We start from the raw sequence: 54,560 nt of genomic DNA, 5'->3' as shown, positions 1-54,560 counted from the left end.
ATGATAATTCTAGCAAAACAAAATATATGAAATATAATCAGTAGCTTATTTGAAGTTAAAAATATACGTTATTGTAGCAAATAAAGTTTTATTATTTATAGAACGTATATATATTATTCTTATTTATACATCTTAATTAGGTAAATATAAACGAAGATTATCAAAATCTTAGTTGTGAGCCTGTGATAAATGAAAGGTTATATACAAAGTTTAAAAATAGTGTATTACCTACATTGTTGATGCTGGAAGGAAGTATGACAAAGGTATATTGTTTTACATTTAATTGATGGAGCTATTTCGACTTAGGTATGTCTTGTTGACTAAACGATTTCATTATTAATAAAACATAACATAAAATGTAAACAAAATAAATAATAATGTTAGGTTTAATGACTTAATCTAACGGTGTCAAATAGACAAATAGATACTTTTATTTAATTTTGTCAGAAAATAAAGTATATTTTATTATTCTGTTTAAAAACAACATATACAAATAGAAAATAGATAACATTAAAAAGTATCGTTGATGTATGATTTGGGTTATTTTTATCATATTTATCTTTATATACGCATTTTTCAAAAATTATTTATAATAGTTGTGACTTATGAGATAACACAATGCATGAAAATGAAACTTACTATATTTTAAGTCTTTACTCAAAATTAACTTAGATTATAATTATTAACCAATTAACCAAACTTGGCTTATTTTCTTTTTTAACATGATGTGTGATGCCCAGGCAGACGTGCCTTCAGCCGGAAGGCTTTGGCGCAAATTGCGTTAAACCCAGCCATATGTAAACTAAATAATTAATCATTAAAAAAAGTTGTTAATCTTAAAGGTAAGTATCTTACATTCTTACCTACTAATTTAGGGAACAAATGAACTTTAATTAAAAACATATGAAATAAGATTATGACCCAATAAAAGGATAATAGGCTCACCATGATAGCCCAATAAGCCCAAAAATATAAAGCATTGCTAGACACGTAGTCACGTGCTTAACTTTATGCGTTAGTTGTGTACCAAACCAATTTTTGGGTCAAATCAAATCGGTTTGGAAACAGGTTCAGAACAAGTCAAACCAGTTCGACCTAAACATGACGTACCTGATCACTAGTAGGTCCGGTACAGGTTGGTAAGTTACGCTAGATCTTCTAATTCGTTTATATCTTTAATGTTTTTTCATGAAGGCGAGGTTAAAAGTTAAAGTCTTTTTTCATTAAAGAAATAATAATTTTCTATTTTTTAAAGTTTAAACTCTTAACTTTTCAATTTCACTACCAACATTCACTAAATGTCTGCCGGGTTGAGAAACGAACACAACTTCTTTCAATTCACCATGTAGAAATGCCGTCTTTACATCAAGATGGTGGATTTCCCACCCGTTAGATGCAGCCAATGCGATTAGTAGCTGAACGGTCTCGATTCGGGCTACCGGAGCGAAAACATCATAAAAGTTAATCCCGGGTTGTTGCACGTAACCCTTTGCAACCAACCGAGCTTTATACTTCTTTATCGTTCCATCCGCATTTCGTTTGATTTTGAACACCCACTTCAACCCGATACATTTTGCACCATTTGGAAGTTCGACTAACTTCCATGTTTCATTCTTGTTTATCGAATCGATCTCGGTATTCATAGCACGAACCCATTCTTGGTTTGACTTAGCCTCAAATTAGCTACTCGGTTCACCACTTGCTGTAAGAAGCAATTGCTCATAGTCAGAGTCAATATGTAACACATAATCTTCTTATAATCTTCTTGGAAAAACCGAGACTCGGGTTGAACGTCTTAGACCCGTTTGGGCCTCATTTTCACCCGAATGGACCTGTGACCCATTACTCGTCGACTGAACTTGAGAGCGGGTTGAGGAATTAGGCCCGATATGACTTGGTTCGGTTGAGTCGTTGGACTCAGGTTGAACTGATGATACAGGTTCAGAGCTTGGGCTACCCGGGTTGCTTCCAGACGTTTCTTCAATGGTGAGTTCGATTTGACCAGTTCCATTGTCAATCGCACCCCCCCAAACAATAGAAAACATACCCGGCTCGTAGTCATTCTTCTCGACTTTCTTCACTCAATTCCACCCTTTTTTTCGTCAAACACAAGGTCCCGACTAACAACAATTTTCCGGGTGTTCGGATCGAAGAGACGGTATGCTTTTGAACCCGTCTCCGACCCGAGATAAACGAGCTGTCTTGACCTACCATCAAGTTTCTTTAGATGTACACTATCAACTTTAGCATACGCCATGCACCCAAATACTCGAACGTGTTCAATAATCGGTTTCTTTTTCTTGAACCGTTCATATGGAGTTTGATCAACCAAGGCCCGGGTTGGGACCCGATTGATTAAAAAGGTTGAATGTCGAACCGCTTCTCCCAACATATAATTCGGTACATGCATCGCCTTTAGAATACTCCGCACCATCCCCATTAAAGTCCAGTTTCGCCTTTCTACCACGCCATTTTGTTGTGGCGTGTACGGGGCGGTTAAATGCCGAATAATTCCACTTTCATCGCGGAACCTATTGAAATCACACCGACCCTACTCAGTGGGTGGTCAAAGGAGTGAAATAAAGTACGGTTTTAAACCTCTACTTTTATAAGGCCTCAATTCTAAAACTTTCACTTCATGAGAACGGCCTGATTTTATTATCCATGTTGGGCCTCAAAGATTGGTCGGTCTAGCTACTGCTAATAAGAATCTACCCGGTACTAGTTGTTGACTTGCTACTAAGATACAATCCGTTGCATGAAGGAAAGAAAGGATTTAACGGCTCTAGATAAAGTATACTACTAAGGAAACGTCTGCTTATTATATCCACGATCTATACATATCATCATGCTCATATGTACTTTCGTGTTTTTGGTTTGGGTGCACATCATGTTATCAAGGCTAAAAGAGAGACCATGAATAGCGTTATAGAACTTGATAATGTTAAATGCATTAGCAAAACTTCTTTAGTTATACTAAGACATACACTAAAAGTCATTCCAAGTTACAACGGTTTAAAGTTCTTAAACTTAAATAAAGGCTTTGTATTTGTAGAAATAATTTTATGAAAATATATAACTAATTTTTATTCATATAAAATGATATTTCCAAAACAAGAAAAACAAGTAAAATGCAATTCAAGTCGTGAATTTTAGCCATCACAGGTTTGATGGTCAGAAGGTTTTGTCATAAATCGTGATTAAGAGAACTTGAAACTTATTGGCACTATTTTGGATAATGCATTTTATTATTTTATGTAGATAACTATAAAGTCAAGAAGATATAAAACATTGTTTATGAAATAAGTTATTTGTCTATCGTTAGAAAGACCAATCGTATCAAATGACTTGTAATATCACAAACTTTTAAGTAGAGCATTAAAAAAAGTTATGTTAGCACAAGTTGCTTGATTTGTAAGGTAAGCATCTTGACAAAGTGAGCATTCATAATGCTGTATATGAGAAGCTATAAGTTATTTGAGGCATGTTGTGTGTTGATAGAAGTTAAATCTTTACTATTTTTTGTGAACATATTGATTGAAGTTTGGAAATTGTTAAAGAGTTAACATGCCATGTTTATAGAAAAACAAAATAATTACTTTCAGTAAACACATTAATATAGAAAAAAATAAATAGTTTACACAAACGATTTATGTTTTCAACAATAAGTAACATTTAGTGACCTTAAGTTTTGTTTTTATTTGCCTTGATACGAATTCTAAATTTCGGAATCCAAATTATTTCGGAATCCAAATTGCTGAGAACAAGTGAAGCTTATCTATAACATCAAGAACTTGTTTTCCTTACTCATCTACTTACTCCTTTAATTCGTTGTGTTATTAAACAATTTTTATATTTATACCATAATTATAATGCGTTCGTCACATATTATTTTTTTTAGAATGTTTGATTTTCTTGTATGTTAGGTCACTGCACTTTTTAATTTGGAGCTTTGTTGCTTTACTCTGGTCAAACCGTGTTGTCATAACCGGTCCACGCTAGTCAGAGTTTGGCTTGGACGTTCCCCTGGGAAACCATACCACCGGCTGCCATTTAACAGTCGTCGTGCCACCAAAAGTACATAATTCTTTGACTTAACACATGATGAGACTAAAGCTCAGATGTACTCGAGATTCGAACTGACAACCTCGCAAAGTCTAGCTCAAATCATTCATTGTCAATATTCACCCAAAGTATCACAACTTGGGATCGAACTTGGATCTCCGTTGAAGAACGCAAACCTCTAACCACTAGGTCATAAGTAAGGGATGTTCGTCACGTATTATAATTTGGATGATAAGGAATGCTTGATTAATTGAATAAAATAATGGGTTTACTTGTAACAACTAGGCACTATCTTTACCATACAAAGTAAAGTATAAGTAACAATTGTTATTTAAAATAAATTAATGGTTTATATTCATAATTGATTTAAAATTTTGAGCAAAATAAACTATCAATAAGTAGTATTAACACTTCATTTAAGGTAAATTGTTTATTCTAACCACTTTATTCTAATTACTTACAAGAAAAAAAATATTATAATTGTTTTATTTATTGCCATTTAATCATAACCCAAAGGCCAAAGCTGTATATCAATTTGCAAAATTCATGGGTTGACCATTTGGTAGAATGAAATTGTGATCATAGTAGAGACTTGTAATCTTATAGTTTTAAATTCAAAACCTGATTGAATAAAAGTTTTATTATAATGATAAGTTTCTTTCTTGATGGTGAATATGAGTGAGTCAGGGCTTTAACACTAAAATCAGCTTAGACAGTAGACATCTCATTTCACGAAGACTGACTTGGGTATTAAGGATGATTCCAAACAACGCTAAATTATTTATTATTGTTATTCTTTTTTTTATTATTATTGCAAAATTGAGAAAACAGAAAACCAAAAGTATAGAGGGTTGTAAAACCGAAACACGTGTCAAAAGCTATCCACATATCCAAGCAAACTTGGGAAAAGAAAGTAAAGGCTAAAGTGGTCCTAAAAAACCGTCTCCAACAGATTAGAGAGGTCACCTGCTCTTCCATCCCATCTCCCTTTCAAATTACCCTTTTACCCTCCACTTATATAAATATAAAAAAAAACCATGGGTTTTAAATAATCGAAGTTTTATATAATTTACTATAAAACGATTACAATAAAGTGGCAGGCAAACGGGCAACAAGCTGCGCCGCAACCCCCTTTTGAACAGCAAAGCCAATCCTGTTAAAAACGAAGCTTTGAGACCTAGAAGCTGAAGAGGTTCCACTTCTAGGTTTAAGTTTAAAACGAAACTTAAGGTTTAAGTTTAACCTTAACCCCCCATCTCTCTCTCTCTTCAAAACCACTTTTCTTCATCTAAACCTTTCCCTCCATAATAATATTAATATTAATCACATTTCTTATTATTACAATTACAATTACAATACAATTCGGTGTTTATAATTGCACAGATTATATCATACATACGGATTCCAAATTCACGCTGCTTGTGCAGTTACGTGTAACATTACAATTAACGCAGGTAGTTTTCTCCATCGATCTGTTATTATTATTACTTTCATGATTTTCAATTCATTGAGTATTGATTATCGGATCTTTGTGTTCCGATTCGCCTGAATTTGTGAAATTTGGTCCGATCGCCACCGGAATTTAGGCTCAGCTGTTGCCGATTTGATCCGATCGCCTTCGGATTCAGATAATTTGTGTTTCTAGGTCTAATTGTTTCAAATTATCAATGTTATGAGGTTTAATTTCGTAATTATCGAGTTTGAAGATCTAATTCAAAGTGGAATAATATAATTAAATATCAATTATATAATTATAAGATTTATTATTTTATTTTATTTTTATTATGAATTTTGAAATAGTTATGAGGTTTATGGTTCTGTTATAAGGTTCATTGTATTTGTGGATGAGGTTTTTTTGCTATAGTAATTTGATATATATATATATTGCATGGTGTTGAGTGCTTTAACTTTTTTACGTCTTGTTGTCCATATTTGTTTTGTTATAATTTAATTTAGTTGAAAGTGTTTGACTAGCCAAGGCGGTGATTTCTATGTGGGGGACTTAGCCCAGCTTTCTGTAGATCTCTCTGAACATATGTTATTATTATTATTATTACTATTATTGTTTTTTCTATCTTAAACACCGGTTGCAGTACGTTGACGTAGGCCCCACATCGGGACTAACCACGATAAAATTCTTGTCGTCTATTAGTTTATGTATTGTGATTATATCGTTTGTGCGTTTATTGTGTTGTTTCACTTCCGCATCGCCACTTTGATCCTAACAGGATTGTCAGTTATCTGTTTATTTTCCTTAAATGGCTGAATTGATACGCTGTAAATCGATTAGATTTGGAACGTAAAAGGAAGGAAAATCGATGCTTGGATCAGCAATTTGTGCCTTATGTTGTGTTATTGCTATATTGTGTTGTGAAGTTTGGTCTGCACTTTGAAGAGATGACTTGTTATAAAATGCTTCTGATTATTTTATTATCTAACAACAGAATTCGATATGTATGCTTAAAAGATGGTGTCAAAGAAAAGACTGTATAATGGAGGATTTGATGGTTTCGTTGCCCCAGTGATACCGAAGGCTCCAAGGTCCTTACGAGTGAGTGAATTATCGACTTTCCTTATTCAAAGTATACCCTTGATTTATGAGAATTTATGATTGACATTTATACTTTATTTTTCCTAGAGGGTTTCACATAAGAAATCATCAACGAATAGCGAAATTTGCCCCTTTGAGTTACTGGCAGCTGTAGCCGGCAAGTTATTGCAGGAGAGCACAAGTTCTGTTTCTAGTACTGGTCCGGAAAGCAAAGAACAAATTACCATTCCTGAAAAAGATGTTAATCAGGAAGCGCTTGAAGTTAAAGTTAATCCTTTAAAGTTAGATTATCTTGATCAGGGATGTTGTGGTGAGAGTGAGTTTGTTCCCGAACCCTCGAATCTAGAGTTAAAACTAGCACCGCCAGTGAAGGATTTGCCACACTCTGACAATGATTCTGCTTTAGAACATGCTTCTGTAATTAGCACAAATGACAAGAATGGAACTAATGGGGACTTATTTGATGCTAACATGGAAATTAAAGTAGAAACAAATGCAGTAGAAAAACCAAGTGAAGATTTTACTGCAGTTAAATCATGTAATAATGTAAAGATAGGTATTAGAGATGATGAAGAAAATTATTTTAGTTTTAATCAGCATATCGCCAAAATGAGGGCGCATAGATTGCAGTCGCGGGCTGGATATAGAAGAATGAGGAAGATGTTGAACACTACCAGGCACTGGAAATCGTTTCCTAAGTTGAAAGATTATGAACCGTCTAATACTACCAGTAAGTGAATAAGCCTTATTAACATTGTTTCTGCAATTTCATGCCATGTGATTATTTTTCTTATTTGGTCATTATGTCATTCTTCTAGGTCGTGGAGTCAAACCCTTTGACCAAAACAGGAAAAACATATACGTGCGAGAACGTTGTCAAGTGCAGACTTATTCCAAGAGAAGGAAGTTGTTTCATCATAACTCAAAACTTGATTATGTTCACGAGACGAGTAGTGAAAGTATATCTAATATACCTAAAGGTCCTTAATTTTCTCCAATTTTCTTGTAAAATAGCTCATTGATTGTTCAACTATTTATGCATTCAATTAACCTATTGTGTTATATATTGTCATACAGCAAAATCAGTGACATCTTCAGTTATCAACCATAAAAGTTCCCACGAATCTAAAGATGGTCACCGTACGACTCCTATCTCTCATGTATAAATAAGTATATCCTCATTTGACAAATTTCTCACATGATGTTTCTTCATTCAGTGAAATTTAGCATAAACTCGTTCCAAGTGCCGGAATTATACATTGAGATGCCAGAGACATCTACAATAGGTTCTTTAAAGGTACACTCTCACTTTTCATTCAAACATTATGTTTCTTCATTCTTGTTGATCACTTTCATTTAACAAGTTATGGTTGAATTTTAGAGTGCGGTTGTGGAAGCTGTAACAGCCATTCTAGGAGGTGAGTTACATGTAGGAGTACTTCTTCAAGGCAAGAAGATTAAAGATGACAACACAACACTACAACAAACAGGCATTTCATTAAACGCCAACACTTTGGGATTTATATTAGAGCCTAATGTTCCACAAACTCCACAGAATGAACCATGTGACAATCATGAACCACCACCACCACTATCATCACCCATGTAATATAAAATTCCTCTTTGACATATTAGTTGACTTTTATTAATATTAGCATTTGACTTTTTTTGTTAATGTTTGTATTCAGTTCTCCAGCTAGTCCCATTGTGGATGTAGATACTCTTGAAGTAACTTGCGTGGACAACCGAATTGAGGATAATCAAGAAAGTCAAAAGGAGTCAACAGAAGATATAGTTGATACTAAAGCTATTGTGCCAATCAGACAAGTGAATCCGGAGGCACTTGCAATGGTCCCACTGAACCATAAAGTGAGCAAAAGATCTGAACTTTCACAACGTAGGACTCGAAGACCGTTTTCTGTTAATGAAGTGGAAGCACTCGTGGAAGCAGTTGAAACACTCGGAACCGGAAGGTGTGTAAATCATTAAATCCCACACAATTTTAAACATTGCTGAACGATCATTGTAATGCGTTTTCTTTTATTAAATTTTGTAGATGGCGTGATGTTAAAATCCGCTCATTTGATGATGCAAACCACCGAACTTATGTCGACTTGAAGGTAAAACAAATCAATTCTTTCTTTTTCTTTCAAGTTTAACATACAATTCAAATCTTTAAAGTTCTTATATATGATTATGTATACGATATACAGGATAAATGGAAAACACTGGTTCACACTGCAAGTATTTCCCCTCAGCAAAGAAGGGGCGAACCAGTACCACAAGGTCTACTGGACCGAGTCTTGGCTGCGCATTCTTTCTGGTCTCAGAACCAATCTAAGCCACATGGGAAGCATCAGACCGAACCCATTCAGGTTCAAACTCCACAAGCGATTAAAGTTTGATGGCTGAAATGAGTTCGGGGATGGTGTGTACAAAGTTTTAACTTGTTTAAATTACTGGAATATTTCATATTGTTACTTACTTCTAAAGAAGGCTGGTGGAGAGGATATATCATACAAGGGTGTTTTTAACATGTTTTAGAAATTGTCAGTTTATTATTATACCATTCTTTTGCACATTGTACTGTTTGTAGCATTTTGTAAACATTTTTTTCCCTTAATGCAATTGATTCTTGTTTTCTTGCTTTATGTTTGTGCTCCTTTTGATCTCATCAAGTCTCTGTGTATTTGATGTTTAATAATTTGTTAATATGTAATTAAAGGGTTTAATATCAAAATTAAAGGATAAGATTTTATAGATAACAAGAACTTGTTCAAGCTGACCTAATTGGCTAATTGACTAATTCCCATATATTTTTATTTATGAGCATCTACCAAACCGATTTATCAGAAGCTGACACCTTGCATGAACAAGTGCAAGTGAACATTGAACCAGCGTCTTAAGACCGGGTGGACCGTTATTGCCCAATTGAAACACGCCGCATAGGCACATGGGCGTAGTGTATTTTTACCAGTCTTTTAACTTTTAAGTGTGGTTCCCACCGTTTTGAGCCGACTCGTTCACCTTGTGTTGTTTGTACGAAATGGCAAATTATTATTCATTGCTTTGGTATTGTGTTGTTTGTACGAAATGGCAAATTATTATTCATTGCTTTGGTTAATGTTTTAGTTTACATATGTCAACCTAGCTAATTATCAATGTTATAATAATCTTAGTAACACAAGCTGGTGATATATTTATTTATTTAGGTGCATAAAAAATACAACTAAAATAAACAGAGTGGCAGGAATATTATTATTCTCAACGTAGATCCCGTTGCCAAGATAATGAATTAGAAAATTAGATGGATGAGAGGCATGAGCATGTGGACTGGGTTGTTTGGGTCTCTTTCACTTTGTGAAACTGAATACGTCATAATTAAGATTCTCTTTTATCTTTTTCTATACACATAAAATATTACTAGACATAATATAGGATCTACTGATCTACTTTAAATCAATATATATATATGAAGCGTATATAATTTCTATAATATAAAGTGTAGCCTATTAAAGCTTTTGTAATTATCCATACATCCAACCTTAAAAGAGGGGAATAAATCTTGTGAAGATTAAATTGCAATTTAAGTGTTATTAAAATTACCCAAAGAAATCTGCATATAGTAAAGAGTAAAGGTTTTTAATTTATTTATCTCTGTAAAGTTTAAATACTCCTTAGCATTTGTGTTTGTCCAATTCAACACACCAACTCATCCTTTGCCTTACATCTTAACTTTTCTTGATATAAATGTAAAATATCTTTACCTTTAAACTAATATATTAATTTACATTCTTATCTTAACTGTCCTGTATTATGTATTATTTTACGTGTGAGGTTAATGTATAATAATTGCTTAATATACAATGGGTATACGAGACACTCAAAGGCAAAAACAAAAACGCTCAAATGCAAAAATTATAAAACGTTCAGCCAAAACTAAAACACTTAGTCAAAAACCTAAAACGCTTAAAAACGGTTTTCGTGAAAAAAAGTAAAAAAAAATGATCGATTAACGATCCAAAACTGTTTTTTCGGTGAAACAATGATTAATTGGATATGTATTGACAATTCCGAGATGTTGGGATGTGATTTCATGGATCGATTTCGTGAATACAGGGTATTCACGTACATATTGTACGTTAAGGTATAATTGTATTCAGTCTTTTCTCTTATTTTTATAATTACGTATTAGTAATCTTTTAAAAATTAAATATAATGGATTTTAAAATGCTTATTTATTTTCCTTTCCAGAAATACATATTTGTATTTGATCAACACGTCAATTCTTTCGATAAATTATGTGTTTAAGAAATACAAATCCGAAAACTTTTTCCTGGAAAACAATGAAATAGATAAAGTACTAAAAGAATTTTCAATAAAAATTTGACAACAATATATCCAACACAAAAATATGTAAGTACATGTAACTACCATTATATGTATAGACGTATAGTTAAGTAAAAGAACAAAATTTTGAGTGATCCAAAACACGTTAATGACAATTTAGATATTTAATTAACAAAGTCACGTTCTCTCATTAATTAAAATTTTCTATTTGTATAAATTATAAAATAAAGAAAAACATGTTGGATAATAGTTACTTTTACTTTTAGAAATTAAATCACATTTGATGGGGTCTCTATATGTTTATATGTTAAATTCGTTCTCTTAAAATAGATTAAGGTATTTTTAGTTGATGCTTGTTTTGTTGAATTTGTTTGTAGCACCCAAGTCAATCTCATAACAGTTGTAAGTGTGATAGATGTCAAGTTAAATACATTGTGCTGTCTAATTAGAATTGTCAAGAATTTTGCCCTTTGTTTGTAGCACCCGAGTCAATCTCATAACAATCGGAACTGCGATAGATGTCAAGTTAAATACATTGTGCTGCCATATTAGACTTGTTAGGAATTCCAGTCCTAGCCGTGGGCTATTGGGGCAAAGCATGCAATACTACTATTATTGTGGTGTGGTGTCCCGTAACTCATGGTTTTGTTTTAGGGGACTGTAGTAGAATTTTTTAGAATATAACTCATCTTGGTACTACTATAGTACTATCACCTAAACACGTTTAACTACGAGGTGCTTTAAGAGACCCTCTTTGCATATGAGCCTAAACTTCTCAGGAGGTCCCTATGCTATACTATTACTCTTGAACAAGCAATGCTAATCAGAAAAATGTGATAAGATTCGATGTGCATGTCTACTTCAAACGTATCATGCATGACAAAGTGGTCCACTCTATTTAACGTGACATTTCTCATAAGCCTTATCAATGTTGGATCTACATATTGGTAAATAAGTTACATGTGAAATAATCAGCATTTAAAAATTACACATGTCATTAAAATCATAGCTCCATAGTCTATTAGTTTGAAAAATAATTTTCCATCATAAACACATCATAATTATTAATTCCAACCATAGGGAATTTTAAGATTAACACATTAATCACAAATGTACATATTTAAATTGCAAATAGTGGCCATCAAATCATAAGAATGGGCCCAATTAATATGAGCCGTATGTGAAACAAGCACGGATTTGAAAGGGCCCAACAAAGCGGTATACTTAGGCAGTAGGCACAACCACTTTATGAGGCCTACATTTTTCAATTAATTTCCGGTTGTCCAATATCACAGTTTTAAACATTACACCAACAAACGTTTAAGTATTATAAAAAAGTTTTAAAAAACATTAAAATGGAAATACTAAAAGAAAACCAAAACTTAAATCGTTATTAAAATTATAAATAGGTTGGTGACTGTCGATTGATGCATAATTAAAAAATAAAACTTTTGTATGATATATGATTTTCATTATCTACTTTTACTTTTGTATCTAAAAAATATTTTTATGACATAAACACTAACATTATTACTTGTATTGTGATATAATTTTTAAAGTTCTACAAATTTTCAAAGATAACGATATATTTCATAATGCAAAACTTTTTAGAAAGAGGTGATTTTATGACCTCACAATTTTAATATGTGATAAGTACTTTTGGACCGTTTGGTGCCGTAATAGATTGGTTTATGACAACTAAAGACGGAACTGGACTGCTCATAAAATACGTAAGGTCATATTGTGAAAATCTTGAATCAAGTTCTTTTAGGACGAGTTCGAGTTTAAAATAACTTAATTTTAATAAGAGAGCCCAAACATAGACTTCACCTATAGAGGCCTTGCCCGACCAAGGGCGAATTGACTATTGATTTTAAGGAGACCAAGGCCCCCATGGTTTAAAAATTTGTTAAGGCCATGTTCATCCATTTGTGAAGCACTTTAATTAGTTGGAATATTACTAGTAATGTATGTATAACTCAAACAAAATAATGCATAAGCAAGATCATTTATGTATTAGGGGGTGTTTGGCCTAGCTTTTTTAGCAAAGCTTATAGCTTTTTTTATAAAATAAGCTTAACTTGGTGTTTGGTTTAGCTTTTTTAGCTTATGCTTATAAGCTAATTTTGAGAAGCTTATTTGAATATGGTTTTTAGCTTATTTGAAGAAGCTTTTTTGTTTAAGGGGGTAAATTACCATTTGCCTTCAAATGGTAATGGATTAATAATATTGAAGCAACTTATTACTAAAACAAATTAAAAAATGATGAATTTAACAACTTATTAAGGCATATAATCAACTTGTAGAATATAAGCTAATTCAAACACTAAGAAAGAGCTTATCAAATAATATAAAATAAGCTATAAGCTACTTTAAAATATAAGCCTAAGCTAGAAAATAAAAGCTAGGCCAAACACCCCTTAGTGTTGTTTGTTTCATTAAGAAACCTTATCCCTTTACAACTTTATGCACCTATCTCTGTAACCAAACAAAGCCTAATCTACGGAAAACCCATTTACCCCCATCACAAAAGTTTCGGCTTGGTACAAATGGGCCGAAAAAGGAAAAAGCATTTCAACTAAACCTAATATGGTGACCACTTGAAGTGGGCCATCATCTTTATTATAGTCGAACTCAATCATTTAATCTTAAATAAATTATTTTTTTAAACATAAACTTTATTTTGTGTTAATCCACCGCACTCTCTAATTTGAAGGAGTAACGTTGTCTCACTCCGGCCAGATTATACTGTTTTTACTGGACACAGGCGAGCTTTAAAGTTTGGCTTGACCGTTCTCCGAGAAACCATACCGTCGGCTGTCACTTAACGATCGTTGTGCCACCACAAGAGCAGAACTCTCTGGAGTAGCACACGATGGGATGAAGCCCGGGTAGGTTTGGGATTCGAATTGACAATCTCGCGCCTAGCTCAAATAATTCATTACCTATATTTACCAAAAGTGACATAAGTGAAAATCGAACTTGGATTTCCATATAATAACCCAATCCTACCACTATATCACAAGTTAGGGATTCGTAAATAAATTAAATAATAATACTTTAAAAATGTTATTGATATCAGGTATCTAGATAATCAATTAGATATAGAATGAACAGAAAGAAATAATTTACATGTTTTGTGAGAGCCCGTCAAAATCAAAATTATTGATATCAGGTATCTAGATAATCAATTAAATATCATCTATCAAACACACACACATATTTCATATACATAATATCTTTCTTAAGCCTATCTGTTAATTAAAGTATGAAAATATTCTGTTTCAGAAAAGAAAGCATAAACTAGTTCGTGACACTATTTGACATGTATCCTTAAAACTTTTTATGTGCATATTTATCATATTAAATAAAAAGTATTGTTATATATGTAAATAAACGACTCATTTGGACTACAAATCTATTGGAAATAGGTCATAATAATCAAACACAAGAAAAAACTATTTGAACAACTTGACCCAATTATAATAAAACTAAAAACTTGACCCGTGCATAAATTTTTAACCCTACCAATCTATTTATATTAACACACAACCTAAACCAACCATGACGCAAACTCTCATAAACTTATCCTAATAAAAAGATAATGACTTTAGACAACTCGATAAACTTAAATAAACGAGTCAAACTCTAATAAAACATTTATCAAGAATATTAAGCGTTTAAAATCTAGTCAGGTTCGGCATGAAACTCAGACTGTTATTAAACGAGCTTCAATTCATACTCGAGCTTCACCTTACACTTAATTCAATTATCTAATGATTATATCTTAAATAACTCACTAACACAACGTTATTTTGTATTTAATTAAAACAACTACAACCTTGTCAATTCAGAAAAGAGCATATAAGGCCATAAGATAATACCAAAGAACATCAACATCAATCGCTTATTAGTTGGAAGACTTTAGCTCACTATAGTGACTACCCCAAATAAACAACTGTTTTCACGATCAAATCATATAATTCTGTGAATTTTTAAGTAGTTTAATATCCATCCCTGTAACCACTTACTATTTTATACACGCATTGTTTTAAATTAGATAGTCACCATGGTTTTAAACAATATTTTACTGTTTATAAATATAAATTTAGCAAATAAACAGTTTCGGTTTGAGTTTCCGAATCAAAACTGATACAAATAATTAGTATTTGATTTTTTATTTGTTTACAAGTCATCCAATAAATCTTGTATATATCAAAATTCCAGCGTCTTTTGTATCAAGTTTATTATAAGTGTTCATATCCTTTGATTTCATTAATCATTCTATGTATTTCAGTATATGTATAGATAAATATTTTTAATACTTATTGCGAATTACAGTTAATCAAACTAGCAATTGCATCCAATAAAAACTAATCAAAAAGACAATATTTGTGCAACGCAATTAGTGACGAAACCATTATTTTTTTCATGGGGGCTTAACAATAATTTTAAAGGGAGCTATCGGGATTTTCTAGCACGACTAACACTAAAAAAAGTTTTCATCAGTTATTATAATAGTTCACCAACAATATAAATATACAATTTAAAATCCAAGTCGCGAATACAATATTTGAATGGCAAAACGATAAGTTTTTTTTAGCGTACAACGATAGTTAACTAATTACAAAATTTGTATGGCAAATTGTCATTTTTGTCACCGCAGTTTGGTCATTTTGTTATTTCCATCCAAAAAGTTTTTTCTTCTTTTTTTAGTGTTTATGTACCCAGTGGTTTCGTTTTCTTGTCATTTGATCCTAAACACTAATATTGTTAGTTGTTTTATCTTACATTTGATCAAACCATGGTGAAGGGACAATTACATCAATAACTATGGCGAAGGGGTATATATCATATTTAAAGCGGAAATAGACCATTCCAACTGCTAACTTTGATCAAGTTGTTTATGAAGACATTTTGAGCATTATAAATTGTTTGTTGTCCATACATGAAATGAATTATCAAACAATAAAATCAAAACAATTTAGTAACGGTTTAAATCTCTGCTCATTTTATATATTAAACAATAAATATAAGTGTTAAGACATCATAATAAACTTGAGCCCTTAGACAATGTGTAGTGGGGCTTGAGCGATTGGGGTGATATTGGGCGTAAACACCGCCCCCCCGGGCGATAAGTGGGCGAAAAGGGACGGGGGCGAGGTATTATTGTCGCCGATTAAATATGAAAATAATAATATAATAATAATGTTACCGTTGGGTAACGGATAAATAAAAAAAATTAAATTAAAAACTTAATATAAATATCAAACCAATTAAACCATTTTCACCATATCATACACAAACTCAAACATAAAAATACCAATCATTTTCATCATTTTATACTTCTTCAAACTCAATGAGTTCCCCGGATTCCACGAATTCTGCCGAGATTTGAGATCAGTTAATCAACGAGAGTCGAAGAATTCATCAGATTCATCGACGAGTGACGGAAGATCATTTAGAGGTCACAAACGCGGTTCGGGCCGTCGCCAATAACATGGTGTCCCGCTCTGCTCCGTCTACGGTACCACGTAGACGGTCATATATCCTTTGGAGACGAGGAGGAGGACGAAGACAAGGACGGGGACGAAGACGAAGATGAAGACGAATAAATTAGTTTTTTTATTTGTATTTTTATATGTATTTTGTTGTTGTGTGTGTTTTTTTTATTATAATTTATTTTTATTATTGGTGTGTTTTCTTAGTTTTATGTATTTTTTGTATTTATTTTTTAATTTTAATACATTTTTATTTAATTATTTAAATAAATTGGTTTTTATTTAATTAGCTTCTACACCGTTACACCCCAAAAACAAATTCTCACAATTTGCTGACTGGACGTCACGTGTCACAATTCGCCCCCATTTGTAGCCCCTCCGTTACGCATAGCCTTATCATTTGAATCATCTGAAGTGTACTTTAACAAACATCTTGATATCATTATGTTAAATTGATAAATCTAAATTGAACTCGTATATTTATTGGTGACAATTATATGGACATTTTCACAAAGACTTAAAAGCACCGTCTTTTAAGGAGTTATAACAATTTTTTTAAGATTGATCCATTTTAGTAGACAAGCCAAATAACTTAACCTTAGATAAGTCAGTCCGATGTGGGTTGTATAAATAAACGTTAAAAGTATTCTACTAAGCAATTCCCGATTAGGGGTGTAAACGAGCCAAGACAATCCGTGCTTCCTAAGGCTCAAGCTTGACTCATTTTAACTTATAACCTAAAGAGGACTCAAGATTGAGCTTGGCTCCCTTAAAACACTATCTTTAAAACCCGAGATCAACTCGTTTAAAACACTATCTCTAAAGCTTAACCCGTTAATTATGGGTCAGGCTAAACGTACCCCCCTCCCTTGCTAACCATACACCCCCCTGAACTTTCATTTCCCTTTAACATTTGTAATTGACATGTTAGCCCCTCTTATTTTATTTTATTTTATAATTCTCTCAAAATATCATATAAAAAACTAGTAAGTTTTTATTTTTGTTTTACAATTTTTTAATATATTTTTGTTATTGATATTATTATTTAATTTCTTTAAGATCTCATTAAAAGTTTGTTTACTTTTTTACATGTATTAAAAAGTTTGTATGTTTTCTCTAGCTAGTTTTTTTTTTTTTTTTTTTTTTTTTTATAAAATGTATTAAAAATAATTTGATTTTCTTTTGTTAGGTTTAGATACATGAGTTAATGTTACTTGAAAAAAGAGCCAAATTTGTTTATTAAGTTTTATGTTATTTAACATTTTTATTTATGAAAAATAATATGATTTTTTTGTAAAAAAATGTAAACTATCTCTTAATTTAAAAAACGCTCTTCAAAGAGATTAAAACAAGTATAAAAAAATTAAAAGCAAGAAAAATAACGTGTTTTAGATAAGAAAAAAATGTTTTTCTAAGTAAGAAAAAAATATGTTTTTATTGAAGGCTTTTAAATATATATAAAAAGATAAATATAAAAAAATGATAAATAAACATAGAAAAAAAAATGTTTTTTATAAAAATAATAATAATAAAAGATAACAAAATAACAAAAAAAACAACAAAAATGTCTAAATCGTATTAATGTAAAATTTTAAGGAGGGGATATGTTTAGTAAAAATGGATGAGAGTGGGGTACGTTTAGCAACACCCGTTAATTATGTATCAATTATTTTACATTTATATTGTAGAGCTAGTTAGCTGTGTCCAACAAGTAATTAGAACTATAATCTATGAATGTTATTTTTGACTTAATTTTCTAACCAAGGTCACTTTGTCATCTCGTAGTGTTGAGATTGAACGGTGTAGATTTTCCATCTAATATAATATTAAAACCCGTGAAGACTCTCTACTGGTCTAACTCATTTTCATTCTACACACTTCTTACTTCATTTTCTCTCTCGCACCGTTCTAGGGCTTGCTTGCTTGCTTGCTTTTTCTCAGGTATACTACATATAAATATAACAATAATAATAATAATACACTTTCTATATATTCCACAATTATCTCCAATTATGCAGTTCAAGTCACTTATTTTGATAGTTTAGGTAATTAGGTATGAATATATGATGAATGATTTTTATCTTAAATGATTTTTTTTTTTGTGTGGTAGATATATAAATTGATCATAGATGGTCATGGATGGGATATGGACATCACGCCTTACTGAACCCGAACCCGAACCCGAACCCGAACCCGAATACCTTTAAGTTAAACGGATCTTCATCAGTCTTATCAGATCCAGATTTTCTTAATTCCATGAATCTCAACGAGCCGTTATTATGTCGAAATTCGGTTAATAATAATGTTAATAATATTATAAGGTCTAGTCCATCTTCTAGTTCGAACTTGAATCATGAAGACTTTGACTTAAGCGACGTCGTTTTCAAGTACATAAACCAGATGCTTATGGAAGAAAACATAGAGGAGAAGACTTCCATGCTGCACGAGCCCGGTGTGCTTCAAGCGGCTGAGAAGTCGTTTTACGACGTGCTTATGGTCAACGAGCCGATGTTTGATAGTACCGGGAGTACAGGTTTTAGCTGTGATGTTAGTGATTACAGTTCGGTTATTGGACCGGAGGTGTATTTGAATATTGACTCGAAGCCCGGGTTCTCGAGAAGTAGTAATAGTTGTGTTACAGATTGTGCTGCTGATTCACCTATGAGTGTTCAAAGCGGACACGCACCGGTTACGCACTTTCAAAACGGTGTGGTTTTTAAGACCGAGAAGTTACATGAAACCGGTTTACCTGTCGTCGAATCGAGAGGAAAGAAAAACCATTATTACTCTGAAGATGTTGACGAAGACGGGAGGATTTTTAAGCAGTCTGCGGTTTATAATGACCCGACCGTGAGATCGAAAATGTTTGATGATGTGTTGCTTTGTAGTGGAAGAAAGCTGCCTCAAGGTGGTTTTGTGCATAGTGGGGTCAATAAAAGTCAACCGAAGAGTAGTACGAAGGGGCGCAGTAAAAAGGGTGTGAAACGGGATGTTGTGGATTTGAGGACGCTGTTGAGTTTATGTGCACAAGCGGTTGCGGGTAATGACCAACGTAGTGCGGTTGATTTGATTAAACAGATAAGAGAACACTCGTCACCGACAGGTGACGGTATGCAGCGAATGGCGCATTATTTTTGTTCCGGGCTGGAAACACGGATGGCAGGGTCGGGAACGGAGATATATAAAGCTTTGCTTAATCGACACCCGTCTGCTAAAGATATATTGAAAGCGTACCATTTGTTTCTCACTTGTTGCCCGTTTTTGAAAATATCGAACTTTTTATCGAATAAAACGATTTTCCACGCAGCTGAGAATAAGAAGAAGCTGCATATTGTGGATTTTGGTATACTTTATGGGTTTCAATGGCCGTGTTTTATTCAACGTTTATCTAAACGGCCCGGTGGGCCCCCGGAGCTTAGGATCACGGGCATTGATTTTCCATGTCCGGGTTTTAGACCGTCTGAACGGGTTGAGGAGACCGGATCTCGGTTAGCGAATTATGCTGAAACGTTTAACGTTCCGTTTAAGTTCAAAGCGATAGCTCAAAAGTGGGAAACGATCACGATCGAGGATCTCGAGCTCGATGGTGACGAGACGTTAATTGTGAATTGCGCGTATAGGTTTAGGTACTTGCTTGACGAGACGGTGATGGTGGATAGTCCGAGGAGTAAGGTTGTAAACCTTATTAGGAAAATGAACCCCGACTTGTTTATTCAAGGTGTTATTAACGGGTCTTACAACGCCCCGTTTTTTATCACGAGGTTTCGGGAAGCTTTGTTTTTCTTCTCGTCTATGTTTGATATGATTGAGGCTACCACGACACGTGAGACACCCGAGAGAACACTCATTGAGAAAAACTTTTGGGGGCGTGAAGCGATGAATGTTATAGCATGCGAAGGCGGTGAGAGAATTGAGAGACCGGAAACGTATAAGCAGTGGCAGGTTCGTAATTTAAGAGCTGGGTTCCGTCAGATACCGCTTAATCGAGAGATATTGAAAATGGCTAAAGAGAGAGTGAAGTCATGTTACCATAGAGATTTCGGGATCGATGAAGACGGTCATTGGTTGTTGCAAGGCTGGAAAGGACGGATTATATACGCGTTATCTTCGTGGAAACCCGCTTAATATAAACGTATGCTTATTCGGGGGATTATGAATTGGTTCTCATCAAATGCATCTTTTGTCAAGAAGTCATATGGTACCTTTAATCATTTTGTTTTTTAAATTTTAATTACATTTTTTAAATTATTAATGTGGAATGAACATGATATAATATTATGTATTTGGCAAGCAGGATAAGTGAGAAGAATTTGTTGGGCAGTTGACAAATGAAGTCTTGCTTTTCTTTTGAGGTAAGGATATTAACTTTTATAATGTATTCATCATATAAGATACATTGAATTTACGAAAGATATTTTTAGACGTTATTATTATTCGTAAACTTGAATCATAGTTCGCGGTTGAGCAGGTAGTAGGTATGAGCTGAGGGTGCATTTATTAATAATATCACATGGGGTGAATTTACAAAAAAAAATATTTTAAATGTTTTGATTAGTTGCGAAAATTTGAATCATGTCTTGCGGTTGAGCGGGTAGCAGATATGACTTGCTGGTGCATTTACCAATAATATCACATGGGGTGAATTTATGCACAATATTATAAACGTTATAATTAGTTTCGAAAACTTGAATCATGGCTCGTGATTGAGTGGGTAGCAGATGTGAGTTGAGGGTGCATTTATTAATAATATCATATGGGGTGAATTAACGAGAAATATCTTTAGATGTTATTAATTTTGAAATCTTGAATCAAAGCTCGCTGTTGAGCAGGTAGCAGATGTGAGTTAGAGGGTGAATTTACAAAAATAATTTTAAACGTTATTATTCGTTTCGAAAACTTGAATCATGGCTCGCGAGCGTGCAGCAGATATGAACAGCGAGTGCTTTTACCAATAATATCACATGGGGTGAATTTATGAAAAATATTTTTAAACGTTATAATTAATTTTGAAAACTTGAATGATTGAATCATAGCTCGCGGTTGAGCAGGTAGCAGATGTGAGATGAGGGTGCATGTATTAATAATGTCACATGGGGCGATTCATACGGTAGGCAGCATCATGGGTTACTAATTTTAGGTATCAGTTGAATGTATCTGGATATATTAGGGACTTGAAGAATACATATTGCTTATTTATAGTCAGCCAGTATTTTATTATTGGATGCCCTTTCAAGTTTCAATAGACAAAATCTTTAATTCTTTATTGACTGTTATTATAGTTAATATACATGTTCTATAAGATCTTTACTCTTGACTTATTACAATATTATACTAATACCAGTTGAGGTTTTTTAGGATGATTTGATTCTATGTTCATACACATATGCACTTAAGTTTTTAGGGCCATGTTAATTGTATGTTATTTGTCATTGGTTAAATTATTTTTAACCATTATGTTAACAAAATCAGGAGGCATTTTTTTGGTTTAATCAATATTTGCATCATTTATAAGTTACCTAAATGTATCTAGTCTTTTGTGTAGTTATTGAAGGTAACCTGGCCTTATTCATCGGTCTCACGCTAACATGAAAGGTGTAAATCGGGCATAACAGGACCAAACTGCATGTGATTGACCGCCAAGTATCAGCGCGCTTTGACAAAGTTTACCGTATTAACAGCTCTAATATTTGTAATGAAAATTTTGAACTGTTGTGATTTTGGAAATTTTACCGTATGGACAGCTCTCATATTTGTAAATCTTTTTAAAGTCATTTGTTACTAGTTATGATTTTGGATAATTTTGGGGTGGGTGAATGGTTCATTTGAATTTAGTGCTGTTATAGAAGAGATTTACATAATATGTCAGTTAACAAATCAGCATGTGTCTAAAATTTTTATGTGAATGGCATGGTACTTTTAGCCACTTTGGGCATTTTGAGCCAATTTGATTCTTATCTTGTTTTTACATATTTTGTCATTGATTTCGAAGTTTTACATAATTATCAATTGATATTCTGAAATCTGAATGCCATCCTTAGATCCTAGCAGAGCATTATTATCAGTAATATTTCTGATTCTTGTTTTATTTCCCTATTCACACTATAATCTTTATTGTTATTATAGGCATTTGTAGAAAAGATATTTTGGGAACAGTTTCTTAGAGGGGTCGGGGCAATAATGTGGTAAGGTTCATTGGTAGTTTATCATATGACAAACTCACATAATTTGTGGCAAAGGTTACCGTGTGATTATATGACTTTTGAAGAAATAAAAATACCCACTAATAATCAATTTATACATATATTATAAAAAAAAAGTTTTAAGGTACTTATGGGTAGATGTTTCATGTTATTTTTTGGTTTGTGGGTATTTGAGGGTAGAGGTGCACAAATCAGGTTTTTTAAATACCCGGGTTCGGGTATGGAACCGGGTTCAGATATGACCAAGTATTGAAAAATCGGGTATTGGTAATATCGGTGTTGGGTTCGGGCCCGGGTATCGTCTCAAAAAACCATACCCTATGCATCGGGTTCGGATCGGGTATAGAACCGGGTATTTGAATACCCTATTTTCGGGTATTGAAAAAACCCTATTTTCGGGTATAGATTAGATTTTTTAAAAGTTTGCACTTTTAGGGGTATTTTCTGGTTACTTTTAAGGTATTTTTTGGGTATTTGAAATACCCGGTTTCGGGTATTGGAAAAACCCGGTTTCGGGTATGGAACCGGTTCGGGTTTTCGGGTACAAATCGGGCCTGGTTCGGGTTCGGGTTTGGGTTTTAGTATCGAAATGCATACCTATCCGTTCTCTACGGGTAGGGTCGGGTACGGGTTCGAGAAAAAAAAGGTCATGTCTAACAAATGATATCCGAGCCACTCTTATACCTTTTGGGAAGGTGAGACAAACATCTTTGAGGACGATGACTTTATAGGGGCTGTGATTTTAACACCCTAGTTACATTGCAAATTGACCTTGAGCAAAAGAAATGCTAGAGTTCATAAGGAATACACGACTTCAACTATTTCCATCGTGTTTTGGTCCTTTTGGATGCGTAGGCTGCGAATGAGAGAATAACTCCGTAACTGTTCCCAAAAGTGAGAATAGTGTAATAAAAAAGTAAATTCGTGAGTTTTTTCCGAATAAAACAGACAATACTAATGGTACTTAAAACCAAATGTTACAAAACTATTAGGAGGTTTCTACTAAACTAGTGTAGTTGGAAAAAATATTTATCAATGTAGTGTAGTTTGAAAAGTATTTACCAAAGTGGGTGTTTTCTTGAAATTTACTTGTCTCTCTCCTATATTAATAGATAAACTTAATTCTCATTATTAATTCTCTAAAATGTAAATCTAACACTGTAATTTTTTTTATTTTGTTTGAAAAACCTTTTGGTGTGATATTTTATATATATAAACTCGAGAATTATATTATTATTATCTCTATTAGTTATTTCTTAGGTTTTATTTAGTTATTATTATTACTATTATATGTATTTACAAATTACAAATTATTATTAATAAGTCATCTGTTAGGTTTTATTTTCATTTTTAATGTGATTTTATGTATATTAGTATATATCACGAGAGTTATTTTTGAAGATAGGTGCAGCCCGGCTAATTAAAAAGACAAATATTTATTTTTAGTTTGGTATTTTCTTTTTAACTGTAATAAACGAAAAAATAATAATCACTAATAATTTAATATAGCTTTTATCTTTTTAATAAAAAATTATTTTAACCATTTAATCTGAATTTAACATTGTAAACTTGTTCATTTTATTAATTTTTTTTGTTACGATACATAATAAGATACTATACACTGAATTAAAAATAGATAATTTAATTTTGTCTTTATGTTAGGAAGAAAAAACTACTAATTTATCCCTTTACTCAGTTAGTTTATTTATTAAAAAAAGAAAAGCCAAATTAAATTATTAGTGATTATTATTTAATTAGTTTATTACAGTTTAGATTTTAGAATAAGAAATTTTATACCAAACTAAAAATAAAAGTCTGCTTTCTTAATAGCCGGCTACACCCATATATAAAACATCACACTAAAAGCTTTTTAAATCAAAATAAAAAATTTATATTTTAGAGAATAAATAATAAATAATGAGAATTAAGTTTATATAATTAATATAAGAGAGAGAGAGAGAGAGAGAGAGAGAGAGAAACAAATTTCAAGAAAACACCACTTTGGTAAATACTTTTCAAACTACACCAAATTGGTAAATACTTTTTCCAACTACACTCGGTAACCGAAATGTATGGACAATTTTAAGAGCTAATGCATTTATTATAATAATAAGTTTCAGAAATTTAGGTAGATGTGAGTTATTCATCTTTTGTGATTCATAAACAATCCACTCTCATAATCTGATGAGTGACCGGTGTATATGCATTTGCTTCAATAAGCTTTGGATAGTTGGATTACACAAAATTTGTTATACAATTTGTTGGATTATACAAAGCTCTGTGTGGTGGTTAGGCTTAGCTTGATGATATCTTTACCCTTGGCTGGTTGGCTCTGGGTTATATATTAAAATGGTTCATGTTACGTTCTGGCATCACGGACTAGGAATATTTGCATCCGTGTGCATTCATATATTGTTGCAAATTATTACCTTTTTATAATAGAAAAGCATTTATGATATTTTACATATCTTTCCTTTTTTTAACGGTGAATTTCTTTTTAATTATTGTTGTTTGTGGGATTAAAACCCAAGATATTCCCTTCCAAACTCAGGTGTTTAAATGTTTTGCTTTTGCCAATGGGCCACTCACCCATTGGTGATATTTTACATTTCTAGGTGCAATCTTAGAAATATGTATGTATTTATTTTAATTTTACTGATCCATTATATAAATTACAACACATTTTATTTGGTTTATTTGAAGAAGCACTAGTGAGTAGTTGAAAGGTAAAATCAAAGTCATATTTAATTTAAACTAGTATTTATACCTATCGCGTTGCGACGGGGGCGAAAAGTTTAAAAAAAAATGGAATTCTATGTTACGAAAACAGAGTGAACTCGCTGATGTCCAAAGTAATGCTCCAAATAATCGCTTTAAATAATTTCACTACTCAGATTCGAAAACATTTAAATAGTCGTTCTTTGACTGCTCCCTTCCGTACTAACTCCTATGCATTTCAGCATATGTTCTCGTAAGATGGTAATTTGCAAACATAGATCTATTACTTGGTGGTTTATATTAATTTAAATATAATTACATTATATAAATCCATACATCTTGAAAAGGAAATGAGGGTCAGATCTTGCAGCAGCAATTGTGGATCACCAACAATGGCATAGTGCCGGATTTAGTGCAGTTGATAAAGCAAGTGTTCGAACTTGAATTCTCATACCCTAAACAAAGTTAAATAGTTCCAATGTTAAACAATAGCACAATACCAAAACATGTGATAAAACATAATCATGTAGTAAAGTAAAATAACTTGTTTTACCTTACACCCAAGGTATCCATAAACGCAAGAAAGATGCATTCCAAAATCAATGAACTGCAAAACTCAAAAATTCCCACACTGTACACAACAAAAGCATATGGTATGATTAATTTGGATCAAAATTCACAATAATTAAGTAGCAGCAGAACCGTAAAACTTACAATCCATTGTCGAGACCCCAAAAGCCAAGTCCTAGAAGCCATCGCAAAACGAAAGGGAATTAATTAATAAGAGGTAATCAAGATAACCAAAAAAAGAAGAAAGAAAGCTAACTCATCACAAATTTAAAAGTAAGTTTTTACTTTGTGCATACGACCACTTTTAGAACATTCTATTTAGCCCTGTTTTTAATGATCACGTTTTCAATCGTTTCAATGGTTTCCTAATGGCAAACTTTCCGGTGATTATAGACATTTCACGAACACCATATGAGCATTTTTAAAACAACTAAGTACAACAAACTGGTATTCGATGCAGATAATACGTACACAAAGTGATAGCAATGGTAAAGAGGGTAACATATCTAATACGTCATAATTGTAATGTAAGCACTTGAACCCCTAATGCATCAAATGAATAACAAACTTACACTACATAGCCATCAATATTAGTATATAGTAAGTAAAACATCACTATCTGTTAACTTCAATGAATGAGAATAATGATACCAGATAACTTACATGGCAGTCAACGAATAGGTAGCGAAGGCCTTTTGGTAATTTGGAATCCACCTTCTTATAACCCGTATCTGTACTGTTCTGCTGAGGTTTTAAACGTGCTTTGATGTCAAAGGCTTAAAAAACTCAGGTGTAAAACCATCATAGTTCGAAAACAGTAGCAAACACACACTCGAAATTATAGCATCAAGCAATGACAAACTCGTTAAACAATAGGAAGGCGAGACACCCCCACATATACACATGCATAACTATGTTAAATACAAAGGCCAGCTTCAGTACCACATTGTGAACCAAAACATTAAACCCAATTGTTTTATAGCACAAAACAGAACCAGTTTTTTTTTTTTTTTTGGATGGTTTAAAATGACTGGTCTACCGGTCACATGGGATATGTAAGACTATGGTTTGATGTTTGATTTTAAATAACATCAGAGAACTTGATAGTATTAAAGGTATGTCATATAGAACTCAAAAAAGATCGAACCAAAGCACAACTCAGCAAGCAAACCACCGCCCTAACCCAACGTCAGGGATAATTTGGTGGTTTACATCATAAACCCTAACTACCGGGCCGCTCGTCTTACCTCCCCCACCGCCGCCAGGGGTTCCAAAAAGAAACCCGGCAACGGCAGAGAAAACCAGAGATGCAGAAGAAGGTTCAATGACAGAGTCTCGCACACCGGCGCACAACCACGACGACACTACCGCTACCTAGGGTTTCGAAATGAAACCCGGCAGCAGTAGGCGGGGTTAAAGACGGTGGTACCTGAGCTCGAAGACCCATCTACCATCAAGTATCATTGCAAGGCGATGGTCATTAATGTTCACAAAATTTTTAAAACTCATCATAGCTACCAACCGATCAGGCACAGGCACACAGGTTTTGTTAACAAACTACAACCCTCATAACAAACAGGCACATGACCACTGTCTCCAATGATGGCCTAAAACAACCACCAGGAAAGACGGTTTACCGCCGTCGCCATAGACGACTCAAAAGGCAACAACAACAACGCCAAAATTAGTTCACAACCCCGCATCAACAGTCACAGAGAAAAACCAAAGGATTTCTCTTAGGGTTCCAAAATGGAAACCCGGCGACAGCTACAGTAATAATCTCAAATCAAATTCACAAACCTTTGGTCACCTCCAACAACAGAACATTGGCAAGCACCTCCACTACCGTCACCACCTAGGTTCGTTATCGGAGAACAATGCAGATTTCGGAGCTACAGGTTACACCATCGCCGTTGTAATAATCAAATAGAAGAACCGATTTGGAGGAATGAATTTCAAATAAGAAAACAAAATGTAAATGTAATTAAACAGGAGAAAAGCACGTCTCCTGCAACCAACATTACGTGGAGCACAACAAAAAAGTTACTTGAAAATGTACAAAGGTGAGAGCCAAAGGGACAACAAAAACTTCCAAAGGTACAACCTACACTGCACCAAAAGGTTCTAAATTAATATATATAATATAAATAAACTGATCCAAATGATCACATCAATGTTTTTAATTTTTTTTAACTAAAAATGGTTGTAGTTGTGGTCCTATTTGATTAATGGACAATAGTAAGGAATGGCATCTTCTCTTTTATACTAGTTTACAAACACATATGTCATCTCTTTATTATTTTTCATATGCTTTAACTATCAAATCATTAATCATTATGTTTACATAATGATTATTTCTACAATTATATATAATAATAAAAAATGAGTTGTGAACTCGTGATGTTTTGAACATAATAGGAGATTAGGTTAAGAAAATATATATTTGATTTCTGTCATATTGAGAACCGAAAATAGACAACTAGATGATGTCTAGTGACAAGTAATTGAAATTGAAATTATATAAAAAAATAATTTACTTTCATCGAAAGGTTAATACATTCCGCTTTCATATTATAACAAGTTGTTTTAAACCCGTGCTTTGTGACAGGGTCATTACGGAACAGTACCATCAGTTTGGTTCGTTACGGTACCATTATCAGCTATAGTAAAAGATGTGTGTAGCTTGTCTAGTTTAGCACTTCAAGAATACCATAACCAAAATTTGAAATTTTAAAAATAATTTAGTTAAATTTTAAAATAACTAAATACGTTCGGTTAACTAACTATGGGCTCAGATGTACGTAAAGAATCAGAAAGCAATTAAATTAAATTTATATCAAAAAGCAGGTAACCATATTCTCGAAATTCCCTCTTTAATTAAAACTAGCTATTATTCTTATTAAATTTGACTAAAGTATTAAAACTTAAGACGAGTGAAATTGACAAATTAATGAATATTTAAAAAGAATTCTTTCAAATGCGAAAAATGACGAATTTGAAATTTTGAATCCTGTCTCTTTGCACCAATCTTCCTAATTAAAACCACACTTCTAGATTAACACTTGCGGGCCCGTTAAGTGGGTTATTCGAATTATCGAATATATCTTTGCCAAGTAAAGCAAATAAACTTGCAAGAGAATATTAAAAAAACAACTTTTCACGTGTTTTTATTTATCTTTATAATATCTTTTTAAATCCAGCATGTGTTACTGTGTTTCTTAAAGAACCCAAACATAACTATATATGTAGTTCTAAACTTGTAATTAATTCGAATGATACCAATGACCAAAAGACACAAGATGCCAAGAATTGAAGAAACATAGATGTTATTCAAGAAGTTAAAATCTGTATTTGAGAATTGAACTTCATGAAAACAAAATGCTTATAGTATATATATGTCCAATCAAAATCCAACTTTGTAAAGAACAACGGATTATTTATTGTTTTAACTACAACATAAAATGTGGTTAAATAGTTTAACTATATAACCACTCCACTATATTACTATTTCTCTCACTTTATCTGACAAACACAACATAGAATTGCTTATGCAGTTGTCACAATTCTCTACGTAAAATTAACTGGTTTTGTATCGAAAATGTACCATGCTTACGTAGTTATACAATACACATGTATACATGATATTTCTTATTGAATGTGCATCTATTAAAAATAAACTATGATATAATTTCATCATATTTTAACTTTTACATAGAGCAGGTACAGTAAATCGGACTAAGAAAAACTGAAATTCAAATGATTTTGAGTTAGGAATTGTGATTTTTTTAACGAAACCTAAAACCGATTTCATGTCACATATGCCAAAAATATAGTCCTGTTTAACTAATAAATAACCAAACAGGATATCGATTTGGTTAACACTTATCTGTACCGACGAGTGCAGAGGGTAAACCAAACAAAGCTACAGTCATCGTCGAGGGTCCCAAACCACACAATGCATGCGTCACACCAATACAGAATAAGCATCAAATAATCGAATAAAATAAAGCAACTCAACAAATAATTTATCCACCTTCTCTTTTCTATATTCTGTTCAAACTAATATTATTATTATTATTACTATTAATATTATTATTTATATTAGGTAAATGACTGTTATCATAATTTGCATGTATATAACATATTAAAGGAGTAAATCTTCAATAAAATAATTAGGGTGCTAAATGTGTCAGGTTCACGTGATGAGAGGTCCAACTCGACACAAACTTGAACGTATGAATGAACAAAACAAGTACCGATATCGACCCGAACATTTCGGTATCGATACCAAGATTTTGGGAAAAACAGTACCGATACCCACTCATCCATGCCTGAACGTGCCATTTGAACTAGGACACTACATGAATATAAACATCCACAAACACGGTGTATTTATTCAAATTTATTTATCTATCACATATATTAATACTTCAAATCTACATTTGTACATAAAAGATGTAAATGTATATAAACAATTACACTTTATAAGTATAAAACTTAGGTAAATTTTTCTTTTAATTTTAAATTTACGTGTAAAGTTTCGATCAATTTAATTTATGAGATAAAACACATTTAAAAAAGTAACAAAAAATTAAAAAATATATGTTAAACGGTCAACCTAAGGTTGGCACAAGCACAAGTGCATGACCCGATCAGCTAAACATCTTCGCGGGTTCAAATTGAAATAAATCAATAACCCGTTTGTCTTAAATCAAAACATGTCATCTTTAAGTAAAAACTTGTTTTACAAGGTAAAGTAATTTTACAAAAAAAGAAAAAAAAAAGTAAAAAAGAGGCGGGAAAAGAAATGTGTGGCCCGATTCGAATAAATTCCGTCTACCATCCCAGTGCCTTCCTTTTACAAAAAACCGACACGTGTCACCATCATCGAATATATTTCCTTTTTTATTCCACGTAGGATTATGCTTCTAAATAGCAGCTTCCGGAACAAGACACAACATTAAACCACCATATAAACCATCTCTGTGACCATCTTATTATAATTATTAGTATCTTAAGAAGTTATACTCATACTCAGTCTAATTTTGTTGCTTGTTTGTTAACATAAGATGGATGTTGACAGTGGTTATTTGTCGGGTGAGGAAGGTTGTCGGACACCCAAACGAGGTTATCGTGTTCCGATGACGTGTCCGGCTGCGCCGAAGAAAAAAACAGTACAATCTAAGCAGAAGAAAGCACCAGTGAATGGGTACTTTAAGTCACCAGATATTGATATGTTTTTTGCTATGGCATTTAGAAGAGGAGCTTGTGTGTGACTCTGTTTCTTACTAAGAATGGTATTATTATTAGTATTATAAGTAATATGTAATTTTATTCTTTTTGTGATTGTATTTTGTATAGTTATTTCAGTTTCTGCATGAAATGGTAGCACCTCTTTTGTTGTCTAATTTGTGGGTTGTTACTTTATTTTAGAGTGTGTAATATTTTAGCTGTTTTTAGGAGAAATTAGAGAATAATTTGGTTTAGTTTTAGTTTCAGTTAGCTGTTTTAAATGTTCTATAATAATTTGTTTTATTTACAAAAAAAATATATACAAAAAACTGGTTCTAAAAAAAGGAAAATAAAGAAAAGGGATTTTGCAAGCGGATTATTATTATTCTTTTTAAAGGAGTGTGAAAATGGAAGTCTTTGTTAGTAACAAAAGTTTAAAAGAAAAGAGTTGTCTTGCTATTTTTGTGAAATCATGTCTTTGTTTTTATATCAAAAGAAGTGGAACAAAGGATTTTCACTTTGGTGAGTTTTGCTTAAATTGTGGGTGGTTGTCTGTCGATTGGTTTCTTTCCATGTTGGTTTTAGCCCGCTTTGGTTATCAATTTGGTTTTGTTTTTCACTTTTTCAGTGATCAAAAACTGATGACAACGGTTTATCTCATGGTTTAATTTAAAATCTGTCCAAACCAAACTGTGAACACCCTTAGTGATAAAAAGTGGTGGGCTGGGTTGGTCCATTTTTAAACTCGTTTTTAAGTTAGTGATTTGTATGAAAGTGACCAAAAGTGATCGATTTTTACTCAATTGTATTTTGAATAGACCCAACTGACTTGTTGGTCAATTAGGCAGATGAAAAAGAACCCATAAACAAAAGTCATCCAAGTCAACCCATGAATGAGTCATGACTCATGATTGAAGTTGTAAATGTGATGGCATGAATCATATGTATCGATAAGTTAACCATTTTAAGTAAACAGTTACAAGAATTGCATAAACACATATACTAGTTTTAATTGTGACACTTAATACGACTAGTACTTGCAAACCACCTATCTTTAGTTTTGAAAGGTATCATATGATTATTAGGTCATTCAATTCTTACAATGCTTTACTTGATATTGGTTTTGCATTAAGCGTCCATGTGGTAAGACGAGAGGGATAAAACGAGAAAGAAAGTTGTCACACAGGATAGATGATGAGATAAGAGGACCAAAATCCAACTAATATTTGACGGAGAAAAAAGAGAGCAAGGACCAACTTTGATGTCATAAAATGATTAAAAGTCCATAAGTTATTGTACAATATTAATCAATTAATTCTAGAAGTAAAATGATGATAATTCCAAAAAAAAAAATCTACATATTGTGCAAATATGGTAACGACGTTATAACAAACCTAATTTATATATTATGTCTAATAATTTGATGATATCAATTTAGTTTTTGACTTCTTATTTAGGGGTGTCAATTCGTGGGTATCAGCAAACGAATGAATACATTTTTGGTTTCTAGTATCATTGTGGCAATTTGAGCATGCGGTTCGTAACAACATTGTGTTTTATGGCGATGGCACGTAATTCTTTTCATGGAGTAGTGGTCACTAGAGTGGTAGTAGTAGTCACAGTTATGTAATAGGCAACACGTAAAAACAATTCTACCACGCAAGCATAATTGGATTATAAACGTTGTAAAAATAAATTACTAGATGAAATAATGCTTCCTTTTCATGTCCACAAGAAAGATGGGCCTAGTCCACTTTGTTAGCCCAATAATTATGGGCGTATATATAATATAGATTTCTCTTCTGTCTTCACAAAATCACAAATCAAAATACAAGACACATCATTATCCATCTTAAATAATTTCTTTTATTCCAATCTTATCGTAGGTAGGTTTATACAAGTAACACCTTCCGTCTAATCTTTGAAGTTCCAAATCAAGATAATGAGAGAAAAATAATCAATTTTCGGCCCATAAACATCGTATGTTACCAATTGAATAATGTTTGTAGTGGAGTATATGGTCAAGTTCGAAAGATCTTGAAACTTGGCGGCCTCAACGTTTCACCAGCAAAATTTAAACCAGGACCATCACTGGCATTCTCAAAAAAGTTACCTGTTTATTAGATAAAATGATGCCATTAGTGTAGCGCTAGCTCACATGGTGGAGACACATGCATTTTGTAAGCGAGTTCCTAGGTTCAAGCTTGGACAATAGTTTACAATTTTTGGTGTAAAGTAAAAAAAAAAACTAAATAAATTCGATTCCACCACCCTTTTTGAAAGTATCCGCGTGACTATGGTCAGTGGCCACATTTCATGTGTGAAATAATGATTTGGGGGGGGGGGGGGGGGGCACTGGTCTCCTTGAATGACCAAATGATGGTCATAACCACGTAGGTTCATTCTCCATCCTAGGCCGAACAATACAGGTTAGCCTACCATATGTTTTTACAAAAAAAAATAATAATTTAAAGTTAATAAATGGTTTAAAGCCCACAGAAATAAAAAGGAATTGAGAAAGACCAATTATTGAATTAAATAAAATATATGACTGTTTAAATAAAGATACACTTTACAAATTTTATACTCTCGGTCAATCTCTTGTTTCTCACTGTAGTTCCATTAACCCAATGGGTGGCCCAGCCCCAGTCAGTGGTCTATGCTATGGGCTTGACCTGGTTAGAAATAAATTTCAACATCATTAATATTTTTTATTTGTACAGTTTAACATATAATGACACAAAATATTTAGATTAGACTTAATCGCTTGGTTGGTTTTTGCGCTTTGCAGGTATTGTACCGTTGGTTCTCTAAGGTTTAATAATTAAAATAATACATGATCGATCTTAACTTATCACTTATATGTTCTCTATGGTGGAATTTTCATAAAATATTACCCGAGGGCTGAGTATCATATAAATTGTTCATAGTTTCAACTTCCAACAGCCCAATGGATGGGCCCAACCTCAACCTGTGGGCTGTGGGTCTATGCTATGGGCTTGACCTGGTTAGAGAAAAACTCAATATTTTTATTATTTGTTAAATTTAACATATAACAAAGTAATATATAACATTATCTTAGAAAATAGTAACTATGTTCCAAATACATATATTGCCTCATGATACTATGATAGGCGTGTAAACTTAACGAACAAATAGGAGCAAGAGCATGTTTGTGTTCGTTTATTTAACATGAACATATGATATCAAACACGAAGTAGATGAACTTACAAACATAAACAAGCGTACTTAAACGAACATAAGCAACACAAATAAAAATAATTGACCATACATTAACAAGCATCCAAACACACATCTAAATTAGCTGGTTTAAATATACATGATTCATCAAAATGTTCATCATGATTTGTGGTTTAAACGAGCCTCTTATATGTTTATATTAACTAATATAAATATAACTAGTTATGTATTTATTAGAAATTTAAATAGACATAAGTGAACATGAAAGATAAATAAATAGTTTCATCAAAGGATTTATAAAAGATTCCATATGAAAAGATACATGAAAAAAAGACGCGAGACGTTGATATATATATAAGTATTGGTTAAAAAAATAAAGATATAAATAATAATAAGATAGTAATAGAGGAAGAAAAAAAAAGAGTTTCGTACAAGGTGGGGGAGAGTGAAGAGTGATGGATGTAGAATAACAACCACTAGTGCGTGTTGGACGCTCCTCCACTTAATTAGTGCCCTCATATTCATCTTTCTGTTTTTCTCATATTTATTTGATGTGCAAATCTAATTCTAAAAAGTAACCCGACGGTTTTTTACTTCTTTGTTTTTAACTTCAAAAGTTTTAATTTTATAAACACATAAACAAAAAAGGGCCAACAACGTTGATAACTTGATAACCCACTCACAAACCCCAAAGCTCAAAAGCTAAAAAGTTACAAGCATTAGCTGTCAAGCTGATGATAGCTGACAAGCTTGAAACTTAATCCATTGGCGTAGCTTAGTTGGGGCCAAGTAGAGCTGTAAACGAACCGATCGAAAACGAACAAGGCCTTGTTCATGTTCGTTCGTTAAGAAAATATTGTGTTCACGAACGGTTCACAAACACTTACCGAATGAGATTTTATGTTCGTGTTCGTTCATTAAGGAAATTAATGTGTTCGTGAACGGTTCACGAACACAAACGAACACAAATAAAATCGGAAGAGGCTAGAGAATAAGATCGATGTATTCATCAATGTGAATATTGAAAGCCCGTAAACGAATCGAATGAACACGGACAAGGGCATATACGTGTTCGTTCATTTAACTTTATAATTAATCGAACAAATATTTATGTTCATGTACGTTTATTTAAAAATGGACATTTGTGTTCGTTTATGTCCGTTTGTTTAAAATCTAAACAAACATAACTAAACAAAGATAAAAGAACATAAATAAACATATATGAACCAATGTGAATGAACACAAAAAAACATAAATAAACTTAAATTAAAACACATAAACAAACACAAATTAACATATATAAAACATTTAAGTATATGATATATCCAGATAATATTTAATTATTTTCTATTAATACATAAACGAACATAAACGAACGTTCATGAACATAAATGAACGAAAGGAACATGTGTTCATGTTCATTCGATTATTAAATAAATGAACATAAATGAACTTCCCGCCGAACAGTTCACGAATAGTTCACCGGACGTTCGGTTCGTTTACAGCCTTAGGGCCAAGGGTGGCCCTAGCCCCCTCCGTTTTTTCGCTCAGTGGTGTAAAGTTATCACTTTTTATCCGAAAATTTTTATAAATAGTGTAAATTTACCCGTTTCCGACCGAAATTTTAAGCCCGACCCCCTCTGTTTTTCGCTCGGCAGGGTAAATTTGCAATTTTTTTCGGCCGAAAATTTGTATACATAGTGTAAATTTACCCGTTTCCGACCGAATTTTTAAGCCCGGCCCCTCCGCGTTTATGCTCGGTAGTGTATATTTATTCTTTTTTGGCCGAAAATTTTTATGAATAGTGTAAATTTACCCGTTTTCAACTGAAATTTTTAGTCTGCCTCCCTCTAGTTTATGAATTTTTTTTCTATACATATTGAGTCCGGCCCCCTCAACGTGTATGTTCAAGCTTCGCCACTGACTTAATCGTCATAGCTTGTAGACTGACAAGCTTAGTAGTAACTCGCTACATTATGCCAGGAAGTCAACTTCGAGTCTTCTATAAGATAAAGCATAAGCTCGCTCGAAAGCGTCTATGTAGGTATGTAGGCGCAATGTAGATTGCAACTTTCACGGAAAGGAATGACTTGACTGCACAAGCTAAGTTAAGGAGTTGACTCTTTGCCACTTATAGAAGCCATGCTAAGACGGGGAAGCTCCCAAAATATGTATAAAAGAAGTCTCGTGCCCTTGGTATCTCTCATTCAACGTTACTCTTGAAGACATCACTCTCTCTAGAGCATTACTCTCATCAAGTGAGTTGTTAACCCTATGAGCTAAGTGCACAAGCTATTAAGGCATCACACCATCAGCTCACAACTACCCCAATCCCAATGTTCGATTATAAGTTAAGCAACCTAATATCACGTTAGTTGCTTACTAACCGTTTGGTCTCAACCACCATCTCCTCATGTATCATTTATCTCTAATATACATATCTATATTCACTAATGTTGAGCGTCAAAGGGTGGTCCATGCAACAAGTGCCCCCCCCCCCCTCTCTCTCTCTCTCGCGTGGGCAACAACTATAACATATTACATAAAGTTCGTCAAAAGTAGAAGTTATTACATAAAGTTAAAGTTATACCAATCTAATAAAGAGATTATTGTTGTTTGAATTTATTACTAAAATAAGGGAAATCGATGGTCCTGACATCTTCCAATATCTTCCTAGGGTTAGCTTCCTTATTAAAGAAGTGAAGCTTGTTTCTAACCTTCCAAATAAATCAAGTAATCACCAAAATGACATGAACAACTTCTTTGCAATAGTCTTCTCTCGGGATTAATTAACTTGTGAAGCTTGAAAAGGTCTTTGAACCGAAGGCTGAAATTAAGTGAAAATAGGGAAGTAGTAATTTTTTGAGTATGTTATGATTATTTTAACAAAAATTATGCACACGGTAATTATTATATATAATAGTTGAGAAGTTTGGCGATGTAATCACGTGATTGCTCCACGTGGCATCACGTGGTTGGTCGCCTTTTTATCAATTACCTTTTTGTTTCTAATTTATAAAACGACATGTTTTTAAATTCCGAATTCGTGTCAGCTTGCGCTCGCAACACGTGGTTTTTTTCGCTGCGACTTTTTTTATTCGACGATTCCAGACAAATCCGCGTCAGTTTATGGTCAAAACGTGCGTCTATTTTTTGTTTTCGTCGCAGTCTTTATTTAAATATGTTACTTTGTTGTATTATGAGTGTGGACAAATTAACTTATTGTTTTAGTTTCGGTGTCGTAACCCGATATCGACCGAACTTGTGTCGGTTCGCCACCATAACACATGGTTTTCTTTGTACGATTTAGTGCTGACAACGTTGATTCCAGCCGAATTCGCGTTAGTTCGCAAGCGCAACATGCGTGTTATTTATCACCTTTTTTTTTGTTCGATATTCCAAAGTCAAAGAATCCGTATCAGTTCGCAACTGCAACGCGCGTGTTTTTTTATTCGCCGGATTTTTTATGTTATAAAGATGTTAAATTTTTGTATTAGGTGTGAAAGAATTATGTTTTGCCTTACTTTCGACACAATAACCAGATACCAACCAAACTTTCGTAGGTTCGCAACAGCAATTCACATTTTTGCTATGTTAATTTGTTGCATTTGGGCGTTAATAACGTTTTTTTGGGGTTTGTTTATGGTTAACGTAACCCGGGACTAATCGAATTCCCTCGACTCGCAATAGCACCGCACGGTTTGATAAGTTCCACGAGTATGACTGTCAATAACCGAGAATCCATCTAGTTAGATACATGAATGTTTCGTATATGTATCAGATTCTACTTGTCTAAACCTTAATATTATCATTTTATACGCGAATAATAATTGTAATACATATGTGAATCTATGCGACACTACATACATACTAACACCAATTATACACAAATATGATGTCGTTTATTACATTAGTCTAAGTCGTTTAGTTGTGTATGTTATGACTAAATGAGTAAGATCTTTCTAATATTTATACTTTGTGAAACTCTTTCATAATCAAATAATATATGTGGGTCATGCGTCTCACTAAACCCGGATAGCCCTTAAACAAGTTATAAAACTCATATAAGTTGAAAAATAAGCGGATAATGAGTCTCACCAAACCCGAATAACTTTTAAATAAGTTATAACATATCATTTATTTGTAAAACTTTTTAATCATTAAACCGTAATTTAATTTCTCTCATTTACATATTCTCTATCGCCCCCCACTCCATCAAAAGTTAACTTTCGATACCACCACTATCGTCAACCTCCCCTCATGCATAAATCACCATTGTCACCTACATCAGTCGCCGCTTCTTTGTTGGATCTCTTATGAATTGCACACCCGTTAATCAGCCACCAATTCACTCCCACCTTCCCCTTTCGCTTCGTATACTCCACTTCTTCTTAGTTAAGTAGAGAACGCTACCGGCCCTGCCATCTTGCTTTACAGACCGACCGCTGGAACTTTTTTTTTTATGTTATATTGCCGGGTCGGCTACCGCATCTCTCTTCTCACGAAATCTTCTAATACGTTGATACACGAGTTGGACAAAGAGAGGTAGGCAAAGGGAGAAGCGGCCACGCCCTGGGTAGTCAACCATATCAGGTTCTAATTTCCCGGTTGCTCTCTACTTCCTTTTTTATTTACTAAACCCTATCCGGGTCAACCCATTTTCGTCTTCATCCCTCATACCACCACCACCACACCAACCTTGGTTTCATGCCTAGTACTAACATATTATGTTATTGTAAGTTTTAAAAGTATGTTTGAGTTAGTTTTTAATCTTAAAGCTCTCTGATACAAACCCGAGTTTCCTGTTCATTCATTTAAAATTTATATAAACAATTCTTAAACATAAACGAACATAAATAGACATAATTTAACAAATGTAAACGAACATAAATATGAACAAATGTAAACAAACACAAGCAAACATAAACAAATATAAATAAACGCATTTAAATGAACACAAACCAACATATCTAAAATATTAAATAGATTATTCATTCAATGTTTTATCCAAAAATAAATATAAATAAATATAAATTGATTTAAACAGATGCAAGTATATTATAAAATTCTTTTCAATATGTATATTCACAATATTTATTGGGAAAAAAAATCTCGGTAATACGGGAGCTAAAATTTGTTAATTAAATTAAAGAAATCAAATTTTCATCTCGTGGGGTAAATTCAATGTTTAAATATTCAATGAAACAGGTGGACCGCTAGGGGCTCCGTCCGTCCGGACTAATGGCCGGCTTGGGCAACCTTTAGCCATTGGGGGCCGCGTACGGGGTACCCGGCGTTACTTAGTTGGCCGTTCAAAAAAAATATATTCAATGAAACACAAGGGTAAACAAATTATTAGTTGTCAGCTGATATGAAGTCTATTTACTCATACCATAGGGATTTTTTTGACTAAAGCATCAGAAATCATAAATGTAAGATTATATATAATTATATATAATTATATATACTTATTATGGTCACTATAATCATTTATATTATAATAGATCAAAATATTAACTATACCTTATTATATATTAGTTTGGTAATTGTTGATGGGCCATATTACATATAATTAACTAATAAAGGGTTTCCCCTTGGGTGTATATATAGAGAGAGAATAATAACATCATAACCTAATCTCACACACATAAGAAAATCATGTGTCTCATCTCTCTTCTAAACCGGGTTCCTCTCAAGAACCCTAACCATTCTTAACTATACATCATAAAGGGGAACTCGATCAAGATGACAAGCATGTCGACTACATCATACACTGCTGCGGTTACTACTCTCCCTGATGTAACAGGTTCATAGGTTTAATATTTATCATATTTTATATTACTTACATGAAGAACTGATCAACATGTGGCATCAGAGTGATGTTGATTAATTTCCCCTTTATTAGTTAATTATATGCCATATTACATATAATTAACTAATAAAGGGTTTCCCCTTGGGTGTATATATAGAGAGAGAATAATAACATCATAACCTAATCTCACACACATAAGAAAATCATGTGTCTCATCTCTCTTCTAAACCGGGTTCCTCTCAAGAACCCTAACCATTCTTAACTATACATCATAAAGGGGAACTCGATCAAGATGACAAGCATGTCGACTACATCATACACTGCTGCGGTTACTACTCTCCCTGATGTAACAGGTTCATAGGTTTAATATTTATCATATTTTATATTACTTACATGAAGAACTGATCAACATATGGCATCAGAGTGATGTTGATTAATCAATTCTTCATGTTTTCCGTAAATCTGGAATTGAATCAGAAGACATGGACTAAAACTTGATAAACCCTAATTTTTTAGGTTTCTTTTTTTTCATGTTCTATTACGAAAACAATACATGAAACTGTTTAAAATCGCTAAAATTCATATTTAGTAAACTCTAATATTTTCGAAATCTGTTAATTTCATGTTTAAGGATTTCGACTCCAAGTTTTTTTTTATGTTTAATTGTTAAATTTTCGATGATGTTCTTCATGTTCATCATTATTATCGAAAATTATACATATGTTGGTTCAAAATCTAGATTAAAATTTGTTAATGATTATTTAGGGAAATATTTTTTCAAATCTTGGATAACTTAAAAGTTTTAATATTTTTTTTAAAAGATTTGAATCCCCTTAAAATAGGAAACAAATATAATTGTTAATCATTAAAAAGATTTGAACCAAATCTTATCATCATTAATTTAGTTAATAAAGATCATGAGTTAAGGGCTTGAACCAGTTTACGGGCTATTTAAAAATCATGTATTATGGGCTTAAAATAGCTTATGTGTTCTAAGAGTTTATGAGTTTCTAAAATGGTTTGGGGTCATAACCCATAAACCCGAAAACTCACTAATACCGGAATCAACATTTTCCATAAAACTCCATAAAATCATGTAAACACCCAAATACTGAAAAACCCACTAAAAGCCGGAAACTGGCAATTCACGGGAACCCAAAATTTTCGAGAACTAATTCCGCAAAATAAGGTCCTACCGGAAACTTAAAAATCCTTACTCTAAACATATTCCGCTATTAACTAATTAAATGTTTTGTAAACCTTAAATATTATAAAATTTTACAAAACATGAAGGCTTAACTTGAATGAACTTATGATGTAACACTTCTGCCCAAAGGTAATGAGTTACATTTACCCTATCATTCAAGTATAACTGAAAAGCTTTTGTTAGTTTTGCCAAACATGATACAAATGTCTCACTTCTGCCCAAAGGTGATTTGTTACATTTTTATTTAGCAAAACTAGCCCGTGCATAATTAAAATAATTGTCTCACTTCTGCCCAAAGGTGATGTGTTACAATTGTTTTGCACATATACTTAAATAAATTTTAATTTGCCCAAAGGTGATTTATTTTTTGTTTAAGTAGAACATTTAATTATAGTCTATTATTTTGATGTTAATAATAGACATATCACATCTTCAATAAAATATAATGATCCTCACATTAATAATCCTTCATTAATCTAATGATCATAAATTTTAATCTGTATTATTTTACTATCTCATAATATTACTCACTATAACATTCTTCTATAAATAACAATCTCATCCAAATCATCCTTTCTAATCTCAAAACACAATTGAATTTTGTCTCATAAAGAGTTTTAATAGCATTTAGCTCTTCTCAATTTTAATTATCCATTAAGACATGATATGACTATCCTACTGCTCTTTCTAATAACAATTATTCCATTGATAACTAGAGCCTAACAAATGGAATTAGTCAATCATAATGTCTATTACGATAATGATAATCAAGAACTTATATAAACAAATGCTATCATTTGAGTTATTATAGATTTAGTTTTTCCTAAGACTAATCAAAATAACTCCCAAGATTCATGCACTCCTTAAAAATTCTAACTATAAGGTTAGATGGTATTATTGAATATATCATAATGTACAATCATGACCCATAAAATTAAGGGCTCACACATGATATTAAGTACAATATTCTAGTACATTGCATACTCAAATTTTCAATAGTACAATTTGGTGTCTTAAAAATCAACTATAATACTCAGAAGTACCAAAGGAAAATGAGTGTGTTGATCAGCAACATATGTACAAGAAAAGAAGCATCCGGTACTGGAAAATAAGATGTTATTCAACGCACTACCACTAAAACCTAAAAGAGGATTATTCTAAGTTTCATAGACAAAATACAAGTATTACTTCCAGATTTAAGTTCTCTAAGGAGAAGTCTCATTGCAAAAATATGTCATTAGATTAGGCATAGGCATTACAAGATTATCCGCAATTCAAAAGAAAAACTGGCTAAAACTGATAAACTGTCTTCAAATTACGCTTTATGATACCTTAAATATTCTGAAGATTAATCAGAATTTAGTATCAATACTTAAGCTACATTATGACAGTTATAAGGTTTGCATAGCCAGCATAAAGTCACTATTACCTTAAATTCTCATATGATTTGTTATCAATATTTGGATTGAAACATTTATAAACTACAACTAGATGATACAATATATTTCACAACTTTTGTTATCATGCAAATAAAAATGTAACAAAAGACAAATGAGGTATATAAAATTCATCCATTAAAACCAAATTTCATGAGAAATCATGACATGGTTAATGAGGGTGATTTTTCATATAATCTCATTCTCAGTGATTTTAAATCATGTGTTAGATGCCCTAAACATTGTTTGGCTTAAGAAATAAATATGGGTCCATCAGAAGTTATATTTCACTTACATTAGTGGAACTTATTCATACAGAATATTCAGACATAAATATTTTATCATTTAAAAAGCTATTTACTTGTATCTAGTCTGTCTTCTATCATTCATGGTCTTAAAGAGATCCATTCATATATAGTTAATATGATTTCTTCTAAATATGTCCCTAAGTTTCTTATGACACATAAAGGAAATCAAATTAAGTCTAACGTATGTATGACAAATTCCCACATCACGTACATCATTGAAACTTCTCATGTAGTTTTTCCTAGAGATATCGAATATTAGTGGGAGCCGTAAGTGTCTCAATCATAACTTACAAGATTTGCAAGAGGTGGAGGAGTGAAAACTTGATATTATCTCAATTGCACCTCTTGTACAAGACACTGCTCCATCACAACACTATTTTATCAAAACATATCTCTTTAGAATTTACTACTACTACTCTTACAAAAGTTTCATTGTTGCTTAAAAGTGGGTATATTCAGATTTCTTAATAAACTAATCCTCACCAAGAGAAACTACAATTTATATTATTAACTTGTTTCTCTATTAGAATTTATTGGTCTTTAAATATTGACCATAAGCATGTAAATTTCCTAAAGGTTTCTAAGGTCAGTGGGAGTAGTAAAAGTCTTTATAATGACTTGTTAGAAGTACAAGAAGCGGGGGGGGGGGGGGGGGGAGAGTTATTAAAATTTACTTCAAATTTAACTCCAATTACACCTCTTGTACACCATACTGCACCAACTCTTACACACTTAGAATCCTGAAAATGATAGCAACCTAACCAAGAGCTAATCCATAAAACCGAGACTTTTAAAATTACCCAATAATCAACTCAGGAGGCCATATAGGTTTTAAAACCTACTAACACTTATGATTATGTAACCTCCCTAACTAAAGTTAAAATGGATGTTGGAAAGTTTAATGATCCTACCCCTTATAATTAAACCATTAGCATCAATCATAATTGACTCCATAAGTCAGAATAACGTTTTGAGATTTGGTTGAATCACCTTAGAGTGTTCATAACTAAACTAAATCACAATACGAAACGTTAAGACAATAAGAAGCACGATTGATTGTTAAAGGTTATATTCAAGGATAAACCAATTATCAAAGAATCTTCTTACCTATATTACAAAAGATTTCTTTAAGGGTCATTATTGTTCTAGTAGCTTACAATAGTTAAGAGCTACATTAGATGAACATTAAAACAACTTTCCCTAACAATCGGCTTAAATTTTTATATGTTCATAAAACAACCTAAAAGTTATAAACTGAAGGTCAAAGAACATTTAGTTTATAAGTCAATAAAATCCATATATGGGTTAATGCAAACATCAAAATATGATGAAATATTTATACAATTATTTTCATCAAAAACAAGTGAATTAATGTACCTACCTCAAGATAAGTGGGAGCAACTAAAAACAAACTTGTCCTTATATAGATGACATTCTTCTAACAAGTATATGTTACATAAGTCAAAGCATTGTTCACACACTTTGATATGAAATATCTCAAAGATATCCCTTACATAATAGATATCATAACATTCTGAGATAGACCCAAAGGGACATTAGTTTTGTTCTATAAGTTTTATCTTAAATGGGTCCTTACACATGTAACAAACAATATTGCTCTATTTAGAGGATAATATGATCATTGAGATTATTACCTTATGCTTCATTAAGTAGAAGCCTTATTTAGGTTCAAGTCTATACTCGTTCAGATATTACTCAAAATTGCAACACATTAGATATGTCTAGATTAATGTGAAACATCTAAAAAGAGTATTAAAATATCTTTAAAATAAACGAAAGACTATAATTTAAAAGAAGAAGTGAGAATTCAAACCGGTAGATTACTCTAAACTTTGTCATATTCAGAGATAAGAAAATGTAATTTTCGGGATATATTCTTATGTTAGAAGATAAATCTATCTCATGAAGGAGTCATAATGAACTGATAACAACAACCTAAGTCATAACGATATAATATGTTGATTAATTACAATGTTGTTGAATATTTATTAGTGAACTCAGAAGTTTTATTAAACATCAGATAAATTATATATTGAAGACTAATTGTGATAAAGTCAGCTACCATGTTTTCTTAAACGGTAACAGTTTGAGAGATGCTGCATTAAATTTCGATATGAAACTAATTATTCGTTTATGAATGAATTGAGGAATCTAAATTTTCGTATCGAATACATTCATGATATGCTTAAGGATCCTATAACTAGGCGTGTTCTTCGGGTTCGTTTTTCGGGTTTCGGGTTTTTCGGGTCGGGTTCTTCGGGTTTCAAAGTTTTAAATCATGACCCGAAACCCAACCCGAATCTCTCACGGGTTTTTCGGGTTCGGGTTTTTTCGGGTTGGGTTAATCGGGTTTTGAGTATTCTAGAAAACAAACCAAAAAACAAAAAAAAATTGCTAAAATTAAAACAACATATTATTCTTTGCTCGTAAGCAAATAATCAAATAATAAACTAGCATAACTTGATAAGGCAATTCAAAATAAGAGTAAAACCAACTTGAACCATAATCGTCTTCTATCGGGCATGATTTGATTGTTCGATAACGGTTGCTATTAGTAATAAACTAAAAACATAAATTAGCAATAAACAATGGATCTATAATAGTTGTAATGACAACAATCGATTAGGACCAATTTCTGATAACGTTAGTGGCTAATGCTAAGTCTATTATACCTAAAAATATATTTAATTCCAAAACTAAAAAGTTTATTCGGGTTATTCGGGTTGACCCGAAACTTATAAATCAAACCCGAGAACCAACCCGAATTACTTCGGTTCGGGTTCGGGTTAGTCTTTTCTTGGGTTCGGGTTTTTCGGGTCGGGTTAGTTCGGGTTCGGGTACGTGTTTTCTCGGGTCGGGTTTCGGGTAAAAGTGACAGCCCTACCTATAACAAAAGGTCTACCCGTAAGTATTATGAAAGCGCTTATAATCATGAGGGGTTTATTGATGACTATGTACAACTGCATATCGTACTATGAATGATTAACTATTAATATTTCCTCACTAGTTTTGATTTTGTATGTCTCTTAATATGTTCTGCATGCATAATGACATATAGACAAATTATTATACAAATCAAACGTTTGAAGGGCTTACTTGAAAATTTTGATCATAACTGCTTAGGTTTTAAATAAGGACTGTAGTATGATTAATGGGGGTCTTGAGCTGATGTTCAATTCAATGACTGTATTTCTCTGCTCCAGTTTAAATTTAAAGCCAAAAGGAGTGTTAACTCCTGATCAGGCTTATCTAATACTCATAATAAATGATTACTCGGCCAAGTGGGAGAATGTAAGATTATATATAATTATATATACTTATTATGGCCATTATAATCATTTATATTATAATAGATCAAAATATTAACTATACCTTATTATATATTAGTTTGGTAATTGTTGATGGGCCATATTACCTATAATTAACTAATAAAGGGTTTCCCCTTGGGTGTATATATAGAGAGAGAATAACAACATCATAACCTAATCTCACACACATAAGAAAATCACGTGTCTCATCTCTCTTCTAAACCGGGTTCCTCTCAAGAACCCTAACCATCCTTAACTATACATCCTAAAGGGGAACTCGATCAAGATGACAAGCATGTTGACTACATCATACACTGCTGCGGTTACTACTCTCCCTGCTGTAACAGGTTCATAGGTTTAATATTTATCATGTTTTATATTACTTACATGAAGAACTGATCAACAATAAATATATAATTTGAATTTCACTTCACGATTTTGTTTACATTATATAGAGTGATTATTTCGATAAGCTATCTTGTAGTATGTAATTACTACTGTCATATTGTCACGAACAGAAAGCAAATGAGCATTGTGATCATAACCTTAATGTCTTTTCAAAATATCACGATTAATGCTAAAGATTCTAACACATGATGGAAGTGTTAAATCAATCTATCACTTAGCACGCGAGCTAAGCTGAGAAATTAATCTCACATAGAAAAATATATACATAGTTCAATGGGAAGTAAGATATCAAATAATTAAAACAAAGTTATACCTCTTAAATAAGCATGGTAAGAAAATATAAATCTAAATTCAAAACTTAATTATAATTCTATCATTTTTTTTTCAGAAATCAACGTATAAATCTAATCCTTAATTAGATTTAGGGGGTGTTTGGGATTGCTTATTTTCATCAACTTATAACTTATAAACTTTTTGAAAAGTAATAAGGTGTTTGGGATTACTTATATTGTAAGAGAAAAAGTTCCATAAGTTACAAATTTGTAACTTATTAACTTATAATGAAAAGTTATAGGGAAGCAAAATAAGAAATCCCAAACACCCCCTTAGCACTCTACTCTTTACTTTTTAACAAGTGTATTGGCTAAGCCTACATCAAGGAGAAGGTAGCGTAGTAAAGGTGTTTCGACGGGTAGGAGCCTACCTTTAACATGGAGAAGTTCATCTTATGCTTCGTTTACGTCTATTTAGTCCATGTAAGACTACACCAAGTTCTTTAATTAGCCCCGTATTACTCACGTGTAACTTTTTTGGACGTACATCTATCGTATTCTTAAGAATATTTTGAGATTGTAAAATTCCGTTATATTGGTTTGTTTTCATGTGTTTTGTAATATCTATTACAACACGTCATGTGTTGGATGTAATTTCGGACTCCAAGTCACAAGTCGGTGAACTTGAAGGACCAATAATGACAAGTAGGTCATAGTTGGTTATGTTTCCTAATTATGTTATGTTTCCTAATTGTATTGTAATTATAATAGGTAATGTCTTAGCTAGCAAGTTAGGTTAGTCTATATAAACAAGTCATGGTTAGACATTAGAGATTGTGTGGTGTGAGATGCAACCGAGTTAGGGTTCATCTAGAGACACACATGAGATGTAGCCGAGTTAGGGTTCATCTAGATGCAACCAAGTTAGGGTTCATCAAGACTCAAACCGAGTTAGGGTTTGAGAGAGTTGTAATCAGTTTTTAGATTTATATTTTCTGATTAATATAAACGCGAGTTATTCGTTTTAGTTGGTTTATAATTATCGATCCGGGACTTGAATTAGTATCAGAGCTCGGTTTATAAATGAGTTCTTTAGTTTTTTTTTCTATTGCCCGTAATCGCTTGAAGATAGATTGATGTCACCCGTTTACAAGATCGACATCAGAGTTTTTGTTTATCGATCCTGGTCACCAAACTTCAATTGGTATATCAAGAGAAGTTCCGGGGAGATCAAGGCCAAGATGGTTGTGATAACCTAGAAGGTCAAGTTCATGGGTCAAATCAAACATGGCAAAAGAGACATGCTCGGAGTTGAAGATCCACTTATTTCGAGTCAGAAATTAGGGGGCGATTGTTGGATATAATTTCGGACTCCAAGTCACAAGTCGGTGAACTTGAAGGACCAATAATGACAAGTAGGTCATAGTTGGTTATGTTTCCTAATTATGTTATGTTTCCTATTTGTATTGTAATTATAATAGGTAATGTCTTAGCTAGCAAGTTAGGTTAGTCTATATAAACAAGTCATTGTTAGACATTAGAGATTGTGTGGTGTGAGATGCAACCGAGTTAGGGTTCATCTAGAGACACACATGAGATGTAGCCGAGTTAGGGTTCATCTAGATGCAACCGAGTTAGGGTTCATCAAGAGTCAAACCGAGTTAGGGTTTGAGAGAGTTGTAATCAGGTTTTAGATTTATATTTTCTGATTAATATAAACACGAGTTATTCGTTTTAGTTAGTTTTTAATTATTGATCCGGGACTTGATCATGAACGATGTAATGTTAATGCGGGTTGATTGTGTAAATTCGACTATTTGCTTAAATTTATCTTTTACTAAAAAGTAATTAAGGTAATTTCTTCCTAATTAAAATATAATATATGTTAGTTAACTATATCTATATCTATGTCTATATTATACATAGAATGAATACATTACTTAAAATTTCATAAAGACTTGAGACAAACCACTTACAAGGAGATGAAACTTCTGTTGCATCAGCAGTTTTCCATCCTTATTTGCTCATCAAATCTACATACAAAGAAAGGGAGGTATTCTTTCATCTTTTTCTCTATATATACTTGCATGGTCTTTCAATAAAATCCCAAACTTTTTCTTCCTATAATAACCTCCCAAGATCTATAAATCTAATCCCCATATTCATCTACTTTGATCAAGACATGATATATGCATTATTTATCTTTCTCCTGTATATAATATCTCAATCCCTTTGTTTTGTTCATAATTTTCATCATCATATAGTTGACCAAAAGTCCAAAAGTAATTCCTTTTTTAATCTTTTTAGATCTTCTAGGGTTCCTTTTCTTTCCATCTTTACCCTCTACAGATTTGCTTCTTTTGGCTTCTTCATCAACAGATCTCAAATTTAACAGTCAGTTCTTGCTGTTGGAGCATCCTCAAGATTCACACAAAAGAACCATCATAATATTATTGGTTATTTAAACCAAATCTTGATATTTATGATTGTTGAGTATTGTTTGAGAATCTTGATGATGCTGCAGCAGCAGTTAATGGCTAATGTTCCATTTAATATTATTTTGTTGAGTGTTTATGATCTTCCAAGTGGATGATGGTAAGCAAAGCTTCAGTGTTTACTATTTAATAAGATAAAATAACTTCTTATGCCATAAATTAGTATATATTTTTTGGTTACTTGTTTAGTGGTGACTTTATATATATATGTTTGTTGGTTTTGGTGTAAATCAACTTGGTTTTATACTAAAAATTAATATCTAGCTTAGATAAGTGTGAGCAGGTATGCTTAAGCTTAATTAGGGTTTTCTTCACAGTACGGACCAACAAGAGTGTTCTTGGAATCAATTAACATTTTCTTGAATTTCTTGCCAGCTGTTCTAGACTCGAGATTTGACTCTCTCTCTCACACACACACGGAGAATCTTTAAGTGGATAGATGAACATGCTGTACTATACAATTTGTAACATTAGATTAGATTGATGTTTCCGTATGTTCATGACCACTTTCTGATGTGATCAAGTATTCTGAATCGGGTAATGTCTTTTTCTTTTTCCTTTTTTTAAATAAACTTTGTTGAACGTAATTTTCAATTTAATAGGCTCGTCACGTGTAGGTGACATGGTTGGACCTATTTGGTCTGTGAGATTCATTAATATGTAATGAGTTTATTATGTATTATATTTAGTAATGTCTTGACTAGCAACTTAGATTAGTCTAATATAAACCAAGTCTTGGTGAGACATTATAGTGTGGTGTGAGATGCAACCGAGTTAGGGTTCATCTAAACACCCATGAGATGTAACCGAGTTAGGGTTCATCTAGATGCAACCGAGTTAGGCTTCATCAAGAGTCAAACCAAGTTAGGGTTTGTGAGTTTGTAATCAGTGGTTTTTTTTTAACTCTCGTTTATATTAATCAGGATATTTAACTCAAAAAACTGATTACAAACTCACAAACCCTAACTCGGTTTGACTCTTGATGAACCCTAACTCGGTTACATCTCATGGGTGTTTAGATGAACCCTAACTCGGTTGTATCTCACACCACGCTATAATGTCAAACCAAGACTTGGTTTATATAGACTAATCTAAGTTGCTAATCAAGACATTACCAAATATAATAAACCCTACTTGTAACCCCATAAACTCATTACATATTAATGAATCCCACGGACCCAATAGGTCCAACCATGTCACCTACACGTGACGAGCCTATTAAGTTGGAAATTTAGTTCAATATGTTACAACTAGCTAGGTTTGTTATATATTGTTCTTGTAGATTGTAGTTACACATAATCTCGAGGGTTAATTAATTAGGTTTTTATTTTTTCAATTATGTTGTATATAATTATATATACATGTTTGCTAAGATGTAGATAGTGGTCAAACATAGTTTATTAACTCATAGATGCTCTCTCATTCTCACTAACTCTTATACTTTTGTACTTACATTTCTCCAAAGAATCAAATACATATCAATGAGAGGGTGGTTACATGTGGAACTCCCATTCTTTGGCGAGGTTGGCAGTGTTCTTTCGTAGGATCACCATTAACAACTGCAAGAAGATTCAAGAAGGATGACAAATTATAGAAGGGCTCTAAATATTTCTTATCTCGTATATGGAATTCCTTCTTTTGACTCATAAAAAACACCAAAAGAGTTCCAACTCTTAAGATGAAGCTTGAGCCACAAACTCAAGTTTGAGGCACACACTTATATAAATAAGTTTGTGTAGCTGGATCGACTAATATATTGAGTTCCCAATGAAATAGGATCCACACAAGGAAAAACACTTGCAATTCATTGGTTATTAGTGGCATACCGAAAATGTCCCGGCGAAGTATGGCTTTCTAATTAAGTTCTGAATTAGTGGATGCCAAAGGGAGTGGTGATGCCATACACAAAAGGGAAGAGACTCTAGAATGGCAAAGGTAAATAAAGCTTTTGCAAAGTTTACCTGGAAATATGATATTATTTGTGTTATATCTGTGAAAGATAATTGGAAGTTCTAATTGGGTGAATTAATCTTTTATGCATTATACTATTATTATGTTATGTAAAATTCAATGTAAAGTCAAGGAAAGTCAAATTATTGACACAATTGTGAAGTATATAATTAGCAAGTTGGTGGTGAAATGGAAAGATTGTTTTATGCCCCAAATGCACATGTTTATAAGTACAGTCACTAGATCGATTCCCTGCACATAGTTGAAGGTGAAATGAGTGTGTCTATTTATATCTATGTGCAAGAGGTAAAAGGCGGCTGAAATTTAATTCTTTAAGGTGTTCATATCATCTTCTTCATCAAAGATTGTTAGGAAGTGCATTAGTTGTATTTGAGTTTTTGTTGATTAAAATTAACACGGTAAATAACCCATAAATATTTTATTATAGGGTCGAAAATCATATGATAGGAAACATATATATATATTTATTTAATCGATCGCATTTATCAACGAAGAACTCAGTTACGAAACGGAATTATAGTATAACCTTGACAAGGATTTAAGCACTTAGCAATCACAACACCAACTACATATCAATTACGGACATTTTTTATGTTGAAATTGTATTGCGACTTTTTTTTTATTAAATTCAAAAATTATAAAAGTAAATACAAGATGACTTTTCTTAGGTTTTAATTTATTTTATTTAATTCTTTTTATTAAGGTTTCCAAAACCAGTTACAAAACTATCCCAATTGGTTCTAATGGTTATGCTTTTCCACTTTACAAAGCATTTGCAAACCCGGATTGATTTCATTCAAACCGATTTTGACCATTGTTGACTTGAACGGGGTGCACTTAGACTATCCACAATGCAACAGGCGCCCTTAGGAGCCCTTGGGTGCCACATAATATCCTTATAAATCCTTAAAATCACTCATTTCATCTCCAATCTTATAATATCCTTACCATTCTTACTTTTCACCTCATCACCTACACTAGACATTTAAAAATTTTCTTTTACTTTCCCACTCATATACAAAAAGCAACAAAATCAAGGCCCTTGTGGAAGGGCTTGGTTGCTTCAAACACCTCTAAGGACATACTTCTCCAATGGTAAAGGCATTGAAGGGCTAGTAAGTGCATGTGACTTAAGCATGGGAGATAGTCTTATACAACATAACAATATTTTCGTGTTAGATTATTGTTTCTGGCTTCTGCGACATTTGTTTCTAAGAGATCTTGATTTTAAGCATCCATATTATATACCTTGTGGAAAATTGGTTGGGCTGGGCTTGCCTGACATATCCGCTTCTGCGTATGATGGGCCTTTATTTATATGGGCTATCTGTAAATTAAGCTTGTGTATTTGCTCGTTCAGTTCTGAGCCCAATAAAAGTCCATTAAAAGTAGTAAACTAACTGGATTATATTCACCTCATTTATTCGAAGAAAGAAACTAATTAACAACCCGAACAAGCATACGAATAAGCTAGTTCGATGAATGTTATTCTATTGAAGTTATATTATAACTAATAGAAGCATAAAATTGGTCAGAAAGAATGTTGTACTAGACGCCAATCTTTAGATCGGCTGATTAAAGATTAGTTACATGACTATAAATTTCTGTGTTTAATATGATCACAATAACAAGGATTAGACGCAAACTAGTATACAGAGCCGTCATCACAAAAGAGAGTACTCGCACGTGTAGATCCCTATGCAAATAGGTTGTTACAATGCAATGTGTGGTTTGGATAAGGAAGTGGTATTAACTATACATATACTTTGTTCTCTTAATTGTTTGAATGTTTATAATTTAAAGTAAAGACCAATAATAAAAGAAACTAAACTAATACCTAGTCAAACTTTTGTTCATTAGTGAAAGGAGGAATCTAATTTTACTGTGATTCCCTGTTAATCTAATTAACTAATCAATTGCTGGCCTTTTCAATTTACAATATATTAGTGCATGAGAATTTAAAAACAAAAGCAAAACGAATTAGAATTGTGTGTTGAGATAGGGAGCATTTGCATGCATGATCCCATGTGCAAATTGCATGTTATGGTTCTACACCATTAATCTTGGTCAAACATTTTGAAATAAAACTAAAACAACTTGAACGGTAGACAATTTTGCTCGTACTAAATATAGTTTTCCTCTCGTATAAATTACTAGTCTAATTAGTTGTATAGTTAATTTAAATATCTTAACACTATCACATGGTTTTTGTCACGTATGTGTGTACGAACTTGTGTTTGATAGTTTAAAAGCTTGGATCTATCGGTTAAAAATGGGAAACCTCTAATAAACGTAAACTAAGATATTATATTAAAAAAAATAATACTATTATTATTAATAATAAAAAGGGAAACGAAGTCTGTTCAAGAAACAAAATACGATTGATGCATGTGTGCTTGCTTTATAGAAGATAAATGAATATATCAAATAGAAGAAATAAGATGCATAGATTTAATGGTATTTGTATATATTATAGTTCTAATGTACTTATTTATACATTAAATAGCATACTCCCTGTTGACACATAAACACATTGAATAACCTTGTTTGCAGCTTCATGTAGAACATAGGTCACTATTTTATTAAATAATAATAATAAAATAAATAAAGACGATACTCCCATTAGTGATGAGAAATATACCAGTATAATGTCTTTTACATAACCGAAATGAATATAAAATACAAAATTTTATATTCCACAACTGATTGAAACTGGGGTCTTTAACGGGTCTTTGTGTAGTATCCTCGTCTTGTATCTTCATCACATTTGGTATATGACTAAGCTCTTTGACTACAACAATAAGCAAACAAAATTTTGATTGTTATGCCTGAGGATTCTTGTTCAACACGGATCTCTTAAAACACATTGAATAACCTTGTTAGCAGCTTCATTCGTTCTTACTGCCTTGTCACATTACTTGTTCTTATGTTAGA

At 32.6% G+C, this 54,560-nt stretch overlaps 2 protein-coding genes and 1 long non-coding RNA gene across 3 annotated transcripts; 2 read left to right on the top strand and 1 right to left on the bottom strand.

The window, feature by feature from the left end:
* Positions 1 to 5,326: 5,326 nt before the first annotated feature.
* LOC143629300 (telomere repeat-binding protein 4-like) lies at positions 5,327 to 9,397 on the top strand. The gene is made up of 10 exons (XM_077098608.1): positions 5,327 to 5,519; positions 6,510 to 6,616; positions 6,704 to 7,346; positions 7,435 to 7,596; positions 7,694 to 7,756; positions 7,834 to 7,913; positions 7,998 to 8,221; positions 8,305 to 8,589; positions 8,673 to 8,736; positions 8,830 to 9,397. Exons 2-10 carry the CDS (start codon positions 6,533 to 6,535, stop codon positions 9,019 to 9,021), a joined length of 1,797 nt encoding a protein of 598 aa, XP_076954723.1. The 5' UTR covers positions 5,327 to 5,519; positions 6,510 to 6,532; the 3' UTR covers positions 9,022 to 9,397.
* An 8,987-nt stretch (positions 9,398 to 18,384) lies between these two features.
* Positions 18,385 to 20,594, top strand: LOC143629299 (scarecrow-like protein 30). The gene is made up of 2 exons (XM_077098607.1): positions 18,385 to 18,408; positions 18,578 to 20,594. Exon 2 carries the CDS (start codon positions 18,607 to 18,609, stop codon positions 20,590 to 20,592), a length of 1,986 nt encoding a protein of 661 aa, XP_076954722.1. The 5' UTR covers positions 18,385 to 18,408; positions 18,578 to 18,606; the 3' UTR covers positions 20,593 to 20,594.
* A 5,029-nt stretch (positions 20,595 to 25,623) lies between these two features.
* On the bottom strand, positions 25,624 to 26,983 carry LOC143629219 (uncharacterized). The gene is made up of 4 exons (XR_013152917.1): positions 26,619 to 26,983; positions 26,100 to 26,130; positions 25,939 to 26,016; positions 25,624 to 25,840 (listed from the first exon to the last, which is right to left on the bottom strand). It is a non-coding gene; the product is annotated as an uncharacterized LOC143629219 (long non-coding RNA).
* Between the last annotated feature and the right edge of the window lie 27,577 nt (positions 26,984 to 54,560).

Source organism: Bidens hawaiensis, unplaced genomic scaffold (genome assembly GCF_021521415.1).
Source record: "Bidens hawaiensis isolate Kalapana, Puna unplaced genomic scaffold, B.hawaiensis_p1.1 tig00005179_1, whole genome shotgun sequence".
NCBI classification, from domain to species: domain Eukaryota; kingdom Viridiplantae; phylum Streptophyta; class Magnoliopsida; order Asterales; family Asteraceae; genus Bidens; species Bidens hawaiensis.
Note: the sequence above shows the minus strand (reverse complement) of the source record. Positions and strands in the feature narration are given on the sequence as shown.

Excerpts from the sequence above, each read along its gene's own strand:
- LOC143629300 (XM_077098608.1), top strand. The coding sequence starts at position 6,533 with ATGGTGTCAAAGAAAAGACTGTATAATGGAGGATTTGATGGTTTCGTT. Across the intron at positions 7,597-7,693 it reads TATATCTAATATACCTAAAG|CAAAATCAGTGACATCTTCA; the intron begins GTCCTTAATTTT and ends ATTGTCATACAG. Across the intron at positions 8,590-8,672 it reads GAAACACTCGGAACCGGAAG|ATGGCGTGATGTTAAAATCC; the intron begins GTGTGTAAATCA and ends TAAATTTTGTAG.
- LOC143629299 (XM_077098607.1), top strand. The coding sequence starts at position 18,607 with ATGGGATATGGACATCACGCCTTACTGAACCCGAACCCGAACCCGAAC.